Source organism: Ictidomys tridecemlineatus, chromosome 11 (genome assembly GCF_052094955.1).
Source record: "Ictidomys tridecemlineatus isolate mIctTri1 chromosome 11, mIctTri1.hap1, whole genome shotgun sequence".
NCBI classification, from domain to species: domain Eukaryota; kingdom Metazoa; phylum Chordata; class Mammalia; order Rodentia; family Sciuridae; genus Ictidomys; species Ictidomys tridecemlineatus.
This window is the reverse complement of record NC_135487.1, coordinates 19,323,797-19,381,629: the sequence shown is the minus strand read 5'-3', so window position 1 is coordinate 19,381,629 and position 57,833 is coordinate 19,323,797. Positions and strand designations below refer to the sequence as shown.

General features: G+C 43.4%; 2 protein-coding genes, 2 long non-coding RNA genes and 1 pseudogene across 8 annotated transcripts; 2 read left to right on the top strand and 3 right to left on the bottom strand.

Moving 5' to 3' along the window:
* Positions 1–6,001: 6,001 nt before the first annotated feature.
* LOC101961667 (ribosomal biogenesis factor pseudogene) lies at positions 6,002–6,378 on the bottom strand (annotated as a pseudogene).
* Positions 6,379–7,063: 685 nt separating this feature from the next.
* LOC144367699 (uncharacterized) lies at positions 7,064–10,081 on the top strand. Its single transcript, XR_013427224.1, has 2 exons — positions 7,064–7,173; positions 9,645–10,081. It is a non-coding gene; the product is annotated as an uncharacterized LOC144367699 (long non-coding RNA).
* Positions 10,082–14,856: 4,775 nt separating this feature from the next.
* Positions 14,857–40,638, bottom strand: Sesn2 (sestrin 2). Of its 4 annotated transcripts, none has more exons than XM_021734701.3 (11): positions 40,497–40,637; positions 34,492–35,147; positions 26,730–26,792; positions 24,326–24,523; positions 23,759–23,941; positions 23,436–23,648; positions 22,263–22,413; positions 21,634–21,914; positions 21,067–21,257; positions 17,244–17,388; positions 14,857–16,691 (listed from the first exon to the last, which is right to left on the bottom strand). In XM_021734701.3, exons 2-11 carry the CDS (start codon positions 34,579–34,581, stop codon positions 16,605–16,607), a joined length of 1,602 nt encoding a protein of 533 aa, XP_021590376.1. In that variant the 5' UTR covers positions 34,582–35,147; positions 40,497–40,637; the 3' UTR covers positions 14,857–16,604. The 4 variants fall into 4 exon arrangements, with proteins under 4 accessions (XP_021590376.1, XP_077881839.1, XP_005317741.1 ...); XM_078025713.1 differs by lacking the exon at positions 40,497–40,637 and adding an exon at positions 26,557–26,637 and having other exon boundaries at positions 34,492–34,552; XM_005317684.5 differs by lacking the exon at positions 40,497–40,637 and having other exon boundaries at positions 21,634–21,752; positions 34,492–34,986.
* LOC144367969 (uncharacterized) lies at positions 39,738–49,957 on the top strand. Of its 2 annotated transcripts, none has more exons than XR_013427634.1 (3): positions 39,738–40,101; positions 42,302–42,371; positions 49,910–49,957. It is a non-coding gene; the product is annotated as an uncharacterized LOC144367969 (long non-coding RNA). The 2 variants fall into 2 exon arrangements; XR_013427633.1 differs by lacking the exon at positions 49,910–49,957 and adding an exon at positions 44,062–44,298 and having other exon boundaries at positions 39,740–40,101.
* A 2,106-nt stretch (positions 49,958–52,063) lies between these two features.
* On the bottom strand, positions 52,064–55,418 carry Atp5if1 (ATP synthase inhibitory factor subunit 1). The gene is made up of 3 exons (XM_005317683.5): positions 55,258–55,418; positions 55,074–55,165; positions 52,064–52,322 (listed from the first exon to the last, which is right to left on the bottom strand). The coding sequence occupies exons 1-3, from the start codon at positions 55,342–55,344 to the stop codon at positions 52,181–52,183; spliced, it is 321 nt and encodes a 106-aa protein (XP_005317740.1). The 5' UTR covers positions 55,345–55,418; the 3' UTR covers positions 52,064–52,180.
* Between the last annotated feature and the right edge of the window lie 2,415 nt (positions 55,419–57,833).

Genomic DNA, 57,833 nt, shown 5'->3' with positions numbered 1-57,833 from the left:
TTTGTGGGCCACACTCAAGCCCACCCAAAACACAGCAGTAAAATTGGTTAAAATAATGAAAAAAAAATGTATAGTCTTTTTCTGGTTACAAGAGCATTACATGCTCATTGTAAGAAAATTTAACATTTTAGGAGGACATTCTAATGTGCATCAAAGTTACTTTGCCCATTTTGAAAAATTGGAAAGTTACTGCAATTCTAAGCACAGAATTTGATACACAATAAGTATCAGTAAATTTAAAAAGCAGAGGGGCTGGGGATGTGGCTCAAGCGGTAGCGCGCTCGCCTGGCATGCATGCAGCCCGGGTTGGATCCTCAGCACCACATACCAACAAAGATGTTGTGTCCGCCGAAAATGACAAAATAAATATTAAAAAACATTCTCTCTCTCTCTAATCTCTCTTTAAAAAAAATGCATGTCTTAAAGCAGAATATGAGATAGAACCCTGTTAGGAAGCAGAGAAGAGTAAACAGAGTGAAATATCCAGAAATTTGAGACTTCTACAGAAACCTAACAGAAACCCCACTAGCAGATAAGGCTGTCAGAGATGGCAGAACCTCCCCCCTTGTGAGACCTTGAGAGGGGGGAGTGAAATGAGAATGGAGGTCAGGTAGATGAGCTGATAGGGAATTGTTTGATTGGTTTTCTGTTAGCTCTTAGAGTTATCTTCTCCCACATCTTTGGGAGAAAGAGTAAGAATAAGAATGTAGTGCCTGGCAAGGTGGTGCACACTGGTGGTCCAGAAGAATTGTAATCATAAGTTTGAGGCCCAGTCTCAGCAATTTAGCGAGGACCTGTCTCAAAATAAAAAATAAAAGGCTGGGATTGTGGCTCAGTGGTAGAGTGCTTGCCTAGCATATATGAGGCACTGGGTTCAATTCTCAGCACCACATATAAATAAATAAATTAAAGGTTCATTGACCACTAAAAAATTTAATTAAATAAATAAATAAATAAATAATAAAAAGGTCTGGGGATATAGCTCAATGGTAAAGCACTCCTGGGTTCATTCCCCAGTACCAAAATAAATAAATTAGAATGTGGAATAACAAAAATAATAATGGCAGAGAAAAGCTGAGAATAAATGGAGAACTTAGGCACAGGGTACTTGGCAAGTACCACGTGAGTTCCTAATATTATTGTACTTCCTTGTGGACTCATCCTACCTGTTTATCCTTAGTGAATAGTTTTATCAGTCAGCACCTCTATGTTAAGAACCCACAGAAAGGCCCATATTGGCATTATTTGAGGATGCAAAAACAATTGAAGAGTGAGGTTCTACCTGCCACTATGGTAGGAAAAAGAGTCCATGATAACCCTTTAATAGTTCACATGTGCACAGGACTCCACAGCTCAAGTGCTTTCCATCCATCATTTGGTACATGCTCCCACCATCCAGGCTGGGAGATTAGGGAAGGAGGAGTGTGGTGAAAGGCAAAAGGCAGATAAACCTAAGCTGAGATACCAACTCCACCTGCAATAAGCCAAGTGACCTCAAGCAGTGACATCTTCTCCTATGGCCGTTATGAAGATAAAAAGGAAATGTAGATGATGCACCTAGCACAGTGGCATATTCTGTGATGTGGGGCTGGCATTGTAACCATCCTAATTTGACGAATGTGAACATGGCTCAATGGAAATAATGAGAATGTTATAAGAGCTGTGACTTGTTGGGAAATCTCTAAGATGGAAGAATTCTTCATCACTGTTATCTGCTCTTCTTCCACAGGGAGCTCAAGAATGGGCTGTGCAGGGATCCATGCTCAAAGTGTGACTTTGGGAAAATATCTTCTGACCTAAAATCATAGGACCATACACTTAAAAGTAAAAGAGACACTGCAATTCCAGCTACTGGGTAGGCTGAGGCAGGAAGGATTGCAAGTTTGAGGGCTGCCTGGGCAACTTAGCAAGACTCAGACTCAAAAAAATAAAAAGGGCTAAGGTGTACTCAGTAGTTGAGGAGCCCTGGGTTCAGTGTACAATACTGGGGGTGGAGGTTGTAAAAGAGGCCTTCAGACATTTTAGTCTAACTCCTGTCCCGCTCCTCACAAAACAGATGGGGAAATCAAGGACCACAACGCAAAAGAGACTCGCCTCAATGACTTAGCATGGAACAGTGAGCCCTAAATGATAGCCAGCCTTTTCTCACCATTTCCTTCTGAACATAAGCCTCTTAGTCATGCGGACTGGAGGTGAATTTCTAACCTTGCATCAACCAGCTCTGTCTCTGGATAGTGATATAACATCTCTGATTCTCATTGTCTGCATTTGTAAAATGAAACAATAACATCTACCTCACTGGCTTACTATAAAGATTAAATTATATAGTGCACGTAGAGTATATAATAATTTAAATATGAATATAGTTCCCACTTTACAGATGAGGCTTGTTGCAATTTCTCTTGGTTCAGGATTGTATTTCAAATCAAAGAAAAAGCACACAAAAAGCCAAAGAAACCTGTGTGTGAAAGGTGGGTGGTCACAGGTGAACCAAGCTTTCCTTGTACTCGTCACTGGGAACTACCTTTCTGTCGGGGACCTCAAGAAGACACCATGCACCCAGTGACCTTCCCTGCCTCTGAGGCCTAATGCACAAACAGGTTGTGAAACAAGCTGGGCAGTGACTCAGCCTGGTAGCCTGCTCTGCTGGTTGGAACCAACAGGCTGGAGCTGTCTGGGTGAGCTTTGAAAGGACGTCGTTTCTGACAAACATGTTGCTTGTCAAATCCCTGATGGGGATGCCAAGCACAGACTGTGAACTCTGGTCCTTGAGGCGTCATGGATGACTGAACTGGGGTGCCAATGTTGTATACAACATCTCCTGGTTGTTTTTCTAGTCTAATAACCATCAGGGCCAATGTCAGGGACAGGGGAACATGTTAGAGGCTAGGAACCCCTATTTCTTGAAAGTCAGTGTGGTGTGGTGGCCAGGACCTCTCTGGGTTTTTGGTGTCCACAATATGCAGACCTGAGTTCTGAGCCCTGGTTCTGCTGCTTACTGTCTTTGTGATCCTGGGCAAGAGGCTTACCCCTTCTAAATTTGAACTTCCTTATTCTGTAAAATATTCACCTTGCAAATTTGTCTTTTAGAGATAAAACATAAATGGCTCCAATTCGACAAAGGGCAAGTTCCACCTACTAGGGTAAAGTAGGCACTTCCTGAGGACTCAGCAGCCACAGAGAATTTTTGCACTGACCCTAGTACCTGGGAACTCCCAGAGACCACATCCTGAAAAACAGACCAAGCACTTCAGCTTCTCCCAAGGCTAGCAGCTCAGGAGCCCTTTGCTGTATGTATTCCAACATGTAAGGGGCTTATGAATATTTTTTAAAATTAAAAATAACTAGTCAGGCATGGTGGAACACACCTGTAATCCCAGTGACTCAGGAGGCTGAGATAGAAGGATCTTGAGTTTGAGGCCAGCCTCAGCAATTTAACAAGGCCCTAAGCAACTAATTGAGACCCTGTCTCAAGATTTAAAAAAGGGGGCTGGGGCTGTAGCTCAGTGGTAGAGCACTTGCCTCGAAGGTGTGAGGCCCTGAGTTCGATCCTCAGAACCGAATAAAAATAAAGATATTTTTTTAAAAAAAGATTACAAAAAGGGGTGGGGGACTGGGTATGTGGCTCAGTGGTAAAGCACCCCTGGTTTAATACCCAGTACCAAAAAATAAAAATTAAATTAAAATTAAAAATAACTTATGGAGGCTGAGGTGGCTCAGTGGTAGAGCATGTGCCTGGCATGCAAGAGGCACTGGGTTCAATTCCCAACACCATATAAAACTAAACAAACAAAATAAAATGTTGTATCCATCTACAACTAAAAATATTTTTTAAAAAACTTGTGGGATGAAAATGTAGATAAAAGATGTAAATTTCCTGAAGCATAGAAAGCTCCATAAATTGATATCAGAATCCTTTGCCAAAAATCTGTCCCTTTCCACTCTAAAGGGAAATTGTCACAATATGCAGACCTGAGTCTAAATAATGACTTATTTTAATTAAATAAAATAATGGCTTATTTTACTTTTTTTCTGGTACTAGGAATTGAACCCAGACCCCTTTTCATTTTATTTTTGAAACAGGGTCTGGCTAAATTTCCAGTCTGGCCTCAAACTTGCATTCTCCTGCAGAGTCTTCTGAGTAGCCAGGAACATGTGTGTGCCACAGTGCCTAACTAGCTAAGGGTTTATTTTGGAGGGGTGGATACTGGGGATTGAACTCAGGGGCACTCAACCACTGAGCCACATCCCCACCCCTATTTTGTATTTTATTTAGAGACAGGGTCTCACTGAATTACTTAGCACCTTGCTGTTGCTGAGGCAGGCTTTGAATTCTTGATCTTCCTGCCTCAGCCTCTCGAGCTGCTAGGATTACAGGCATGTGCCAATGCGCCCTGCTAGCTAAGAGTTTTTGTTGGTTTGGTTTGGTTTGGTACTGGGGATTGAATCTAGGTGCTCTCTACCCCTGAGCTACATTCCCAACCACTTTTATTTTTTATTTTGAGACAGGATCTTTCTAGGTTGTATAGGACCTCGCTAAATTACTAAAACTGGCTTTGAACTTGTGATCCTAATGCCTCAGTAATCCCTCTGGGATTATAGTCATGCACCACTGTGCCTGGCATAAAGGTTGATACTGTAGTGGCAACTTTCCCACTCACCCAGAATTAGCAGAAAAGCAATCAGCACAGATATCCTAAACACAAGCCTCAAGCCAATTGTAGAGCTATGATCCTATTCATCACTGGATTCATTTCCTCATATTAGTAGGAAAGGAAATTTTGCTTAGCCATACTGGGAATCAAACTCAGGGCCTTGCTTATACAGTCAAGCGCTTCTCCCCTGAGCTACATCCCCAGACCTTTTTATTTAAATTTTGAGACAGGGTGTCACTAAATTGTCCTGGCCAGGTTCAAACTTGCTTTCCTCCTGCCTCAGCCTCTGGAGTCACTGGGATTATAGACATGCTCAAGAAACATTTTTAATCAAGGGGTGTGGTAGGACATTATGGCCCCCAAAGATTTTCAAGACCTAATTTCTGAACCTGTCAATGTTAACATACACAACTTAATCTCTTTGTAGATGTATTTAAGGTAAATATATATAGATGAGGAGATTATCCTGGATTATCTAGATAGGCCCTCAATAAACTCACACTATCATTATAAGAGGAAGATTTGACTACAGAAGAGAAGACAATGTGTTATGGTTAAACATGACCCCTAAAGTACATATGATGGGAAAAATCTCCAGTGTAATAATGTCGAGAGGGGGGACTTTTAAGAGATGGTTAGAGTGAGAGGGCTCTGCCTTCATGAATGGATTCAAGCTATTTTCCCAAAGTGATGAATTTGGTCTCCTTCCCTTCTTCTCCCTCCCACAAATGCTCTCTCACTGTATGATACCTCTCCATGTTATTATGCAGCAAAAAGACCCTCACCAGAGTTAGGCCTCTCAACCTTAGACTTCCCAGCATCCGGAACTTTAAGAGATAAATTTCTGCTCCTTATAAAGTACCTAGTCAGTAGTATTCTGTTATAGCCGCACAAAACAGGCTAAGACACAATGTGGTGACCAAAGCAGAGATTGGAGTGACAAGACCTTAAGTCAGAGAACACAAACAGTCACCAAAAAATGGAAGAGACAAGGAATGAATTTACCCCCGGATCATTCAGAGGAACCATACCAGCTGACACCTTGAATTTATTTATTTTTTTAAATATTTTTTTTTAGTTGTAGATGGACACAATATCTTTATTTTCTTTATTTATTTTTATGTGGTGCTGAGGATTGAACCCAATGCCTCATGCTTATGAGGCGAGTGCTCTGCCACTGAGCCACAGCCCCAGTCCCTTGAATTTATTTTTATTTCTTTTCTTTTTTTATTTTGGTGCAGGAGAAAAAAGCCAGGGGAGCATAACCACAAAGCTACATCCCCAACCCTTTTTATTTATTTATTTAGACATTTAATTTATTGATCTTTTAGGGGGAATTTTATGCCTCACCACTGTATTACAGGAGTCATTGATTTTGTAGCTTTTTCAGCATGGACTGGTTTCATCCTCATGATGCTCAGGAATCAGTTCTTCCTGCAGAGGTTCTGGAGGGAGGCTTTTTGAGAAGTGTGCAGCTTCCTTCTGTATGTTACAAAAGCTTTATTTACTCGGTTAAATTTTTCACCGTTCACAATGTTTATCTTCTTAAGATTAGGGATAATTGGTTTTTCTTTGTTTTTAGCCTTAAAGGTGTTTTTGGCTGGATATATAAAATATACTTCTGGACTTCTGCCCTCTTAATTTGTTCTTGGCCATCATCTCTCATCAGACCTGATTTACCCATTACATGCCTGCTCAAGTTCCAGGTGACACCATCTGCAGGCATATGATTTCCCCCCCTTTTTTTTTTTTTAATTTTGGGACAGTGTCTCACTGAGTTATTTAGGACTTCACTAAGTTGTTGAGGCTGGCTTTGAACTTATGATTCTCCTGCCTCCACCTCCTGAATCACTGGGATTACAGGCATGTGGTACTGCGCCCAGTTCCCCTTTCCTTTTATGTCTTTCTAGAGCCTGTGTAGAATTCCTTAGGATGACATTTGAAGACTTTTATAATTGTATTAGCATGTTTCTGGTTGCAAATGGCAAAAAGGCCCACTCAACTGGTTTTGTTCATAAAAGATAATTTTTGGTCATTGAACTAAAAAGTATATGTGAAGACTTCAGGCATAGCTGAATCTAGAGACTGAAATATTATTGTAAATAATTGGTCCCTCAAGCCAGGATCAGTGGTGCACACCTATAATTCCAGTGACTAGGGAAGCTGAGGCAGGAGGATTGCAACTTTGAGGCCAGCCTTGGGAATTTAGTGAGACCCTGTCTTGAAATAAAAAAAAAAAAAAAAAAAAAGAGCTGGTGATGTGGCTCAGTGATAAAGCACAGGGCTCAATTCTCAATATAACAACAACAACCAAAGGTCTTTCTCTCTTTATCTCCTCCCCTCAGGCTCCCCTCCCCCTCCCCCTATACTGGGTTTGAGCCCAGGTTCTTGCACATGCTAGGCAAGCACTGAGTTGCATCCCAAGTTCTTTTTATTTTGAGATAGGGTTCCACTAAATTGCCAGACCGACTTGGAACTTGCAATCCTGCCTCAGCCTCTCGAGTCGCTGGGTTTACAGGTGTGTGCCACCATGCCCAACTCTTTCTCTTTCTCTGTCTCTCTTTAAATACAGAAGGGTGGGTTTCATTGTGGCATGTTCGTACATATGAATTTTGCTCAAAGTTCTTTCCCAGTACCTTCCCCGCCTGACTTTCCTTTCTCTTAGATTTCCTGATTCCTGTTCTCCCCAAGAATTCCAATAAATATTTGGGAAAGAATTCTCACTGGCCCAGCTGACAGTCGTTGTTGCTCTCTAATCAGCCAGACCAGACTCCACTGTGCACCCCCAACTGGGGATATGAGAGTGGAGTTAGGACCACCAAACCAAATGGGACTTGGGAATTACTAAAGCAAACAAGAGCGTGCTATTTCCAAGAGGTGGAAAGGAGGCTGGGTAGGTAAATGCAGAAATTCTTTCCAGAATTATTTAGCATGGAATTCAGTTTGTCCTCACCAGTATGGCCCATGGGGGATGTTTATAGTTCAGCATCCATTCTGATTAATTGGTGCATATACCCATTGGCTGGTTAAATCTGTTGAACATCACCTCTGCCCATTTCCACCAAATAGTTTTGCCTAGTTTATCAACTTTCCCAGCCAGATCTTCTGCTCCTACCCCTGTATACACATACCCATGGCCCAACCTAATGGTCCTACTTTGGGGGACATCAGTCTATAAAAGCAGAGTCTGATTATTTTCAGTTCTACTTATCTTCAAAGAGCAGTTCAACCACCATTTCTCCCATGAGGCCTTTGTACTTGTCCTCACCTGGAATTGACCTTAGACTTGCCTCACCCTACCTGAATACTCTGTGAGTGTGTCTCTCATTGTCTCTTTCTTTTTGTGGGGTGAGGGTACTGGGGATTGAACTCAAGGGCACTCAACCACTGAGCCACATCCCGACTCTATTTTGTTTTTTACCTTTATTTATTTATTTATTTATTTATTTTTATGTGGTGCTGAGGATTGAACCCAGGGCCTCGCATGTGCTAGGCAAGTGCTCTACCACTGAGCCACAGCCCCAGCGCCCCCAGCCCTATTTTGTATTTTATTTAGAGACAGGGTCTCAATGAATTGCTTAGCGCCTTGCCATTGCTGAGGCTGGCTTTGAACACAGAATCCTCCTGTCTCAGCCTCCAGAGCCTCTGGGATTATAGGCATATGCCACCACGCCTAGCTCTCATTGTCTCTTTGATTGGAATTAAACGTTTATTGTGGCTCTCTGCAGAGAGTGCATCCTATTAATCTATTTTCCTTAAAGTCTGTCACTTATAAAGTCCTTCACCTCTTTTAATGTTTTTGTTTATTTGGTTTTTGTGGTGCTGGGCATTGGACCCAAGACCTCACCCAGGCTAGGCAGGCACTGTACCACTGAGCTATACCCCCTACCCTTCTTACCTCCTTTAGCCTTCATTTATTTCTTTGTAAAAGAGGGATGATGAAGCTGGGAATGTAGCTCAATGGTACAGCTCTTGCCCTGGAGTGGACATATGTCTTGGGATCAATCCCTAGCACCACAAAAATAAGCAAAAAATAAAAATGAGAGATGATAATAGCCCTTGTAGTTTGTGTGTGTGTGTGTGTGTGTGTGAGAGAGAGAGAGAGAGAGAGAGAGAGAGAGAAACTGAGACACATAACACTAAGTATGCCAGAGAGATGATGTGCCTTGCACAGGACGAACAGCTGTGCTGGCTGAGCTGAGATTCAAATGTCCATCTCTACATAGAGACTGCACTCCTAACTACTATTCCAAACAGACTCCCACACAGGAGAAGGATAGTGGTTGGTACACAGTAGGGGATGAAAGTTGTTAAATGCTAAATGCTTTACTCTGTTGAATTGAATCTCATTTCCGCTTTGGCTGTGCCTTCACCTGGACTGATTTGCACCTCTCAGTTCATCTTGGCTGTGTCATCAGGTCACATGACACAATTCTCCTGGGGTGCCCACTTAATTCCTGCTGACTTGGAGTATATCTTCTGAGCACTCCTGTCAACTGGGAGGAACCTAAGGGCTGTAATCCTGGATCTGGAACAGGCCAAAGGTCTCTGTTTGCAGTGACCCAGACAACAGCTGGAACTCATCCAGAGGAGATGCTGCCTGTTGGGGAGTGTGTGAGCCTTCCCAATGCCCCTGCCCCCACTAGGAGTCCAAGGTCCAAGGCTGCAGTTTTCCTGTTCAGAACATATTGCTTACCCTTTGGTTTCCAGGGCATTTGTGGTGATAAAACCACTTGTCCTGTTCACACTTCACAATAGCCTCACAGCTAGATATTTGGAGAAAAGACCATGGGGATTTGAATCCACTAAACTCATATCTCTGTTCCTGGAAGCATGTTTACCACAAGAGTCTATTTGTTTTCTATTTACCACGTAGTTGATATGTACCAATTGTTGTACTGACTTTTTGCCCTGAATAATACTTTGTTGTAAGACACTGCCCTGTGCATCGTAAGATGTTTAGTAGCATCCCTGGTTTCTACCTACCAGAGCACCCCCAGTTGTGACCACCAAAAATGTCTCCAGATTTTGCCAAATGTCCTGGGGAGGTGGATGCAACTCATGCCTGGATAAGAACCTGATTTAATTGAATGGACACAGCAACCCTATGACCTAGGAAGTATTATCTCCCCTTTTTATTTTTATTTATTTCTCATTTGGGGATCGAGCCTGGGGCTGGGGCTAGGCAAGTGCTCTATGACTGAGCTATACCCACTTCTCTATCCCTTATTAGAGAAAGAGAAACTGAGACCCGAAGAAGTGAAGTCTAAGAAAATCATATTGACCAACCCCTGTTTTCTGCTGAAAGAAGGATCTAAACTAAGCAGGCACTTTATAAACATTTGCTCATTTGATCCTGATGAAAACATTTTTTATGTAGATGGTAACATTTCATAGATGAGAAAATTAAAGTTACTAAAGTTTAACAGTGTACTTGGTTCTGTTTGTTTATATTCTATCTCATTCCAGATGGACTTGCACTCAGATTTGAGCCTCATCTGTCTGGTTCCAAAGTCCAAGCTCTTTCCCTGACACTAAACTGATGCTGAGTAGCTGAGAGCTGGTCACAAAACAGACAACCAGGCGGGGAGGAGCAATGGGAACACAGCCAAGTTCACAGTGCTGGGAGGCTGTGATTTCTCTCAAGTGCTGCCAACAGTGCCCAGTACCTAGGCCAGGCATCCTGGTATCTATAAACATGGACTCCACACTTATTTACTCAGTCCCCACTGTGGGAATAAAACAAAACACCCCAGACAAAAATCCCTGCCTTCTTGGGGCTCACAATCAAATACAGAGATGAGAGAGCCAAACAAATGACTATAATCTTAGATGGAAAAAACAAAAACAAAAACTTGTGATAAAACCACTTGTCCTGTTCACTTCACAATAGCCTCCTGGCTAGATATTTGGAGAAAAGACCATGGGGATTTGAATCCACTGAACTTATCTCTCTGTTCCTGGAAGCATGTTTACCGTAAGAGTCTATTTGTTTTCTATAAATGTAGCTCAGTGATAGAGCACTTGCTTAGCATGTGCAAAGCCCTGGCTTCCATTCCTGGTGTGTGGACATATACACACGTGTACACCAAAGGAAAAAAAAAGTTTATAAGGGCCAAAGAAGGAAGATGCATCCTTTGGGGAGCCAGAGAAATCTTTCTGGAGGGGAGCTCTTGAGTTGAGGTTCAGTTGAGTCCATCTGTATCGTGGAGCTAATGGGCTCTACTACAGAGGACTCTGGTGAGAACTAAATTATATTAAGACTATAAGTTTTAAGTGAGGAACCTGACACACTGGGAGGGCCTAAATAACTCCTACCAACTTGTTCACTCCTTCCTCTAATAAGTACTATTTGTTTTATAATTAAAAAAAAATTCCTTTAAAGACTTCCCATTGATCACACAATAAAGTCCATTTGTTGTTGTTGTTGTTGGCAGTGCCAAGGATCAGACCCAGGGCCTGGCACATGGCACAAACCAGGCAAACACTCCACCATTGAGCTATATTCCCCAGGTCAAGGTCCAAAATTCTTGATATGCCCTGTACAATTCTGCTGAAGCTGTCTAGGGCTTTCTTCATTCAGCTTCAATCTTTCTCATGTTCTCCCTGAACCTTCTGTCTCTACAAGGTTTTTTTCCATTTTTCTTTTTGTTTGTTTTTGGCATTACTGGGGATTAAACCCCGGACCCTTTGCATGCTAGGAGAGTTCTTTACCACTGGATTATAGCTACAATTCTTTTTTAAATTTTATTTTCAAAAAGTTGCCGAGGCTGGACTCAAACTTGTGATCCTCCTGCCTCAGCCTCCAGAGTCTTGGGATTACAGGTGTATGCCGCTGCACCTAGCAAAAAGAGTTCTTCCACGACATGTGAATTTGGACACTCAGAAATGAGACAGAAGCTCAAGTCTCTGTTCCAGTAGGAGCCGTTAGGTCAGAGGTGATCTGGACATGGGAGGAAAGAATTTCAGCTAAGATTTTTTTTTTTTTTTTTTTAAGGGCCAGGAGATCACACAATCTTGAGAGAAGATGGGACATTCTGGCACTATACTTAAGCTTCTCCCCAAAGAGGGGAAGAGGCTTGCCCAAGTTCTCCAGCCATGTGAGTGAGAACCTATGCTGGCCACTGCAGCTGTTGCCTCCAGCCTCAGGAAGAAAAAATTAAGGCAAGAAGTTGTAGGTCTCTGGCACAAAGTGTTGACACTAGTGCCAGAGATTTAAAGGTCTGAAGGTTCAGGCTTGTGGGACCTCAAACAAGTCATTCCCCCTGTTTGTAATAGAGAGTCTTAGATCAAGTACTCTGGAAAGCAGACTTAGATGGAAATTTGCATAAAGGAGGTTTACTGGGAACAATATCAGAGGACAGTGAGAAGCAGGGCTAGGCAGAAGTTGGGTTGCAATGCAGCTGCAGTGGAGGGCTCAGCTGATCTGACAGGGGATTCTAGAGCTGGAATAATCTGTCAGAATTGTTTCAAAGGGTCCAGGCCTTTGTTCATTCTCCTATCAACAAGTCATTGGAAGCAGACTATCTGGTTAGTTTGCTCCCTTCAACCCAGGACAGTTCCCAGAGAGGGATTCAGGTCTTTCAGCAGCCAACACCCTCAATGGAATGGGGATGTGGGAAGGAATGTGTGCCCTAGACTGCATGACACCCAAGCACCACTACAGAAGAATGCAGATGAGCATTTCTAACTGTTCAGTTTCATGAAGCCTTCAGGTTCCAAGAAGGTGGTTCAGTGGGTGGAAATCCTCTCTTCTTGAATGTGTTGTAGCTTCTGCAGAGTCTAACTTGAAAGAGGTCTCCACTACTAGGTCTTAAATGTCCTCAGAGGCACCTCATTGCTTTTTTTTGGGGGGGGGAGTGCACAGGGGCACTTACCACTGAGATATATCCCTAGCTCATTTTTTTTTTTTTAATTTTGAGTCAGGGTCTCACTAAGTTGCTAAGGCTGGCTTCAAACATGTGATCCTCCTGCCTCAGCCTTCCAAGTTGCTTGGATGACAGACATGCATCACTCTGCCTCACTCATCTCTCTTGGGGGGTGCTCATCACAATTGTAATGTAAGTAATTTGCTGAGTAAGGATCTAATATCTGTCTCTGCCACTTGACAATAAATCCCAAAGAAGCAGGAACCCTGTCTGTCTCCCTCACTGTTGTATCTCCACGGTCTATAACATCCGTTGAATGAAAGAATATTAGAGAAGCTGTTAAAGATACACATTCCCCAGTTCTGCCTCCATACTCTGATCCTCCAGGAGACTCTAGAGCACAAAAGGCTGTGAACCATTTCTCCAACCCACCTGCCATGACTCTGATGAATGTTTGAAACTTGCCGGAGACTCACCCAGCTTGTTTTCCTACTCACTCTCAGCAGCCCTCAATCCAAGCATATCTTCAAAAGCCAGACAAACAAAAGAATGCAGCCACTAGCAGACTTCCCACAAACTCCCACCTGGGTAGATGTGTCCTGGTCTTAAGACTGCAGGCTTCAGAAGTCTAAAACGTATTATATTCAATCTGTATCAGTTCTCATTTCATGTGCAAATTGAATTGAACATGATAAAAAGTAATGCTGACTAGTTTGGAACAAAAGCAATGCCACGTAGAAAACCCTAGAATCAGACTGATAAGGGTTCCAATTCTACCTCATTTGCATAATATTTGGCAAATTTCTTCCCTTTTGGGGGGATGGTGGTGGTGGTAGTGGTGGTGGTGTACAAAGGACTAAACCCAGGGGCACTTTACCACTGAGCTACATTCCCAGGCCTTTTTGAGACAGGGTCTAAATTGTTGAGGCTGGCCTTGTACTTGTGATCTTCCTGTCTGAGCCTCCTGAGCTTCTGGAATTACAGGTGTGTGACACTGCACCTGGTATGGCAAATTTCTTAATACTGAATTGCTCACCAGTACGAGGCAGAGATCCCTGAACTGTGCTAGGTGGCTTTCATGTATTAATTTTTACAACCTTCCTGTAATCCGAAATATAAATTCCTTTCCATACATAAGGAAATTGAGGAGAGAGACCTGAAGTAACTTGCTCACAGTCAAGGTATTGGATGTCAAAGCTGGAATTGAACCTAGGTCTACCTGCTAAATTGATGTTCCCTAGATCTCTCTCATCTATGTTCCATTTCCACATCTGTACAGTGGAAAACACCACTCCTTTCTCAAAGGGCTGTTGTGAAGATTAAATGTGAAAACATTTGATAACAGCCACACTCCACAAATGCCACCTAGAAAAGAAATGGAAATATTTTATTCCAATTTTTGTGGTTGAGGTGCCTCAAAGCCCAGTGAAATTAATTAATAGCCTCCCCACCCAGGGATACAAGTGACTAAGTCAGAGCCAGAATCCAAGCTTTGGACTCAAAGTCTGATTCACTTTCTCTCACACTCTCAAATGACTTTAGAAGGAAAAGCTAATGTATAGATATACTGCAAAAATAAAAATCTACCTCAAGGGAAAAGTGAACTTGAGAGTCAATTGGGGGAGGCTTCCAGTAAGGTCTAGTTTTCAGTTTATGACAGTAGTGTTCAGAGCAAATGGGAAGCCAGAATAAGCTTTAGCTTAGTCATGATGTGGTTTTCCTGATGAACTTCTTAGTTCCTGGTGCCCAGAGAAGTTAAGAAGCTTGACTAAGGTCACACAGCTATAAATGGCATGGGCACAATTTAACTCCTCAAACCTGATTCTGTCTCCTTGGTGCCTCTAGAAAGGGAAGGATGAGAAGCAGATCATAATATGGTGGGGTGGGGGACCTCCAGTAGTAGGAAAAAACAAAACAAGGCGAGATGCCAAGGCCTCAGTGTCAAACAGATGGATCCTGGCATCTCCAATGACTAGCTGTGTAGCCTCAGCAATGTCATTTCACCTCTGAGTTAATTCCCTCGCAAGACTGTGGCAAATTCAGAGAAATGGCCTCCACATATCCACCCCAGGGCCAGGCTTGGTTGAAAATGACGTGGTCATTGTTAGTTCACCATGCCAGATCAGCTAGAGTTGGGTGGCAGGGCTGGACACCCAAGCCACAGAAGTTAAGACTTTCAATGTCAACAATTCCAACCCTGCAATCAATGACACAAGTAATTGGCAGGGCAGGGACTGTCAGGTCAGGTCCATGATGCAATCATAGCTCTCTGCTTGTGTTAAGAGATGAACCCTGGCCTTCAGAAAATGGAAAAACAGTCCATTAACAATGAGTACAAAACAAAACCTTGGTGAACTTTTATTTCTTATCATATGTAACTGTTAACAAGGTCAAAGATTTCTGCACTTGAACACTGGATACCCTTCCCACCCAACCCAGGAGACAATAACAGAGGCATCATGTCCCCTCTAGAACTCAAACCCCCATGCTGGGCCCCTTTCCCTCTGGCCCCCCTTCTTTGTGGGGAGGGCTTTCAGGCCTTAGGGGGTGCCCAGTCGCTTTCCCGTGCCTGCACGGGTATGAAATGTGGCACTCTGGCAGGCTTCTCTCCTGCCCTGCCCCAGGGAGGAGGGTCAGAAGCAGCAGCATGGTGGCCCCTGCCTTTCTCAGGTACCTCCAAACTGGATCAAGAGGAGGCACCTACTGCTAAGAAGGGCAAGAGAAGCCATAATTCACAGTTGTTTGCTACAGAAAGTGCCTGGGATTAGTCCTTGGCTGCTTCTGCCTCCAAGCAAACCTAAAATCTAGGAGAGGGGACAGATGAGACGCCAGGATGGGGGTGAGGGTCCTTGGAAGGCAGCCAGGAAAAAACAATTACAGGAATGGGGGTCCCCAGAGGACTTCGTAAGATCTTTTAAGAAAAATCAGCTTGCTGTTGACAGGTTGGCCTGAGATCCCAGGGCACAGCCTCAGACACTGGGGAAACTCCAACCCACCCCTCCGTCTGCAACTGTGGTGGTCAAGGTGGCCTGGCAATGTGGCATGGTCACCCAATCAGTGGTAGGGCCCAAACAAGAGCCCTGGTGTCTGCCTCTCTTACTGAGTCTCAGTGCCACCTCAGCCACCTAGAAAGGCCCCGCTTTTTGGCAAATATCCTTGGCAGAGCTCCAGCCTCTACAGGCAGCACAGCCTAGAGTGAAGAGGCTCCCTCTGCTCCTCCCAGGTATCAACTGTGGCTCCAAGGGGGAGGCCGAGAAGAGGACTGACCTCAACTACAAAGGACCCAAACACAGAGAATCTATCATCAAATACTTCTTCTTCGGAAGGCAAAGTGACCAACAGTGGCTCCAAATCTCCAGAAACAGTTCACATCCAAAAGGTTCGGTCTGGCCTCTCTCCTGGGGTCTCCCACCTCAAATCATCGGAGAAAGGCATACAAGGGCAAAGAAGGTAAGAGAACTAAACTAGGATTCAGGCAACGAGGGTACCAGGGGTCTCCATTCTGCCCAACAGAAAAGGCTTTTGGGGAACAGGGCATACAGGCCAGCTGTGACCCTGGCTTTCACATTAATGGGTGTTCAAGTGGGAGGTAATGAACTCTGAGAATGATGGGGGAGAGAAGGCAAAGCTGCCTGGAGTGTTAGTCCCCGGAGGTCTTTGGCCCTCTCTCACAGGGGCTAGCCAGGGACTTCCCAGTCCAGGAAGGCCACAGCACTTGTGGTGCCTGGGGCTCAGCCTGCTGGCACACAAGTCCGAGGTTGGCACATTTCCCTTCTATGCCCTCTGCCTCTGGGGGGCAGGGGAAGGAAAAATGCATAGCCCCTTGGGATCTCCTAATCCTCTTCCAGTTCCCAGGGACAGAGCTGAGATCCCAGAGTCAGTGCAGTGATCCTGTCCATTCCAGTGAGAAAAAAAGAGGGTGTGGCTCGGGGGCTGCACATCACACAAGCCCACCCACAGCAGGGTGGGGATGGGCATGGAACTGAAAGGGTCCCAGATCTGTCTCCAGATGGAATTCTTCCAGGGAGGAGGGTATCCCCAGGATCAGCTGCTCCAGGTATGGTTCCTACGTGGGAGGGAGTCAGGTCATGTAGCGGGTGATGGCACGGAGGGCGTACAGCAGGGCAGCTTGCATACGGGCCTCCAGGAGTAGCAAGTTCACATGTACCTGGGATACAGAGCAAGGCTTGTTAACAGATCCTCTACCCTCCCAGACTGCCACTATCCCTGACCACTCACCTCACCCTTCCCTTTTGCCACAGAGATGTCCTGACCTTTGATAGTGCTCTGAGCAATTTGGTACAATGACCACTGAAGAACTTCCAGTGCATTCTTCCTTATCATGATTAACTTCTTTATCCCACAGGGCTAAATAAGAGCTACCATTAACTGTGCAGGATCAAGGGTTTACAATACATCTTTTCATTTCATCTTTCCAACAACCTTGATGGTGGCAGAATTGATTCCCATTGTAAAGTGGGAAAGCTCAGAGAGGTGAAGAGACTTGCCTCAAGTCCCAGTGTTATGATTTGAACCTATGTCTACCAGCCTGCCACGGAGGACACTGGGTGAAGCTGGTACCCGTATTCCCATTTTACAGGTTTGTTAGCAGCTGAGGAGGATGTAAACTCAAGACAACATGCCCAGGTATCCCACCTCCCTGCCCTCTCCACTGGCTGGGCCCGTCTACCTCCATCCTGCTCCTCCCCATGGGTCATACCTTCTCTGAGTGGCGGAAGTGCCTCCAGAAGTGGTTGTACATTCTTCGGGTGGTCTTCTCTGGGTAGCAGGCTACTGTCTTGATATAGACCTTGAGGTTCCGTTCCAGGAGCTGGTTCACCTCCCCATAATCATAATCATCATATCTGGAAAGACCAACAGCATTGCTCATCCTCTGTTCCCAAAAGAAAAGCTCATTTCCCACCCCCACCCCATAGAAAGAGGAACAGAGAATGGAGAGAAAAGGCAGAAGGTAGCAAGCAACAAGAAGTCCAGTTCCTCTTAGAAGAAGTTAATACCATATATCACAGGCCAACAAACTTGTGGGGGACCAGTCCAAGGAATGCACAGAGAATGAGCATGTTGAACTGAGTACCACCAATGTGTCATGTGACCAGGTATTCAAGGAATTCTCAGAACTACTACACACTACTGTGATATACAGCTTTATATACAATACACTGTACTCATGAATCCCACTTTGCAGATGAGAAAATTGACACTTGAGGTGTCACTTTTTCTAAGTCAGACAGCAGGGAATGGGTTTGAAACCCAGCTCTGTCTGTCTCCAAGGCTGAAGTCACACTGAGTCACAGAGAAATTCAGAGAAAAATTTAGAAGCAACGACCATGTTGGAGAGTGAAGACTCCTAAACCTGAGGGCCGGGAAGAAGCTACCCTTCCCACATTTTAAAATGCCATCTTGCCATCCCAGAGATGAAACTCCATAATAGTCAGCAAGAGGATGGCCCAGTAGGTATAGCTCATTCAATGAAATACGATTTATAGCTACACAGAAAAACAGTTTTTCTTTTTTTAATATTTTTTTAGTTGTCAATGAACCTTTATTTCTTTGACTTATTTATATGTGGTGCTAAAGATTGAACCCAGTCCCTCACATGTGTAAGGCAAGTGCTTTGCCACTGAGCTATAGCCCCAGCCCCAAGAAAAACAATTTTTCTACAAGCAACATGTACAGCAGAGCCTGTCTTTTTTTTAAGTTGTAAATGGACACAATGCCTTTATTTTATTTATTTATTTAGTTTTATGTGGTGCTGAGGATCAAACCCAGTACCTCACACATGCTAGGCAAGTGTCTATCACTGAGCTACAACTACAGCCTCTGGGGATAATTTTTTGATACTCAGTATAAACAATTAAATGAGAAAAGCAAGAAAAAAATCATATGTTTACTGAACTACACTAATGTTTTTAATATGAGTAAAATATGTAAAAGGAGTAGGCAAGAAAATGGCAGCAGAACTTGTTTTTGTAAAATTATATACATCTTGGTTATTTGTGAATAGAAAAAAACAACAGAAAGTATCTCATGGTAATAAAAGCAGGTGGTGTCATGGATATTTTTTTTTTTCCTCCAGTGCTGGGAATTAAACCCTGAGCCTCACTCATGCTAAGCAAATGCTCTACCACTGAGCTACTTCCTGGGCCTTATGTTTTCTAAATTTTCTAAAAATCAAGGTCTTATTTCTACTTACAAACATCCAGTATATTTTTTTAAGTGAAATAGCCACTATAATTTGAACTATATAAAAGCAACTACATAAGAAAGAAAAAATAGCAGAAAAACATCATGGGATATGGATGTGGTTGAACTGGGGTAGTAGATTTTTGAGAAATTTCTTATTTCCTTAATTTTTTTGTTGATTTCTTTTTTATCATGCTATCAGAGTAACTTTTTGTTTGTTTGTTTGTTTTCTTGGCAGTACTAGGAATTGAACTCAGACTTTGAGCAGGCTAGGCAAGTGTTTTACACATTATAGGTATGTGCCACAGCACTGGCTTTTTTTTTTTTTTTTTAAATAACAAAATAATTGTTCTAGGTTTAAATCTGACAAGTAATATCCTATCTAGGATTTATCTACAAGAACTTGTGTAGCCAGGCGTGGTGGTTCACACCTGTAATCCCAGTGATTTGGGAGGCTGAGGCAGCAGGATCAAAAGTTTGGCGCCAGCTTCAACCTAGTGAGGCCCTCAGCAATATAGTGAGACGCTGTCTCAAAGTAAAAAATGAAGGACTGGGGATGTGGCTTTGTGGTTTAGTGGCCCTGGGTTTGGTCTCTAATACCAAAAAAAAAAGAGCTTACTTATAAAGCCTAGTCGGTGAACATGGTATTTTTTTTTTTTTTAAGAGAGAGTGGGGGGGGGGAGAGAGAGAGAGAGGGAGAGAGAGAGAGAGAGAATTTTTAACATTTATTGTTTAGTTCTCGGCGGACACAACATCTTTGTTGGTATGTGGTGCTGAGGATCGAACCCGGGCCGCACGCACGCCAGGCGAGCGCGTTACCGCTTGAGCCACATCCCCAGCCCTATTTTTTTTTTTTTTTAAAGAAAGAGTGAGAGAGAGAGAGTGAAAGAGAATTTTTTTAATATTTATTTTTTAGTTCTCGGCAGACACAACATCTTTGTATGTGGTGCTGAGGATCGAACCCGGGCCGAATGCATGCCAGGCAAGTGCGCTACCGCTTGAGCCACATCCCCAGCCCGAACATGGTATTTTTAACATTGAAAAACTGCAAACAGGGCTGGGGATGTAGCTCAGTTGGTAGAGTGCAAGCATGACAAGGTCCTTGATTCAATCCCCAGCACCCGCAAAAAAGAAAAACTGCCAACAACCTAAATATCCAACAACAGGGATATGAATGAATAATTATACATCCATAACAGAATACAATGCACTGGTTAAAAAACATTAAGAAATTTATTCATACTGATAAGAAATGTGGTTCATACTACATTATTAGATGTGAAAAAAATCAAACTGCAGAATATATTGACTATTATGCCATTCGTTTAAAAACAACAAAACAAAACAACATCTACTCAAAAGTTAGAAAAGAGGACCAGAGATGTAGCTCAATGATAAAGCACTTGCCTAGTAGGCACAAGGCCTTGGGTTCAAAACCCAGCACCATTAAAAAAAAAAAAAAAAAATCAGGGCTGGGGATGTGGCTCAAGCGGTAGCGTGCTTGCCTGGCATGCATGTGGCCCGGGTTCGATCCTCAGCACCACATACAAACAAAGATGTTGTGTCCACCGAAAACTAAAAAATAAATATTAAAAAAAAATTCTCTCTCTCTCTAAACAAGAAAAATTAAAAAAAAATCAGAAAATATTTAGTAAGCAACAAATGCCATTTAGCATGGTGTACTATAAAGATAACCACCGTTAAATAACATTTTCCATGAACAAGCAAGCATTCAGAAAAAAAGGAACAAAAAAGAAGATTTTGGTTGGTAAGCTTCTTTTCTTTCAAAACATTTTGAACATTTTCCCATGGCAATATAAATAGATCTCTATATTCATATTATAATAGTTGCATATTTCTGTTTTTGTTTTGTTTTGTTGTTTTTTTTCCCCAGTGCTAGGAATTAAACCCAGGGCCTTATACCATTGGGTTATATCCCCAACCCTTAATTGCTGCACAATATTTCACTAAATGGCCATATCATTATTTAAAGTCCCCTATTGATGGGTATTTATGTTGTCTTTATTCGCTATGAGAAAATCTGCTATTCAGAATGGAAATATAAACTTAACTCTCTCTAGTGACATGGACATATATGTGTATGTCATATATGTAACATGTTTATGTATAGTTATCTCAGCAGGTAAGATTAAGAGTTTCATTTACAAGGTTCAAGAAAGAAAGTGAGCACTCCTATTATCTCTTAAAATTAGTTAAGAAATAAATTGGCTTTGAAAAATAGTAAGCAGAAAGGAAAGGCAACAATAACAAAAGCAATAAGAGTGAGCTCAGAGAGAAGACTTGTGTGTGCATGCCCTGACGGAAGGACGTGTGCTCACCTGATGCCAAAGACGCAGTGGATGTAGTTCCAGATGGCCCTGCGGAGCATGGAGGTGTCCACGCCACTGTGCATGGCGATGGTGTTGTAGGTGAGGCTATAGGCTGCCTGGAACTTCTCATCCAGCAGCTGCCCACCCTCAGGATACAGCCGCTGGATCAGTGAGTAGCCATGGTCTTCCCAGGTATAATCCTGAGGAATATGGGAAGAGTTCAGTTGATAAGTGAGACTTTGGAGCACAATGTTGACCAGAGACCCTGTCCTCTAGACCTCTAGAGCACACCTTGCCTCTCCATAATGTTTATTTCCTACGCTACAAACCTAACATGCTGCTTGCTCCAGGCCTGAGAAACCAGGGTGGATATACCTCAGTGATGACTTTCTCCCTGTGATCAGGACTCCCTGAGCTTGGGGAATAGATGGGTCCCTCTAGGATACATGGGGTCCCCCACTGCCTTTATGGGATCTTGAGTGGAGAATGTACTCAACTCTGTAACCACTCAAACCATCTGTCCCCTGCCTGTTCATAATCTGAAGCGACAACCATGACCAGTAGGGAGGGCATTACCTGAGCACGGAAGGTGGGTGGGGCCTGAGCCCCTCGCCGAGTGAAGTCTTCATATCCAAAAGTGGGGTCTTCCACAAAGCACAGCATGTCTGGGTGCGGAGAGGGCTCCAGGATGTCAGCTGAGGACCATGTCAGAAAGAGGTCACCGTGAGGTCGAGACATGGAGCACAAAGGGCTCCACTCCTGATTAATCATCAAAGGGGGGCATGGGGAGGCAGAGCAGAGAGCCAGAGAGAGTCCGTCGCTAGTGAGTGGGAGCAGGACTTCAGCTGGAGCCAGGCCTGGGGGAGGAAGAGGTAAGGCCCCCAGTAACACTAATGGTGGCAGTTCCATGGGGGCTGCTCACCCTAGGCCAGGCTCTGGGCTTAGCACTTTGTTTCAGTTACTCTACACAACAAACCAGAAGCTGGCAACAGGAAGTGACTAGTCAGTGGTCACACAGAAAGGCTAAAGTGATGAGACTCAAAGGCAGGTCTGAACCCAAGGCCCATTCTTGGAACCTCTTGGCAAGGAGGCTGAAGGGTGGCAGCCTCTAGAGTTCAGAAAACACGATAAATGGAGGAGTCCACTTCCACCAGATGGTGAAAGAAGGGGCAACCCATGGACCCTGGGCTACTGTGATCCTCTACCTGAGGGAGTCACCAGCAGGCTTTCCGACTTCTCCAGCTCAAAACGGCTCTCCATCTCCTCCTGGGAGGCTCCTTCATCCCGCAACAGGCTCTCCTGCAGCTGCCTCATGCGTTCCATTAGAGCTTCCACATCCCGGGCAGACTCAAAACCCTGAAGATGGATCCAGTAGTCACCATTTCTCCTCCCTCGCCCTGTGGAAAACTACTCACCCTTCCCACTTACCAGGACTGCCTGGATGATCGTAATGCACTAGGGCAGTCTCCGCGCCAGCCACTGAGCTAGACAACTCACGTGGTCTATGCTTCCCAAGGGGAAGTTTATAAAGCTACAGCAGAGACACGTATTTTCCCTAAGCAGCTACTCCCTCAGAGGTAATTTTCAAAGCATCTGTTTTCTTCTTCTTCTTTTTTTTTTTTTTGGTGATGCTGAAGATGGAACTCAAAGCCTCACGCATGCTACGACTGAGCTACATCCCCAGTCCTTCTTGATTTTAAGACAGAGTCTTGCTAAATTTCCAGGTTAGTCTTGAAATTGTAATCCTCCAGCCTCAGCTTCCCAAGTAGCTGGGATTACACGAGGGTACCACTATGCCTGGCTCAGGGTTTTTTTTTTTTGGTGGTTCTGGGGACTGAACCCAGGGCCTCGTGCATGCAAGACAAGCACGCTACCAACTGAGCTACACCCCTAGCCCATCAAACTTTGTATTTTTAAAGTGTTAATACCCACAATAAAAGTCCAGTCACATGATATTTCACTGAATCCTCACAACCCACTGTAAGTAGGGGTTTTTATTCTCATTTAACAGACAAGGAAGCTGAGCTTCAAAGTCAAATAATTTGCTGGGCATGGTAGAACACAGTTGTAATCCCAGTGGCTTTCGAGGCTGAGGAAGGAGGATCATAAGTTCAAAGCCAGCCTCAGCAAAAATGAGGTGCTAAGCAACTCAGTGAGACTCTGTCTCTAAATAAAATACAAAATAGGGTTAGGGATGTGGCTCAGTGGTTCAGTGTCCCTCAGTTCAATCCCAGGTAGCTCCCCCCACCAAAAAAAGGTCAAACAATAACTTTTCTGTAGCCTTTCAGCATGAGGAGTTAAGAAAGTTGTGGCTTCCATTCAAGGACCAGAGGCCACAACAGCTTTCTACCCCACTAAGACCCAGAACTGTAACTTACCCCAGAATTGTTCAGTGGGTCCCCACTTGGAGGACTGCTTTGCTCACTGGGGGGTGATGGTGCCTGAGGGGCAGGACTTCCCTCTGGATCTCCCTCAGGAAGGATGCCACAGCCAAACACGAAAGAGGCCAGTGAGTGGCAGTGAGTGAGGAGGACCAAGGCTTGGATGAGTTCGGCCAGAGACCAGCTATGTTCCCCAGTCTTCAGCAAGGCCTGGAGGGGAAAGAAGGTCAGATCTGCTCAGTGTCTGCCCCTGGGTTTCCTGCCCAGCCCCAGCCTGGCCACTGGGCTCCCTCAGGGCCATGCCTCTGGGGCCACTGCACCTGGATGTGCTCCTTGGTGATGAGCCACGGCCGATGTGCCAGTAACTTGTTGATTTCGCTAAGTTTTCGCAGCTTCTCCGGGGCCCGATGGAGACCCAGCAGCCACTCAGGGTCACCACCAGTCTGCAGAAATTCAGCCATGTGGGAGCCCACCAGGTAAGAACACTGGTGGCGAGCAGCAGCCTGTGGAGAAGGTTGATAAAGTCTGGGTCACCCTTGTCCTTCTGGGCTGTGCTCAGGGTGGGTCCCCCTTAGAAAGAGATAGTGTAGGGCTTATTGTTGCCTAAGAGGCAGGAAATTCAGGTCATGCTCTACCACCATCTTGCAAGTCACCTGACCCCTTTGTACCTCAGTTACTCAATCTACAGACACTAGTAGACGAAGTAGACACTAAAGATGTGTCTAAAGATGCATCTATTCAAAGCCTAAAGTGTATGGATAGTTGGACAAAGTGATATTTTCCCCCGTCATCTATGATATAAACTCAAGAAGTCCCCAGCAAAGACATTCAAATACAGAAGCCCCATGAGGACACCCCTACAAGCATCTGGCCCCAGACAGGCTCACCATGATGGCAATGTAGTGGCGCCAGGAACTGGCCAGGGGCCCATCTGTGTGCAGCAGCAGATAGTGTAAGCGCCAAAAGCTGCTGAGGTAGTCAGGGTGCAGGCCCATCACCACGGCAAGGTTATCCACCCGCCCTGAGGACATCAGCGCCTCCAGTCCCAGGTGCTGCTCAAGGCTCTCAGCCCCCTCCCGAAGAACCTGCCAAACAAAGAGAACATGGTTTCCCTCCTGTCTTTCCCATCTGAGACCAACATATCCTTTGTGGTGCGTTTATAATAGCAAAAGACTGAAAACCACCATCATATCCAAAGAGGGAATGGGGAAGAAGAAATATTTAATTGATTAAATACTTATTTGGTACTTTATATAATAATAGATAAGACTTATATAATATAATGGTCATTATCTGCCAAGTACTGTTGAAGTACTATGAACTTACTTAATCCTTACAACAACTGGGCTCGAGGTGTAGCTCAGTGACAGAGTGCTTGCCTGGCATGCCTGAGGACTTAGGTTTAATCCCCAGTACCAAAAAATCTAAGATAAAATAATCCTCACAAGAATGATAAAACTGAAGTTATATTTTCTCTTATTTTTGTGTTGCCAAGGATCAAACCCAGTACCTCAGGCATGCTGGGAAAATGCTTTAACACGGAGAGCTACACACTAGCCCCTTCCCCATTTTTAAACAGGAAAACTCAGGAACAGAGATTACAAGTATGGTTTTGGAGGCGAGGTTGTAGCTAAGTGGCATGCACAAGGTACTGGGTTCCATCTCAAACAACAATAGTCGTCTCTCCTGCCTTCATGGAGTTTCTGTCTGAATCTGGCAAATATACCCAGCCAACGGTGGAGAGGTGAAAACAGTTCACGTTTCCTGAGCACTCTGTCCATGCCAAGTCCACAATTTGGAGCTTTCCCTGCATTATCTCTTCGAATTTTCAGAATATTTCTGTGAGGTGAATCCTATTATTTCCCCCCACTGACAGATGAGAAAATCAGAGAGGTTTTGTTTGTTGCTTGAAGTCACAGATCTGGCAAATGACAGAACCAGGATTCAAACTGAGATGAACTCCATAGCCTATTTTGTTCCTTTATTATAAAAGAGGCTACAGATACAAATAATCATTGTGTGGTTGCTCGCCTTACATTTACAAAGAAGGGGGAAATACAGAACTTAGGGGTTTGTTAACAAGGTCCTTAACCATTTGGCCCACACATTTGGGAGAACAAGAGGACAGGAAATAAAAAAAACTTATTCCTCTGAACTGAACGTTGAAGAAAAATGAGCAATCAATTTTTAAAAATTTCTGTGTGTTTTGAGGGTAATTCCCCCAGACATACACACTAGAATGTAAGCTCTGTGTAGACAGATTTTTGCCTATTTTATTTTCTAGCCACAGTTCGTAAGATGATGCATCACAGATTAATAATTCAACAGATATCTGTTATATAAATGAATGGGGCTGGGGTACAGTTCAGTGGTATAGTGTTTGTCTAGCATTCATGAGGCCCTGGGTTCAATTTCAACACTACAAATTAATAGTATAAATAAAAATGAATGAATGAACAAACTCTGTAGGTGAAAGATGTCTCTGTTGTATTATAAAGTGAAAAAACAAAACAAATGAAAAACAAACTGAAAGCTATGATCTTGGTTTTCTGTACAAAAGTAACTATCTGTATGGAAAAAAAAAAAAAAGCCTAAGCTGGATGGGGTGGCACATGCCTGTAATTTTAGTGACTAAGATGGCTGAGATAAGATGATGTCAAGTTCAAGATAAGCCTCTACAACTTAGCAAGTTCCTGTCTCAAAATAAAAAAGGGCAGGTCAGGGCTGGGGATATAACTCAGTTGGTAGAGTGCCTGCCTCACATGCACAAGGCCCTGGGTTCAATCCCCAGCACCACAAAAGGCGGGGGACAGTTCAGCAGTAGAGTACCCCTGAGTTCAATCCCCGATACTAGGGGGAAAAAAAATCCAGAAAACAGTAGCAAATGGTAAATGATTAACAAATATAATGACTTGTGTGGGGGGTGTAATTACAAGACACTAGAGGTTTCTGACATACTGGAAGTTTTAAAATAATGAACATACATTACTTTAAAAACAAATCACTTTTTGTAATAGACATACAATCAAGGGTGAGAAGATACACAGAGGTAGTTCCATTTCATTAAGAAAATAGAAGCATTGATCTGGGAAGCTAAAGTATGAATAAGTTATATTACTTTCTCCAAGCCTGCTCTTCCTCAGGAAAATGGTGTTGGTAGTGCCTGCTCCACAGAGCTGTTTTGTGTGTAGATTCAAAGCTGCAAGTTAAGGGATAGGAAAAGACCCTGATCCACAATGTCTCATGTCTTTTCTTTCCAGGTACCAGATTTCTAACCCCTTCCAAGCTTACCTCCTCCACTGGGATGAAGGCGCTGGGTCCTCGGCCTCGACGAGACCGGCTCTCCTTCTGTTCCTGGGAAGAAACACATAGAGGTTAGCTGGAAGAAGGGAGGACAACGAAGAGGACTGTTATCTCTCCAACCTCCTCCTAAAACCATCTTTCTGGTCTACTCTGCATGGAGGAATCAGGTGGAAAATTTGTACCCATTTATTGGATGGTGAACAGGTAAACAGGAAAGAGGGTTCATCCCAGGCTGAATTGTTTAAGAACTGGGCAGGGACCCAGGAGCCCTAGCATTGCTTGGTGGGAGGGATCCAGAGAAAAGAAATATACAACCACCATGTTGGACATCTCGGGACACCACCATCTTAGCAGCCCCAAAAACACATACAAAACTCCCCATAGTGTGTATCCCAAAGCCAGTAATCAAATACCCTTGATGCCTATGAAGCAGCTTCAGTCCCTCTCATGATCATTTGACTACTACCACCACCTCATATACAACTATCATCTACTATCACCCACAACCCTACCAATTGTCTCCTGACTTCCATAGCCCACCTGCCCCTAGTGATCCTCTATTCAGCAGCCAGATTTTCTTTTTTGTTTTTTTAATATACATATTTTTAGTTGTTGATGGACTCTTATTTAATGAACTTATTAATATGCGGTGCTGAGAATCAAACCCAGTGCCTCACACATGCTAGGCAAGCGCTCTACCACTGGGCCACAACCCCAGACCCAGACTAACTTTCTGAGTGTAAATCTGATCAATTATCTTCACCCCTTCCATGGTCTTCTAAATCAATTAGTGGTCCAGGCTCACCACCCTCCCTCTGGCTGTTCCTTTTGCAGAGCTTTTTTGGGAATACTAGGGATTGATCCCAGGAGTGCTTTACCACTAGCTACACCCTAGCCCTTTTTAATTTTTATTTTATTTTTTAGGGTCTCACTAAATTGCTGAGAGACTCTCTAAATTGCAAAGGTTGGCCTGGAACTTGCAGTCCTCCTTCCTCAGCCTCCCAAGTCACTGGGATTACAAACGTGCATGGCCCAGCTTACAGAGCTCTTTCATAGTCCTTCAGGGACTAGAAACATTTTTCTGACCCTCATCTGTGACCCCACAATCCTCAATGCTTTTGCTTCTAAAAACACTGCCCTCTGATGATCTGTTTTAAGTTGTTCTTCTTCCAGATCATGTTTTGTGGAAAGGAGTGCTGGGTCATTCACCGTGCTCTGTGAATGAAAACAGAAAAAGCAGAGGCATGGAGGGAATCAGGGCAGGTGATACAAGGCAGATGGTGGTGACTATTCTGCTATAATGGTATTTGAGCCTCTGTAGAAACCACCAGAATCAGCCAGGCATGGTGGTGCACGACTGTAATCCTAGCAACTTAGGAGGTTGAGGCAGGAGGATTGTAAATTCAAGGCCAGCCTGAGCAAGTTAGTGAGGGTCTAAGCAACTCAGCAAGACCTTGTCTCAAAATAAAACATAAAAAGGGCCAGGGATGTAGCTTGGTGGCAAAGTACCCCTGGGTTCAATCACTAATATCAAAAAAAGAAAGAAAAAAAATTAATAAACCAGAATCACACACTCACTAAATCCGCTTCTCCTAGTCCTAGAGATGGGGTTCAAGAAGGATATTTATTTTGTTAATTTACTAATCACAGACTTTGGAAAAATTTTACCCAAATAAAAAGTGATGCCTTCATGGGCTGGGGTTGTGGTTTAGTGGTAGAGTGGTAGAGCACTCGCCTAGCATACATGAGGCACTGGGTTCGGTCCTCAGCACCACATAAAATTAAAATAAAGATATTGTGTCCACCTAAAACTAAAAAATAAATATTAAAAAAGTTATGCTTTTATTGGAGAGGGGAAGTTCCCCAATCCTCCCTTCTCCATTAAGTTCTAGATTTAATATCTTAGGTGTCCAGGAACTAAAAACTATACTTGAATCTTTTTTTTTTTTTTTAAGTTGGTCAAAATCCCCCTGAAGTCTGGCAAACCACAAAGGAGAAACACTATTAGACCAGGAAGTCCCAGATGTGGCTACCAATTATGCCACTAATTTGCTGTATGGCTCTGGGAAAGTTATGTACACTCTCTCTGGGCCTTAATCCTAAACAAAGAAAGGAGCTGAGCTGACTGTTCAGGTCCCTTTCAGCCCAACTTCTAGGAACTATTAGGCCAGGTGTCCAAGGCCAGCACACTGACTATCATCAACCCCAAGCACTCCCTTTCCAGCTTCCCTCCTCCCTCACCAGAGAGAAAAAGCCCAACAGCTCTGTCTGGGAGATAAGGACTGCTGACTCCACAAACTGAGCCTCCCCTCAGGGAACCTGAGGAGAGATAGAGAACCACAGAAGGGAGGGCAGAATTGAGATGGGGGTCATAGAGGGCCTCCAAGAGGTGCTGGGCAGAACCTGGGGAAACTCCACGTTTAACTCACTCACTCCAAATTCTGACAAGGAAGAAGGTGTACCCCTAGATCTTTAAATGATGGGTCCGAATCTATCAACATTTTTATGAATAATGATGATGATGATGGCAATGATAGATAATGTACAGTATGGAGTACGTGTAAAACTCAGGGGCTTTGGACATAAATTGCCAGAGCTCAAATGACAGCTTCATTTGTGAGCCTCAGTTTCCTCACCAAATAATAGCATTAGTACCTACTTTCACTATGTCACCATGGCAATTAAATGAGAGAATGCCACAAGGCTTACCACAGCACCTCTATCACCATAAGCGCTTAATAAAAATCAGATGTCATTAACCTCACTGCTATCCCAAACAAGGGTTTCTTAGTCCAAACAGTACATCAGAATCCCTTGAGAAGCTTTTTCAAATATATCAAATGCCAAGGGATTGGGGTTTTGGCTCAGTGGAAGAGTGCTCATCTGGCATATGTGCAGCTCTATGTTCAATCTTCAGCACCACATAATAAATAAATAAATGTCCATCTCCAACTGAAAAAAAATTTTTTTAAATTATCAATGCCAAGGTCCCACCTCCAGCAGTTCTAATTGCATTGGTATGAGGTGGGATCCCTGCAAAATGTACAGCCAGGGTACAGACCATTGTTTGCACCTTTTATTCATCAGTGTGTCAAGCATAAAGCACCATGCTAAGTGTTTTCCAGGTGGGACTGAAATTAATTTGTTCATATGACAAATAGTTTTGGTGACTACACTATAGGCAGCAAGAATACAGCAGTGAAAATACAAAGTCTCAGGCTTCATATATTTTGAATCTCGTGGACGAATGAACAGATTTCGAATCGGAGACGTGAATGAAATCTTAGAACAATGATTGCAATGACAAGGTGGGACAGTGTGAAATATTTTAGTCTAAGTAGGCAGAAAGAGCCACTGGGGAGGTGACCTTTGTGCTCATATCTAATCAATGAGAAGGCAGCAGGGCCTGTAAAGACACAAGGGACCAGCACTCCAGACAGAGGTGAAACCCTTAAAGCAAGACGGAGAGATTGGGCTCTACAGCTCTAATCCCTAAAGGCCTCCAACTTTGACAGCAAGGGACTCAGGCAGGACAACGTTCACTGCCAAGAGATGACACCTCCAAATCAGCCCTCCATTCCCTGGAGTAGGGAGTCAATAATAATAATGATGATGATGAAGAAGAAGAAGAGTAGGTAACAATACTGCTTGCCATTATTTTAGCATTGACTTCCTAGACATAAAGCCACTTTTTGGGTCCCCATTTTACAGAGTAAGAAGGCTCAGAGAGGACAAGTCACTTTTGGTCATTCAGTCAGGAAAGAGGTAGGAGATCTGGCAAACAGACAAGTTTCCTAAAATACAGGAACAATATTCCCCATTCTCTAAATCTCTCAAGGTCTCAGGAGTTACAAGACTTTTGCACTTGAGGTTCACTAAGAGAGAAAAGCTCCTTTTGTCTACCCCCAGACCCAGGGACAGGCTACCCCCAATCACAGCACCTGTCAAAGTTTCTCACCTCAAGGCACACACTAGATCTAGTTCACTGTTGTTATCCCAGTGTGTGGCATAGAATAGGCCAATGGGATTTTCTATGATGACCCAATGTTTTAGATGGAATGAATTACATCTGCATAAATAAATAGGGTAGCTAGTCACTGTGGCTGAGCATTCCAAATATGACTAGAACAAAAAGTCCTGAAATGTTTACTTTTATTTAAATTTAAATAACCACACATGGCTAGGGGCTTCCATACTGAAGAACACACATTCAGCACACCTGATAAGGGCATGATTCTACCTACACTTTATAGATGGAGAAAGGGAAACCCAGTGGGGGCAGGTCACTTGCCCAAAGTAACACAGCCAATGTGGAGCAGAAGGAGAACCAATAGGGGCTACTATAATTTATAGTTCTAACTCTGGCATCACAGGGGCAGAAGGAACATTGAAGTCAAACAGCACTCTAGGAGACCACTCAACAGGAGGTCCTCAGACCAGTTGTGAAAAAGAGGATAATCAGCTCAGATCTCAGTGCCTGGCTCCTAATGCAATCACTCACTAGATGTTAACTTCTGTATTTGTTCAGCTATGTATAATGCAGGTTCCATCTAATTGTCATCAATCTGAGGGTAAAGGGGACTTTATTTTGCACACAAGGAAAGATTAAAGGTCCAAATGTTAAGCACCAGAAGACAAATGATCAATCTGCAATGTGAACCCAAGTAATACCTATGGCATCAAAGGGCCTTTATATTCTACCATACAGCTCCTGGAAGTGGCCCCAGGCCTGAATATTTAAATGCAGCTCAGTCTGGCTTCCCAGGGTTCTATCCACTACCTGCATTGTCCTCTTGGAGTGGGCCAGCCTTTGTTCTTGGTAGGCAGACCCTGGGAGCATTTAGATTCAGCTACAGATTCTTATATATGCTAAGTTTCTACCAGCAGGGAAGGGGCAAACACTCCCTCCCCACCCCCAGTCAGCTGAACTCAGATATTTCCCTCTGTTTACACCTGAGAGGAAGACAGCACAAGCAGCCCAACCTCCATCCAGCTGTGGGGTGTGTGCATGAGTGGTGTCACACACTTGCATACCCACCCTGTTCTGGGCGCCAAGCTAAGTGTTTGACACACCTGAGCTCACGGATACCTCCCAACCACCCAGAGGGAAATAGATGTTCTTGTTTCTTCTTTAGAGACAGGTTACTGAGGCTCAGAAAGGCCCTTTCCCAGCTGGGTACAACACAGATCTGACTTCAAAGCCTGAACAGTTCAGGAAGGTCAGCTAAGCCAACAAGGGGCAGATAATTGCAAGCATTTATGAGATGCACAGAGCAAGCTGGGGATGAGACCTGCAGTTATGAAACACTTAACTGTTCCACATAATTGCACCCAAAGCTCCTATAATGGAGAAGAGGACTGGAAAAGGCTGTGCAAAGGGACTTCATTTGGTGGGGGAGGAAAAGCTTCCTCAGAGGAAGTGATGTTTGAGGAAGTTATTCTAGAGCCTAACAGAGCTTTGTATTACTAGTATTAGAGTGAAGCACTGGGAAGTTTTTGGAGAGTCTCATATATGAAGGTCTTCGAACCCTGAAAGGGGGTGTGTGGTGAAGTAAGTTAAGGGGCTATTCCTTAGGCCTTGAGCATCAGGCTGTGTAAGATCAGCACACTGCTGTCTTCTAAAGATTCCACTAAAAACAGACACCTTCTCAAGTCCTCTTTTCTCAAGGGAGAGGAATACATAGAAGCTGGGTGCTGTGGCACACACCTGTAATCCCAGGAGCTCAGGAGGCTGAGACAGGAGGATCAAAGCCAGCCTCAGCTAAGCAACTCAGTGAGACCCTGTCTTTAAATAAAATATAAAATAGGGCTGGGGATGTGGCTCAGTGGTCAAGTGCCCCTGAATTCAATCCCTGGTACACCCCCCCAAAAAAAAACCCCAAAACAACAAAACAAAAACTACAGGCATCAGCAGCTTTTCCCACTGCTGAAAAGTGATTTCCTCTAAAGGCCACTCCCTCAATGTCTACTCAAACTAAGAGTACCTAAGGTACTCTTTCTTTTCTTCCTAGACCACTCTCTAAGCATAGTCCCAGAGAGCAATGTACTCATTCTCACCTCAGGCAGGAGGCAACAGGCTCAGGAAGCCCCTTACAAGTCACTCTGAAGAATGGGGAATGTGTGACCACATTCTGACAGTAGCCCAGGATTTGGGGTGCAGTTACTATGTTCAAGTCCTATACTTGGTCCTTTGCTCATATTCTGAGTTAATTCTCCCAACAATCTCATATTCTGAGTTAATTTTTCCCAATAACCTCTTAGAGATACCATCAATCCCCATGAGAAGAAACTGCACTCAGAGAGCCATCATTTGGCAAAAAGAACACAGAGAATTAAGTGGAGGGCTGGAACCAGACTGGACCATTGGGGGTTTTTTGTTTGTTTTTTTAAGTTTTTTAGTTGTAGATGGTCACAATACATTCATTTTATTTATTTATCTATTTTTATGTGGTGCTGAGGATCAAACCCAGTGCCTCGTTTGTGCAAGGCAAGTGCTCTGCCACTGAGCCACAAGCCCAGCCCATCACTGGCCCATTCTAGTACCCAGGTGATCTCAATAATAACATTATTTCCATTTTTTTCATGAACATTAAAGTAACTCAGCTGTGAAGAGGCAGAAGAGGTCATTCCTCTAAATGGGGCTCCTAAATCATGGTATGAAAGGGTAAGGTAACTAAAAGAAAAAATGGTAGCAAACCATTCAGAAATCATGTTACACAGAGCAGAGATTTTCCCCAGGTCACTCCCTTTAAGACTAGAACTCTACCAACTCCCAGTAATAACACCTCCATAAATTCCCTGTAGTGCCGAGGCCACTCCAAAATCCTAGGCCAAAGAATGAGGTACTTTATGGGGTTAGTGAAAGAAGCCTCAAGCCCCTTCTCACCCTGGAAAATGGGGCTATAGTGTAGCTTGTTTTGCTGTTTTAGTCAGAAGACTCAAAGCTTCAAGCCTGGTATCTAATAGGTGCTTAATAAATGATAACATGTTCATTATCCCCACTGCTGGTCGCGGGTGAGACGTTAAATTAGGTCCGACCTTATTCTTGCCTCCCTACAAAGCCCCTCCACGCTCTGTGGGGGCAGGAGGAGAGTCCCTGCTGAACAAACTTCGAGGACCCCAGACCACTTAGCAGGGAGCAGCCTAATTAGCAACAGTCTTCTACTTCGGGAACCCTTCTCCCAGCTTTAGCTGCTGCTGCCGCCGCCAGCCAACCCCCCAGAACACCCGCACCCGGTTTCAAATCCGAGGTGTGATGAGGGCAGGGGAAGGAAGTCGACCTTAGCCGGTCAGACCCAGGTGTCCCATTCCCCAAGGCTCGGAGCCAGGACATCCCAGAAAGTCCTCTGCTGGCCTGCCACCGCCAAGAGACAGGGAATCTGCGGAAGGGGGCGGGGAGGAGGAGTGGCGGGGCTGCAGCGGCAGGGATTTGCCTGGACTTGAAGACTCTCTCGACAAGAGCCCAAACCCGGGAGAGCCTCGAGAAGGCTTCCCTCTCATTGGCCAAGGAGTCCGATGAAGCCAGGGAGGGCTCCGCAGCCCCGGGGGGTAGGGGGGAGTGGAGAAGGGAGGAAGGGAGGGACAAGGGGAGGGAAGGGGAGGCCCAAGGCTGCCGGTTGATGCAACCCTAGTCCAGGTTTACACGCTCCACTCCCCCTTTTGAGCCCGGGGGGCGCACTGACTTAGCTCGAGCTAGCCTGAGGCATGGACGCGGCTCAGGGAAGAGTGTCGTCGATCCACGGCAGCTTACCTCTCCGGTCCCAGGGGCGCCTACGCCGCCCCGGGAGAACGGCAGATAGCCCTGGAGCTCCGCGCGGCACTCGGTGTCCGCAACGATCATGGTGTGTGCACCAGCACTCAGTCGCGGCTCGCCGAGATTAGAGCACGGGTGGGGTGTCTCGGACGGACGGACGGACGCACGCAGGAAGCTGGAGCTGGGAGTTGCTGGGGGAGGTTCGAGAACCCCAGGGTGTCTCTCGGGGTTCCAGAACGCTCAGGATCCGGAGACGGCTACTGCTGTGCTGGACTCTTCTCCCAGACTGGCTTCTGGAACAGTGAATGGCCTTGGGGCCCTGGATTTGGTCGAGACGCAGGGGTTCTCACGGCCTGAGGTGCCTCGGAAGTCCGCAATAGCCAGCGCTGCTCGCGGACCCAGCGCTCCTCAGCATCCCCTCCGCGGAACTGCAAGCGCTCGTCTGGCTCTGACACCAGCAGCGCCTCTCAGCTCGCTGCGGTCCCCGGGGGAGGGCGGGGACACAAAAGCCCCGCGGCACAGCCAATCAGATGCCTGTTTCTCGGGAAGGCGGGGGCAACACCTCCCTCTGGAGCTAACTGTTCCTCCAATCGGCATCCGGCAGCGCCCGGGAACTCTGGGAGCTGTAGTCGGACTCCGACGAATGCTGCAAACTTTTGCAAGAGGGGTTAGTCAGTTCACTGGCAATACCAGACAAGACTGACAGCCAACAGAGTCATTAGGGTTGCATGATGAAACGGGACTTTACCGGGCTGGACCAGACAGCCAGGTGTGAAATCCCTCTCAAATGAGTTCTTTAGCTTTTCAGTTCCTGGAGCGACGGGCTAGGGTTGGGAGAGGTTTGGCTCCAGCGGTGCTAATTACAGCGTCGAATACCAGATATTTGGGGACCAAAGGTCGCCACCCTCTACCCCCAGACCCCGGGGAGGACTCCACCTCTAAGTGTACCAGACACAGGGAATCCACCTTATTCGTGGAGTCTCTGGAAAAGCCTTCATGCACTAAAATGCCACTGGCAACCTCACGTCTAATCTTGATCCCTATTGCTGCCATTTCCCCCCTCTTCTCCTTTGGTGCCTCCAGTCCTGTATTCCACATTTGCCACCCTCTTTCTCGAAACTTTGTAACAAGGTGTTCTGCTGGGTTTATTCTCACTTCTCCCTCTGGCCACTCCTTCTCTGACTCCTCTTTATCTTCCCACTCCCTAAAACGTGGGTGCTCCCCTAGTTTCAGTTTTTATCACTCTTCTCTCCACACTTCTCTGATCTCATCCATTTCCTGGCTTTCAACTCTCCTTTTGCAAGGAAGTTGCCTCTACCAGCACCTTAGCATCTCAAGGCCAAATGTCCTATTCACTTTTCACAGTTTCTTCCACTGTTGTCTTTTGAACCCTTCTCTTTATTTCAATTTTGAAAGCTCTTGTTTATTCAGACTGGGAATCCTGGCAGGGGCCAGAGTGAACTAGGCCTCCCAGGTCCCCTTAGGCTTATGATTCCAAGATGAGCCTCTGATGTGTTCTCTTGATTCCAGCTTCTTGGGAGAAAGAAAATAATCTCACCTTCTCCTAAACTCCCTCTGCACTTGGGTTGGGTCTCTCATCACTTTTCACACTCTACTTTGCATTGTAATTTTCTGTATATGTCTTATCTGACCTTTTAATTATAAGCTCTTGGAGGGCAGGGTCCACCATTTTACATATTTTTTCTCCTGTTCTATGCTACCTAGCACAATGTCCTGACAATAGTATGCCTGTAGTCACTGAATCTTCCTATGAATTAAGTACTGTGTGAGCTGAGGAGGTAGCCCAGTGGTAGAAGCAAAAGGCCCTGGGTTCCATTTCCAGCAAAACACACACACACACACACACACACACACACACAATCACTCTGTAATGTTAAATGTCCAGATCAAAAAGCTTCCCTGGTTTCTCATCAGCTACAGAATAAAGACACCCCCCCCCCCAAGATTGATATCAAGGCCTGCCAAGATATTCCTTACCTTACTTTTTCGGCTTTCTCATCTGCCACACCCATACTCCTTGTTTGGCCTTCAAACCTTTCTTTTAAGTACTTCTCTATGCAAATCTCTGCCCATTGAAAGTGTATCTGGCATTCAATGCCTTCATTCCTGTTTGTGGCCTGAATGAAGCCTTTGTTCAAATGCCATTTCCTTGCTTCTTCAGCTCAGCTGAAAGTAGTCCACCCACTCCTCAACACCTTTTTCTACCTCTCTTTTTGTTTTCTTTTCTTTTGGTGGTAGTGCTGGGGATCAAACCCAGGGCATCCTGTATGCTAGGCAAGTACTTCACCACTGAGCTAGATTCTCATCCCATTTTTTCTAACTTTTTATACTGTTGGTCTCCAAACTTGACTCATTATCATGTCTATATGTCTTGCCTCTTTCCTCCAACTAACAATGGAATATCATTGACCATTTATACAAAGCGAGGGAACTTCAGCTCAGCAAGGTAAAATTGCTTGTTTTGTTAAGTTCACACAGTATTGACTTTTGACCGTACCAGGCAGTATTAGAATTCCTTTAAGATAGGAACTGTGTTGAATTGTCTCTGTCTTTTAAGAGAGTGGTCCTTAACACTGCATGGTGGTAGTATTTCACCACCTCACCACTACATCACCTCAATAGCATAAAGTGAGTTCTCTTTTTCTTTTTCTAGGTGGAACTGAAGGTTGAACCCAGGGCTGCTATACCACTGAGCTACATCCCCAGCCCTTTGTGTTTTCTATTTGGGGACAAGTTCTCACTAAATTGCCCAGACTGGCCTCCAACTTGCAATCCTTCTGCTTAGCCTCCTGAATTGCTGGGATTACAGGCATGTGCCAGGCAGTGGTGCTGAGGATAAGACCAGGGACTCAAAAGCAAGCAAGCATTCTCCCACTGGGCTATATCTGTAGCACCCCCAGTAAATATTTCTTATATATGTGATTTACTCTTATAGAATCTGCAGGGAAAAGACTGAATTGTTCCCAAAGTTTTACTTTCAAAGTCAGTGATTTTTGTGAAAAGGAAAAACAACAGGATTGATATTCTAAATTCGGTGATGTTTTGTAACCCAGTCTCCAAGGAAGGAAGGAGGAAGAGGCATAAGCATTAATATTTACTGAGCTTCAGTAAAAGTCCAGCATATATCCATTGTTCTATGTAACAAGGCATTATGTCCTCATTTGACAGATGAGGAAACTGAGCTCAAGAGGTATGTTGGTTAAGATCAGATAATTAATGTTGAGTAGGTATTCAAACTCAGGATGACTCTATAGCAGAAACTCCACCACACTGGTGATGACAGAAGACTGTGAATATGTAAGAAGCATGCTGGCACATGTAACTGATGCTTAAAGCAGATATATTAATTGAGAGTGAGAAACATAACTGTCAAGTGGCCTATAATTGATGGGCCAGCACATCCCTTTTCCAGAGAGTCTTCATGAGAAGCTACGTTATCATCTGAAGATGGCCAGGGCAGCTGAAATCTAAGCAAAAGAACCAGCGAAAAGATGAATCACTGAACCGGCTCTACTCAGAACAAACCTGCTCTTTCCCTCCCTCCTCTATTCAGTAAATATTTATTGACCATCTAGTGTGTACCAGGTGCTGTGCTGGGCTCTGGAAATCCAGCCTTGAATTTATCAGTTTGCTGGGGCTTGGTGGGGGGCTGGTGATAATGGCAGGGGCATATTCCTCCCCTCCCCCACACCTTATATTTTTGGTTCACTCAAGATTTCCTCCTCTTGTTGCCATACTCTCTCGAGTCTTGCATCAGCTATGTTAAGGCCACTGATTGGCCAAAGCTATTTTTATTCCTCAATCACATTTTAGTCCTGAAGCCACATCTAGATTAGATTTGAAATGTTTTTGAGATTTCTTCAGCTTCAGATCCTGTTTCAGATTATGAACCTAATGGGATTCTCATCTGTTCTGTATTTAGTTTTGCTGAATTAATTTTCTCTCTCCAGTTCTGGCATTATAATGACCTTGTACTGTGACCATTCCAGGGGTCATGATTTATCACCCCAGAAGTCATTTTCTGAGCTCTTCGTATTGTTTTCCTTCCCCAGATTCCAAATCTCAGAACACAATTTCTGCCTGGGGAGAGCTTTCAGAGAAAAAAACTTTACTCCAATGGGTTTGATAAAGCCCAAAGGGGACACACCTGCCAAAGCTTATTCAAACATTCATTCAATTACTCATTAAGCAGGCACCGTGTGAGGTGCTGAGTGAGGTCCTGCCTGTGGAGATGACAGGTCCTGAGCTGTTAAGCTGCAACCAACACTGAAACTGTCCCTAAGAGTTGCACATCAGGAGGCAAGTCGTGGTTACAGACTCTAGGGAACAGAGCCAACTGTCTCCTAAAAGCACTTCTCAGGAGTCAAGCAACTCAAGTGTTAGTTTTCAGTCTTTTCGCCCAAAGCGATCCCCACCACCTCATCTTAGAGTCTGTTTATTCATCTGTAAAACAAAGGAACTGAAATGAGCACCAATCTTTAACATCCACTGTGGAGAGAGCGGGTGTTGGGCCATGGATATAACTCACTTTCTTCGATTGCATATCAAAGACAGAAATCTTCAAGTTTGGAAAAGCTCAATCCTCTTAAGAAAGAAAATGCGAAAACTAACCCACTGGATGCTTTCAGGCAATTTGCTGAAAAGCTTAAATTTAGTTTTGTCGGCGGAGTGAGCCCTTAGCGCCCCCTGCAGGCCGGACCCTGCTACAGCTTAGCCAGAATAGAAAATCGTAGGGTGGGGGGGTGGGGGGGGGTGGCTGCAGCCCCAAACCGGTTTCAGTTTATTCGTTTGTTAGGTCCCTTGTCAAGGTCTTCAGTTCTTGAAAAGAAGCCAGGCAATAGCTAAGAAAAGCTCTGTAGTTATTGAAGAGTCTCCTGCTGCCAGCAAGGACCTCTCTATTGTTTTGGCATGTTACTGCGGAATATTGAACCCAGGGTGCTCTAACAATGAGCTACATCCCCAGAACCTTCCCTCCCGCTTTGGTCTCGTTAAATTGCCGGGGCTGGCCTCGAACTTGCCATCCTCCTGCCTCAGCCTTCTAAGCCCTTGGAAATACTACCACCATGCAGTGTTAAGGACCACTCTCCTAAAAGACTGCAACCTAAGCAGACTTCCCATTGTTTGGCTTACTCCCTCATCCTATAAGCAATAAGCCTCAGGTCCAGAGAGAAGGAAGAATTTGCCCCAGCTCCCCGAGAAACCTGCACGCAGGGCTGGGAATGTAGCTCAGTGGTAGACTACTTGCGTTGCATCTATGAGGCCCTGAGTTCAATCCCCAGCACCACAAAAAGGAAGAACGAAAGAAAAGTTGCCCACAGAGACGAAACTAGAATCTTGAGGTCCAAGGGCACCTATGCCTTAATAGGGTGCCCTAAGAACCTCACGTTTCCGGAAAGAACAACTTGTCCCTAGCTCTGTTGTCCCGCCCCTCCCCCCAGCCGCCACTCCCAAAAGCTCTAAACATCTCAATTCTCAGAGAGCAACCAGGAGGCCTGTTCCTGGCTCTGGCTACAGAATGTTCCACTTCTCCTACCCCTCAAAAACTTCCGTATCCCGCCCCCACCGAAGGCTGGATTTGAAATCAAGGTATTGGAGTCTAAATTTTCCCAGTTCTAACCTGTTCTAGATGGGTGAACCTGGACAAGTCACTCCACCTCTCTGAACCTGTTTCCTGTTGTGTCAAACTGGGCGATAAAGTTTGTCTCCACGGGGGTATTGTACGGATGAGAGCTAAGGTTTGACTAAGCTCCATAAGTCGTAATTATTATTTACAGTGTTGTGACTCTTTAAGGATCTAGCTCAGAGACTGTGGGTAGTCAAGTGGGTAGTCAAGATAACTATTAATATTTTAAAGTTTGGATCCTGGCATTTAGCGGGAGCTGAATAAACTTGTGGCTTTTTTGTTTTGTTTTGTTTTGACTCAAGGACGCCCAGCAGGTTTTCAGTCCTAATGTCTTCTCAACGAAAGCAACTGCACTTACTTTTTGCTCAGCAACAGGCTCCTCTTACGTAAACCGCCGGGGCCAATGAGGATGAAGGTGGGATGGGTTTTTCTGGCAGCCAATAGCAATCTTCAGCGATGCGCAGGATAGGCTCCTGCAGGGTTTCCAGGCGGCTTACTTACCCAAGCGATCTCTGTGGCTGTTTGAGGGACGGGGCGTGTCTCCGCTTCTCCAGGGTCTGCCCATCAACCGGACTCTGATTGGTGCAGACCTTGGCGACTCGCCTCTCCCTCTGTCTTCCCAGCCCCGCCTCTGCAGGAAGCATCCAAGACTGCCCTTCAATTCAGGACTGCTTTTGTTTGTTTGTTGTTCTAATCAGTTATAAATGACAGCAGAATTCATTTCAACTCATTATGCACAAATGGAGCACAATTTCTCATTTCTCTGGCTGTACACGTAATAATACATAGGGTAATAATGTCTGTCTCATTTCAAGACTACTTTAAAACAAATTTTTTAGTTGTATATGTACACAAACCTTTTATTTATTTATTTTTATGTGGTGCTGAGAATTGAACCCAGTGCCTCAACACTTATTAGGCAAGTGCTCTACCACTGAGCACAATCCCAGACCCCAAGACTTACTTTTTTAAAAAAATATTTATTTTTAAGTTTTGGTTAGACATAATATCTTTATTTCATATTTATGTGGTGCTGAGGATTGAACCCAGTGCCTCATACATGCTAGGGAAGCACTCTACCACTGAGCCACAACCCCAGCTCCCAAGACTTTTTAATTCTTACTTTGTTCTTCTTCTTTTAAGTAGATATTTGGTTTTAGCTTTATATTTCCCTTCCAAGTTGTAAATGACATAACTATTGCAGAAATCTTGGAAAATACAGAAATATATAAAGATTAAAAACCCAAAATATTTCCCTTTTTTAATATTTTACATTTTAGTTGTAGTTGGACACAATACATTTATTTTACTTATTTGTTTTTTTTTGTGGTGCTGAGGATCAAACCCAGGGCACTCCATCGTTGAGCCACAACCCTAACCCCTCTTTTTTTTTCTGTTTTAAATTTTTTTCTTTCAGGCTTTCTGCTCTTAGCTAGTATTTATTGCTGTTCATTGCTCTATTATTGTAAATGTGAAGAACTGGCAGTGACCAGAATGCTCATCAAAGGGGTATGGTTAGAGTGATAAATTGATTTATTACACAAAGAAATAGAAGGTAGCTGTATATGGACTGAAATAGAAAGTGTGCAGGACTTTTTTTTTTTGTGTGTGTGTGTGTGTGTGTGGTACTGGGGATTGAACCCAGGGCCTTATGCATGCTAAACAAGCACTCTACCAACTGAGCTATACCCCCAGCTCAAGTGCCAGGATTTAGTGTTAGGTTAAAAGGAAAAAGTTTCACAATGATTCATATAGGATGATTCCATTGATGTACATGTGGTTTACACAGAGGAAACAAATCTGGAAAAATGTGAAGTTTGCAGATGTTGTGGATTAAATTTGGAGGAGAGGGAAATGGAGAAGTTTCAAGACTATATACTTCTTTAATTTAAATGATAAGATTATTACTTTTCTGGGGGGTATCAGGGATTGAACTCAGAGGCACTCGACCACTGAGCCACATCCCCAGCCCTATTTTTTGTATTTTATTTGAAAATAGGGTCACACTGAGTTGTTTAGCATTTTGCTTTTGCAGAGGGTGGTTTTGAACTCGGGATCCTCCTCCTTCAGCTTCAGGAGCAGCTGGGATTACAGGTAAGTGCCACCGCACTGGCTGATTATTATAATTTCTTTTTTTTCTTTTTTTTAATATTTATTTTTTAGTTTTTCGGCGGACACAACATCTTTGTTTGTATGTGGTGCTGAGGATCAACCCAGGCTGCACGCATGCCAGGTGAGCGCGCTACCACTTGAGCCACATCCCCAGCCCCTGATTATTATGATTTCTAAAATTTTTTTCTTTTTTTTTTTTTCTGCTCATTCTTGTGCTGTTTATTGACTTGAGATTATAGACATTTTCATGTTTTCATTAACATAGAAGCAAAATGTGAGATGGAAAAACCAACAAATGCCATAATTTGCACTTATTCATAAAATTTTTTTCTTAATTGATGATAGATCTTTATTTTATTTATTGAAGCAGGGCCTCAATTATTTGCTCCTCCCCAGCCCCCTGACTCTTAATTTTTTTAATGGTTCTCACTGGTGCTGAGAATTGAAACCAATGCCTCATACATACATGCCACAGTCCTGCCCCTGATTATTATGTTTTTAATTTAAAAACTGTGTGGGGGACCTTCAAGTCTGTTTTTAAAATTGTAGGTAGGCACAATACCTTTATTTTATTTATTTTTTTTTAAAGAGAGTGAGAGAGGAGAGACAGAGAGAATTTTTTTAATGTTTATTTTTTAGTTCTCAGCGGACACAACATCTTTGTTGGTATGTGGTGCTGAGGATCGAACTCGGGCCACACGCATGCCAGGCGAGCGCCTTGAGCCACATCCCCAGCCCAACAATACCTTCATTTTATTTATTTTTATTTGGTGTTGAGGCCCCAACCCAGTGCTTCACATGTATTAGGTGAGGGCTCTACCATTGAGCCATAGTCCTAGCCCCTATCATATCTTAATTTTACTACCAAGACAGAATCAATGTAATGGTTTTTGCTTCCCCCTCCCTCCTGTTCTTGTTCTGGGGATTTTACTCAGCAGTTATATACTACTGAGATTACTACTGAGCTACATGTCCAGACCTTTTAATTTTATTTTGATATAGGGTCTTGAAAGGAAAGGAAGACCCACAGGAATGGGAATCCTGAGGGTTTTGGGTGGTGCTGGGGATTGAACTCAAGGCCTTGTGCACATGAGGCAAGCACTCTACCAATTGAGCTATATCCCCAATCCTAAAATAGGGTCTTTTTTTTTTTTTTTAAGAGGGGGGGGGGAGAGAGAGAGAGAGAGAGAGAGAATTTTAATATTTATTTTTTAGTTTTTGGCAGACACAACATCTTTGTTTGTATGTGGTGTTGAGGATCGAACCCGGGCCGCACGCATGCCAGGCGAGCGTGCTACCGCTTGAGCCACATCCCCAGCCCCTAAAATAGGGTCTTGATAAGTTGCATCTGACTCTTAATTTTTTTTTTTTTTTTTTTTTAGTACCAAGGGTCACTCAACCACTGAGTCACATCCCCAGCCCTATTTTGTATTTTATTTAGAGATAGGCTCTCACTACTGAGTTGTTTAGTGCCTCACTGGTGCTGAGGCTGGCTTTGAACTCAGGATCCTCCCAATCTACTGACTCTTAATTTTTTAAAAAATACTTGTTTTTTAGTTATAGGTGAACACAATATCTTTATTTTATTTTTATGTGGTGCTGAGGATCAAACCTGGTACCTCTGAACCACAACCCTAGCCCCCTGACTCTTAATTTTTAATGGTTGTATAATGCTCATGTGCATTATAATATGTTCATTAATCTTTTTTTTTTTTTAAAGAAAGAGTGAGAGAGAGAGAGAGGGGGACAGAGAGAGAGAGAGAGAGAGAGAGAGAGAGAGAGAATTTTAACATTTATTTATTTTTTCTTAGTTCTCGGCGGACACAACATCTTTGTTTGTATGTGGTGCTGAGGATCGAACCCGGGCCGCACGCATGCCAGGCGAGCGCGCTACCGCTTGAGCCACATCCCCAGCCCTGTTCATTAATCTTTATTGTTAGATTTTTAGATTTTTTTCTCCCAATTTTGTCATTATTTTACATAAAGATAAAATTCTTATATAAAAATATTATAATATATCCTTGATTAATTAAATTCCTATAAGTAAATTCATAAGTTGAATGCTATGCACAAATATAACCAAAACTCCTGATGGAAATTATAAAATTTTATTTTTATTTCTTTCAGTACTTGGGATTTAATATGCTAAGCACCCTATCACTAAGCTATACCCCAATTCTGCTTATAAAACTTAAAAAAGTTTACTTCTGGGGACTTTATTAATGCCTCATATGGGTGCTTGGTGGATGTGGGGGAGGAGAGTACAGAGCTGAATCATGCTTGATATCTGACAGCCAAGATCAAACAGGCAAGGACACAGAAACAAATATAAATAGCTCAGGTACGGAAGGCATCTGAAAATACTCTGACCAAGTCACTACCACACACAAACCTTTTTGCTTGTATTGTCCAGGTTGAAGTTGGACATGTAATGGATCATAATTTGGCCTGCTAACATATATTTTTTAGTCCTCTATGTTTAAAAAAATTGAATAAGTTGTTAAGATTTAAAAATTGGGATACTTCACATTAAAATTCCTAATTCATGAAGTCTCTTAGAACACAGGAAGATCTGACATCAGAGTTTGAGTACCACCAACCATCAGCCAAAATGAGTAAGTGGGCTTGTCTTCTCCAGTTCTCAGTTCCCACTGAGACTGGAATACTAGACTCATTTACATTACCTAGCTGGCCTCTGTAGGAACAACTATACAGGGGGCTGGGCATGTACCTCAGTAGGTAGAGTGCTTGCCTCATATGCACAAGGCTCTGGGTTCAATCCCCAGTACTACGGAATAAAAAAGTGAAAATGAAGCACAAGACTATATTAAACCCCTCTAGTGGCTTGATTTTTTTTTTTTTTTTTTTTTTTTTTTTTTTGTGGTGCTGGGGATCGACCCCAGGGCCTTGTGCATGCAAGATAAGCACTCTACCAACTGAACGACATCCCAGTCCCTCACCTTCACTTTCTTGTACTTTTTTTTTTTTTAATACTGGGAATTGAACCCAGAGGCACTCTTACTAACCACTGAGGCACATCTCCAGCCCTTTTTATTTTTTATTTTGAGACAGGGTCTCATTAAGTTGCTGAAGCTGGCTTTGAACTTTTAATCCTTTCTTGTATGGCACTATGCCTGTCTCTGCTACACTTTTTTCTTTAATTTCTTTCCTTTTTTTTTTTTTTTTTTTTCTTTTTTCTTTTTTTGGTAGTTCCTGGAGTCCACCTCAAGGCCTGGAACCTGTTAGGCCAGAGCTCTACCACTGAGGTACAACTCCAGTGCCAGCCCCCTACTTTCTTGGGCTCTTGCTCACCCTCTCTGACACACCCTTGCTCAAGGTCAAAGTGTAAAACCGTGGCAGAATGGGGAGTAGAATCAGCATTTCTGTTCTTACTCTCAAGGCTCTTTTAACTACCTTATTTGGTAGTTAAAATAAACACTCATTAACTTTTTTCTTTCTTTCCTTTTTTTTTTTTTCCTGAAGAAACACGTCTAAACTCTAGGGCTCAAGGAATCCTCCTGATTCAACGCCCCCCCCCCAGGTAGCTGGGAATATCAACCGGCTCCACTACACCCAGCTCTAACACTCATTAACTTCAATGTTCTTTTTTCTGGATAAGACCAGGCCAAAGTCAGCTAGTTTGCATAAAACTAAATGGAATAGAATGTCCAGAAGTAGAAATTTTGCTACTAGTTATACAACCTCACATATAACTCTCACCATTTTTTTTTTTTTTGCACTGGATAGAACCCAGGGTACTTTACCACTGGGCTACATCCAGAGTCTTTTTTATTATCTATTTTGAGACAGGGTCTTGCTAAGTTGGTTAGGGACTTGCAAAGTTACTAAGGCTGGCTTTGAACTCTGGATCCTCCTTCAGCCTCCTAAACTGCTAGGATTACAGGCATGTGCCACCACACTTGGTGCCATCCCCTTCTTCTTTTTTTTTTTTTTTTTTTTTTGGTACTGAGGATTAAACTCAGGGGCGCTCGACCACTGAGCCATATCCCCAGCCCTTTTTTGTATTTTATTCAGAGACAGGGTCTCACTGAGTTGCTTAGTGCCTCGCTGTTGCTGAGGCTGGCTTTGAACTCATGATCCTCCTGCCTCAGCCTCCAGAGCCACTGGGATTACAGGTGTGTGTCACTATGCCCAGCACCATCCCCTTCTTTTTTCCTTGGTCAGTTACATCTCTCCCACCATCAGGTTCCTTTGAGCCCCAGGTCTGGATACTGCATCTGCCCTGTGTCCTGTATTCCATATTTGTTTCCATTGGAGCACTTCTCACATTATTATTTAATTCTCTGTTTGATCATTTGTCTTTTCCAATAGGCTATGGATGCCATAAGGAAAGGAACTATAATTATTTTGTGATTGTATTCCTAGCGTATACCCAGTGCCTGGCCTATAGTAGATGCTAAAAGTAAATTTATTGAATGTAATTTTTAAAAAACTGAAAATGGGGCTGGGGATGTGGCTCAAGCGGTAGCGCGCTCGCCTGGCATGCGTGCGGCCCGGGTTCGATCCTCAGCACCACATACCAACAAAGATGTTGTGTCCGCCGAGAACTAAAAAATAAATATTAAAAAAAAATTATTTCTCTTTCTCTCTCCTCTCTCACTCTCTCTTTAAAAAAATAAAATAAATAAATAAAAAAAATAAAAAAACTGAAAATGAACTCTGTAGGATATGAAACAATACATGTCCAAGAACAGGAGAATGACCCAAGGGTCCTGTATCTGAGAATTAGGCAAAATTTGGACAAGCTGAAGAGATGCTACAACTAAAATAGAGTATACTGCTTCGCGAGCAGGGTATGGACTGAATTTTAGTCTTTCCTGGCCCCTTTATTCTGGGGTCTTACAGGGTGAGCAAACTGCTCAATGATATGCAGCTGAACAGTAGTTCTTTTTTTTTTTTTTTAATATCTTTATTTTTATGTGGTGCTGAGGATTGAACCAAGGGCCTCGCACATGCTAGGCAAGCAGCTCTACCGCTGAGCCACAGCCACAGCCCCTGGATAGTAAGTAGCTCTTTTTTTTTTTTTTTAATAAATTTATTTATTAATTTTTTTTGGTGGTCACAACATCTTTATTTTTTATTTTTATGTGGTGCTGAGGATACAACCCAGCGCCCCGCACATGCCAGGCAAGCGGGCTACCGCTTGAGCCATATCCCCAGCCCAACAGTAAGTAGTTCTTAACTCTGGTCACATATTGGGAAAACCTAGGATGCTTTTTGAAAATACCAACACCCAGGCCCCAATCTTGGAGATTTTTTTATTGTACTAGGGATTGGATTTAGGAGGAACTCTACCACTGAGCTACATCCTGAGCTCTTTTTATTTTATATGATTAAACTAATGGAATTGTCATGGGAAAAGAGTTTATCTCTAGAAGAGGATCTTGAGGAGAGGCGGGAACTAGACTGAGGGGGTCCTTTTCTTCTTCTTCTCTTCATCTCCTTCATCTCCTCCTCCTCCTCCTTCTTCTTCTTCTCTTCTTCTTCCTCTTCTTCTTCCTCTTCTTCCTCCTCCTCCTCCCCTCCTCCTCCTCCCCTCCTTCATCTCCTCCTCCTCCTCCTTCTTCTTCTTCTCTTCTTCTTCCTCTTCTTCTTCCTCTTCTTCCTCCTCCTCCTCCCCTCCTCCTCCTCCCCTCCTCCTCCTCCCCTCCTCCTCCTCCTCCCCTCCTCCTCCTCCTCCTCCCCTCCTCCCCTCCTCCTCCTCCTCCTCCTCCTCCTCCTTCTTCTTTTTTTAATGTTTTTGAGTACTGGGAAGTGAACTCTGGACCTTTTTTTTTTTTTAGTTGTTGATGGACCTTTATTTTATTTATGTGTATGTGGTGCTGAGAATTGAACCCAGTGCCTCACACATGCTAGGCAAGTGCTCTACCACTGAGCCACTACCCCAGCTCCAAACTCTGGACCCTTTACCACTGAACTACATCTCCAGCCCTTTTTTTGAGACAGTGTCTTGCTAAATTGCTAGGCCTGGACTGAAACTCCCAATCCTCCTGCCTCAGCCTCCCAAATTGCTGGGATTATAGGCATGCTCTTCTAAAGGAAACTTGGGGAGAACTATGGGAATATATATATAAAGATGACATTAGTTTGTTGATCTCAAGATGGTTTATGGTGGTCTGGTTATTCTCAGGATCCTTAGGCTGAAGTGGATTAACTGATCAATAGACAATGCTGGAAAGTCCCCTAAATTATAAGTTTCTCAGAATATTGTATCTCAGGCTGGGGATGTAATTCACTGGTAGAATTCTTGCCTAGCATGTGTAGGACCCCTGGGTTCAGCTCCTAATATAGAAAAAAAAAAACATATCCTGCTTAACTGTTTAATATAGTTATTGGTGAGCTAATTAATAGCACAAAAGTTGGGTTTACAGATTTCCCAGAAAATTGGGAGTGACAGGTCTGGAAAAAAATATATGGTACTTTAAAATTTTATTTCCTTGTCCTTCCTTAAATCTCTTTCAACCTATTTTTCTTTCCTTTGTCCTACCTTAAAATGTACATATTTCCCAAAAATATCTTGAGATTTAATGAGCAAATAATTATAAAGTGCTCCATAAATATAAATTTCTTGGCTGGGGATGTGGCTCAAGCGGTAGCGCGCTCGCCTGGCATGCGTGCGGCCTGGGTTCGATCCTCAGCGCCACATACCAACAAAGATGTTGTGTCCGCCAAAAACTGAAAAATAAATATCAAAAGTTCTCTCTCTCTCTCTCTCTCTCTCTCTCTTCTCTCTCTCTAAAAAATATATATATATATATATATAGATATAGATAAATTTCTGTGCTATTGTTAAATAACTTAATTGTGTAAAATTCCTTAGAATTCTTTAAAAAAAAAAAGCACCTCAATGATTTTGACATAGATGGTTTAGAAACTTCTTAGAAGAATTTAGTCCTATTGGTCACAGAAATACTCTGAGCTCTGCCTTTCCTGAGTCTGGTTTGTTCAAGTTTTGAGATTCTGTGAGATAATAGCCCCTATTCTTCCAATAAATTGTTCTTTCTCTCCTTCTTAAGCCAACCAGTGCTGGGTTTTGTTATATGTAAATACAAAGGATTTTAACTAATGAAATAACCAGTGTAGCCTTTCCTAGGTTTTATTCCATACAATATTGTTTAAAATGTTAATATGTTTCATAGAACAATTTTGGCCATATTTTTATCTTTTCAATTTTAAAGCAGCATTGATATTAAGAACTAGTCTGGGGGCTGGGGCTGTAACTCAGTGGCAGAGCACTTGCCTAGTATGTGTGAGGCACACACACTGGGTTTGATCCTTAGTACCACATAAAAATAAACAAATAATGGCATTCTGTTCATCTGTAGCTATAAAATAAATAAATAAATAGTAAAAAAGAATTAGTCTGGTCATATCACCCTGAATGTGCTTGATCTCAGAAGTTAATCAGGGTTCTGGTTAGTATTTAAACGGGAGACTGCCTGGTAATACTGAATGCTATAGGCTTTAAAAAATATATAAACATGTATAGTGTTGTTATTATTATACAGTCATCTTTCAGTATTGGGAGATTGGTTCCAGGGCCCAAAATCCTTGAATGCTCAAGTCCCTTATATAAAGGTATAGTATTTGTATATAGCCTATAGCCTATACACTCTTTTTTTTTTTTTTTTTTTGTAGTGCTGAGGATTGAACCCAGGGCCATGTGCATGTGAGGCAAGCACTACCAACTGAGGTATATCCCCAGCCTCTCTTTCCCTATATTTATTTATTTTGGCATTGGGGATTGAACACAGGGGCACTTTACCACAGAGCCATATCCCCAGCTCTTTTTATTTTGTATTTTGAGGCAGGGTCTCACTAAGTTGCTTAAGGTCTCACTAAATTGCTGAGAATGGCTTTGAACTTGCAATCTCTTGCCTCAGCCTCGAAACTACTGGTATTACATGCATGCACCACCATGCAGGGCTTGAGTTTGTTTTTTCCCTACAGTTGGTTGAATCCTGGAATGCAGGTCCTCATAGATATTGAGGACCAACTATACTTAGTAATCTGCATTTATAAAAATGTTGTTTGCCCAAGCATGTCAGCAGATTCTGTGAGAAATTGCCTGTACGACAATGATCCTCAAACATCAATGGCTATCAGAACTAACTGGAGGTTTGTTAAAACTAATTTCTGCTGGCTGGGGTTGTGGCTCAATGGTAGAGTACTTGCCTAGTAAGTGAGAGGAACTGGGTTTGATCCTTGGCACTACATAAAAATGGATAAACAAACATATAAAAAATGTTGTATGTTTAAAAAATAAATTTTTAAAAAGAACATTAAAGATAAAAAAACTGATCTCTGGGTTCCCCTCTCCAGTTTGGGGTGGAGTTGGGGCTGAGAATTTGAATTTTTAACAAAGTCCCAGGTCAAGGTAATGCTGCTGGTTTCAGAAGGATTGCTATAGTGTTTTTCAATTTTGTTTGATTCTAAAGAACAACCTGGGGTGCTTCTGTATCCTAGGTGAATCTTATGACCTGTGCTGTGTTGTTTGGTTATTGGGCCATATCACACAAATTATTTTAGGATTTTCACATGTATTGTTACTCAATATGTATTCCTTTTATTGCAACATGAGAAAAATTAAGCACAGGTATGTCATAATAAAAAGACAAGAGTTACCATTTTCAAAAGTTTAAGTATTTTTAAATTAGTCTGCTCTAAAATTACTCTTTTCAACAATTCAAGTTATGTTCATCTTCCAACTTTTCTTGCTTTGTCCAATCATCAGTAGATTTTTTTTTTTTTTCGTGCTAAGGAGTAAACCCAGGGGCTAGTGCATATAAGGCAAACACTACCAACTGAGCTATATCCCCAGGCCAATAGACTGATTTTTATTTAATATTTTAAATTTTTCGGTTTTGTAATGTTGTTAAAAAAAAAAAGCACAATGTAGGAACTTAGGATTTTTTTTTTTTTTCCAGTGCTGGATTGAATTCAGGGCCTTGAGCATGCTAGGCAAGCACTTTACCCAACACTACATCCCCGATTTCAGTGTGATCATTTCTTGTGGTTCATCTTTGAGGTCATGTTATTGCTGGCATTCCCACATCCCAAGTATCTATAAACCTCCCATCAGCAGATTTCAGTGTTCATGTGAAAGTTTAGGTTTTGAAAACAACCATCTGATATCTTGTCTGAACAAGCTAGGTCAATGACTTTTCTTTTGCCATTTTATCTCACAAATGGCCCCAAAGGTCTTTCTGTACTATGGTCTTGAAACAAGAAACTCATAATTCTGGGTAAATGATGCATTGAACTGGTAAATTGAAAATATTTTACTAGTGGTCCAATGTCATCTCAAATTTTTTTTGTCTAGATAAGTTACAAGTTTGTATATTTTCAGTCTTATGATCTAATTTGAGGGATGAAGCTTAGTGGTAGAGCTGAGCAAGTTCCTGGGTTTGATCCTCAATACCATAAAACAAACAAACAAAAAGGCTTGGAAAGGAGTCAAAAAAACTGGATACAAGTCTCAACTCCAAGGTACTAAGTGACTACAGGCAATGCTGTACATATTATTATTTTAGTTGTCTCCATTTGCAAAATTAGAATGACTAGTTCATGAATACTTTTAATCCATTTATAAATGCAGTATTCTATTACTGATGCTGCATCTTTTGAAATAATCATCCTTCTCCATTCTCTACATTGCTCCTGACTTTAAAGCTTCACATTTTCTGTGAGCTCCCTGTTGCAGGAGCCAATCTAATTCAATCATTTTAGGAGATACATGGAGTCTTTCCCTCTACCATGTGTCTCCTAGATAGAAGAAGGCATCAAACACAGTTCGATAATGACCATTTATTATCTACTGGCAGCACACAGAACAATTAAGTAAACCACAATTATGTTTATGTAGAAGTGGGCAATGATGTATGCCATTCTATGGGGAACTGTGTGCACTTAATCATCATTGTGTAGATGTTTAATCTTCTGTTTATGCCGCTCAATTTCTTTCTGCAGACGTTCAATCTCCTTCTTATGATGACTGATCTCATCTTCATGATGTTTCTTCAAGATTGCCAGTTGTTCTCTAGTCTTCTCTCTGTGAGGACACAGTGGCTTCAGGTGTGATTCCAATTTTTTACCCCAAAGAGATTTCTAAGCATAACCTTTAATACCTAAGGTAAAAAACCAGGTGTCCCAGCTGGACATAGGGGTGTGCACCTGTGCACCCTCCCAGTGGCTTGGGAGACAGGAGGATGGCAAATTCAAAACCAGCTTCAACAACTTAGCAAGACCTTGTCTCAAAATAAAAAGGGTTGAGGATGTAGATCAGTGATAAAGCATCCCTGGGTTTAATCCCCAGTACAAAACAAAACAACAAAAAACAAAGACAGGCATCCCAATCCCATAGGAGTCGAGTTGACCATCCTCTTCTACCCATAACCCCCACTAGTCAAAGAATACCTCATCCTAAATTAAGGTACATCCACCTTAAGGAGGATCATCAAAATGATTCAATTTTCCTGGTGCTAATGCCTAAAACTTCATCATTATAAACTATTCTTTTCAAATTCTTTGTTAACTAGAGAATTCTAGAAAGGAATAACATTAGTTTCTGATACCTTATCAGAAAAACCACCCTGAGAGTCAGAGGCCCTTTTTTCCCCCTTTCTTGTGGTACTGGGGATCCTACCCAGGATGCTACCACATGGAAGGCAAGCACTCTACCCCTGAGCTATATACCCTATGCTTTTAAATTATATTTTGTTGGGCTGGGGATGTGGCTCAAACAGTAGCGCACTTGCCTGGCATGCGTGCGGCCCAGATTCGATCCTCAACACCACATACCAACAAAGATGTTGTGTCCGCCGAGAACTAAAAAATAGATGTTAAAAATTCTCTCTCTTAAAAAAAATTATATTTTATTTTTATTTATTTATTTTTATGTGGTGCTGAGGATCAATCCTAGGCCTTATATATGAGAGGCAAGCACTCTACCTCTGAGCTTCAATCCCAGGCCTTAAATTATATTCTGAATCAGGGTTGCCAAGACTGTCCTCCAACTTTCTATCCTCATGCCTCAGTCTACCCAGTAGCTGGGATTATATTATTATAGGTGTGGGCTAGCTTGCCCAGGAGGAAAAAAAAAGGAGCAAAAGGGTGACAAAGAAGGTCTAAATATCCATTAACTATCCCAATTTGACTAGAGAATGCGTGGCTCACTGTAAAGTCCAAAAAAGAGAGGATCTCTTGCACGTTTAAGTGTTCAGCAGTTCAATTAGTTCTCAAGAAGGGAGAATATAAAAATGTTGGTATGGCCACATTTAGGCCTGTTTTCCTTAACTGTAGAATGTAGCTCAGTGATAGAGCACTTGCCTCACAGGTTCGATTCTCAGCACCTCATAAAAATAAACAACAAATACATAAAGATATTGTGTCCATCTACAACTAAAATAAATAAATAAGAATGTAGAGGCCCAATTAAATGGTATCTAAGGGCTGGACCCTGGCTCTCTGGTATGGTGTTGTGATTATTCTACTCATTTTTGGTATTGGGGCTTGAACTCAGGGGCCTTCGGCCACTGAGCCACATCCCCAGCCCTTTTGTGTATTTTATTCAGAGACAGGGTCTTACTGAGTTAATTAGCGCCTCGCTTTTGCTGAGGCTGGCTCTGAATTGATGATCTTCCTGCCTCAGACTTCACAGCTGCTGGGATTACAGGTGAGCACCACCACACCTAGCTGGTCTCCAATTTTCTATCCTTCTGCCTCAGCCTCCCAAATTGCTGGGATGACAAGGCATGTGCCACGGTGCCCGGCCCCATGATAATTTTTTAATACCTTTATTTTTTTTAACCTTTATTTTATTTATTTTTATATGGTGTTGGATCGAACCCAGGGCGCTGTACATGCTAGGCGAATGCTCTACTGCAGAGCCACAACCCCAGCCCTAATTCCTTTATTTTGTTTATTTATTTTTATGTGTTGCTAAGGATCGAACACAGGGCCTCACATACGCAAGGCAAGCACCCTGTCACTGAGCCACAACCCCAAACCCTAAATGATAATTTTTAAGACAAGGCACAGACCTAACAGAAAAAGAAGCAAAATTAATTCCTTGCTGCTTCTCCCCAGTGTGAACAGACGTCAAAGATAACGCAGGGGCTGGGAAAGAAAGTAGATTAGCCCAGTGCACTCCTTACTCCTAATTTCCAGCCCAGGGTCTGGCCTGGGCTGAGAAGGGCAGAAATCTGCAGCATGGGTGAGCCCAACCATGAGGAGGGGCTACCAATTCCTAAAACCCTCTCAATCAGGCGCAGATAGAGACGCACAGGGTCTAGAAATGGCTGAGTGGGACTGAAGGTTCAGAGATTCCATAAGGGTTTGCAAAGCTAAGGCGTTTAGAGTAAGGGAGAGGGGATGAAAAGTGGGTGAAGCCTGAGGGAGTCATCTTAGAGGGTCTACAAGTAACGAACAGTAGGATCTAGACACCGCGCTAAGAATCTGGAGGCGTTTCGCACCACACGGGGTAAGGAGGATCACTGCAGGCAAGGAGATGGTAAATGGCAAAAGAGGAGTTGAGCCGCGGGCTAGGAATTCTGGAGACCCGTTGGGAATGGCTTGGGCTTGGGGCCCTGGTGCTGTTTCGAGAGGTCCTCGGAGCGCGCTCTAGATGGCAAAAGTCCGGACCTCAATTGTCACGATGTAATGAATTGGGGGTCCGGGTTTTCTGCTGAAGGATGGGGCACCCCAAGGCACCAGGTAGGGATGAGTGGGGCGACTGAGGCTTAAGAAGGATGGGAAGGCTCTGGGATTGTTAGCGCTGGACTTGGGACCCGGTGGGCCTCACCGGAAGTATCGTTCCTCTTCAGCCCGCTCTCTCTTTCCGAAGGCCCCACCGGCTTCCCGGATCGCTCCAGCGCTCCTGCCACCATCCTCGGACTGCGGAGAGAGACCCGGATATTGGTAAAGATGTAGAAAGGAAGAGACGATCCGCCCACACGGATAGGGCGGCAGAAACTGCCGCAGCGTACCTGGTCCGAACCAAAGCCTCGGGTTTGCATGGCTCTCATTCCCAGTACGCCGAGCCGCGCCCGGGCCGCCAACGCCGTGCCTGCCATTGTTACTAGCGCCGCACCTCTCCGCTCACTGGCTTGGCCGCTTCTCTCTACGCGCTAAGCTCGAGGATGCCCAAACAGCCAATCTATTCGGTGACGGGGCGGGACGAACATAGGAGTAACGAATCAGGAGAGAGAGGAGGCGGGGCTCCTGAAAGAGCAACTGCAAATCCAGAGAGAGGCTGGTTTATTTTTAGCCAACCTCTAAAGAGGGTTGAGATGCCAAAGGACTGGAGAACACTGATAGAGCAGGTTGGATAAGAGGGTAATAGTGACTAAAGCCGAAATTTCGGTTCTTAGACCCAACGGACTAAGGCGTGACATCTGCCCTTACCACGTACTTTCAATCCTAAAGTCGGTATTACTAAAAACTCGAAGCGTCCTTTCCCTCTTTTCCTGCTGGCATCGATAAAATGGGGAGCAGGAGGGTTTAGAACCGATTTCTAGGATGCTGAGGTCCAGTACACCGAACTCCAACACGCCCCGATTTAATACACAAGAAATCATGTTTATCTCGTAGGAGGTTTCAGTGTTCTCTTGTTGCATTGACATTTCAGTCACAAGTCCCAGCTTAAATTTCACCTTCTTGGAAATCTTTCCTGACCTCCTCAGTCATTCTATGACCAGCGATTCTATCACATCCCCCTATTTTGTGCTCTCTGTCTCTCTCTACTTCCACATTTAAACTTGTGAAGTCATCAGGGCCTTAAGTAGGTAGTGAATTGATATTTGTGAACTGTGTTAACATGCTGTTGAACAGGCTTGATAACTGAACTTTTTGGTAATGTGGTTGAAGAATAGAAAAGAACATTAATATGAGTCTAAAGAAGGCTTTGCCTTGACTTTCCTTCCATCTAATAACGTGAACAAGACAACAGGAGTCTTTATCTTCATGAAGTTCACAGCCTTTGCCTATGTCGTTTTCTATCTCTGGGCCCAGTTTCTTTTTCCTTTAGAAGAAGAGAAAAATGAAAGTGTCAGGTCAGATTATCTATCTTATTCATTATTGTGAAAAAACCTGTGTTCTATGAAATAGAACTGGTTTTTATTGACCATTTTTTTGGTTGGGTAAATGATAGCCCTGGTTGATATGCCTTCAATGGGAGGAAATAGCTGCTGGGCATATTTTCAAGTGTATATTACAGATAATTTAAGAAAACCTGCAGAGAAAGAAAGTTGGAAATAATAATGTGTGTGTGTGTGTGTGTGTGTGTGTGTGCGCGCCTCACACATGAAAGGCATCTACCCTGCCTCTGTGCTATATCCCCAGCCCTTTTTTTATTATTAATTTTTTTTTTGAGACAGGGTCATTGCTCAAGTTGGCTAAATTGCCTAAGCTGGCCATGAACCTGGGAATCTTTCTGCCTCAGTCTCTTCAGAAGCTTGTGATTACAGGTGTATACCACTGCTCCTGGTGGAAATAACATCTTGTGAGACCACTATCTAGTTATAATAATAATTATGTGTGTTTCTAGATGAGTGTCGTGTGTCATTCCAGTTTAGAACTCTCTAGTTCTCAGATACTGCTTTTTTTTTTTTTTTTTGTACAGGGAATTAAACTCAGGAGCACTTGACCACTGAGACACATCCCCAGCCCTATTTTGTATTTTATTTAGAGAAGGGGTCTCACTGAGTTGCCCATTGTTCGCTGTTGCTGAGGCTGGCTTTGAATTTATGATTCTCCTGCCTTGGCCTCCAGAGCTGCTGGGATTACAGCATGTGCCACTGTGCCTGGTGATACTGCTCCTTTTTGATCATCTCCTAGGCTGAACGTCCAATGGAAGATCTTGCTGAGCTTGTGCAAGAGATCTATCTAGGCACTGGGATGCCATAATATAGAATAAATAAAGAAAAATAACAACTGTTGGTGAGAATGTGGAGAAATTGGAACTCTCATACATTGCTGGTGGGAATGTAAAATGGACCAGTTGCTGTGGAAAAACTCTTAGTGGTGGCTCAAAAAATTAAATACAAAATTATCAGGCTGGGATGTGACTCAGTGGTAGATTGCTTGCCTAGCATACATGAGGTCATGGATTAAATCCCTGGGATATAGCTCAGTTGGTAGAGTGCTTGCCTTACATATCAGGTCCTGGGTTCAATCCCCAGCATCACAAGAAATTAAAAAAAAAAAATCCCCAGCACTACAAAAATATAGAGTTATATAACTGATCAATTCCCCTTCTAGGTATATATCCACCCCCTAATTGAAAATAAGTACACAGCCTACTGTGGTGGTACATGTCTGTAATCTCAGGAAGCTGGAGCAGGAGGATCACAAATTAGAGGCCAGTCTGGTCAACTTAGTAAGACCCTGCCTCAAAATTTCTCAAAATTAGAAAGGGATGGCTGGGGGTGAAGCTCACTAGTAGAACACCCCTGGATTCAATCCTCCAACCCGCCCCCCCCCAAAAAAAAAGACAGTGGTCAAATAGTGTACATGCCTGTTTAAAGCAGTAATATTTCACGAGTCAAAAGGTGGGAACATCCAA

Bases quoted from the DNA above. Each gene is read 5' to 3' on its own strand.
- Sesn2 (XM_021734701.3), bottom strand. From the start codon at position 34,581: ATGATCGTTGCGGACACCGAGTGCCGCGCGGAGCTCCAGGGCTATCTG. The intron at 23,649-23,758 runs GTGCAGTGGCCC...TTTCCCCTCCAG, and splicing joins TCACCAAGGAGCACATCCAG to GCCTTGCTGAAGACTGGGGA. The intron at 16,692-17,243 runs GTATGACCCATG...TCTGTATCCCAG, and splicing joins ACTTCCGCCACTCAGAGAAG to GTACATGTGAACTTGCTACT.
- Atp5if1 (XM_005317683.5), bottom strand. From the start codon at position 55,344: ATGGCAGGCACGGCGTTGGCGGCCCGGGCGCGGCTCGGCGTACTGGGA. The intron at 55,166-55,257 runs GTACGCTGCGGC...CTCTCTCCGCAG, and splicing joins GAGGCTTTGGTTCGGACCAG to TCCGAGGATGGTGGCAGGAG. The intron at 52,323-55,073 runs GTGAGGCCCACC...GTGTCCTCACAG, and splicing joins GAAGAGGAACGATACTTCCG to AGAGAAGACTAGAGAACAAC.